The sequence below is a fragment of the Prosopis cineraria genome, unplaced genomic scaffold, assembly GCF_029017545.1.
Source record: "Prosopis cineraria cultivar Desert tree isolate PC_DT_omini unplaced genomic scaffold, ASM2901754v1 PC2, whole genome shotgun sequence".
NCBI lineage: Eukaryota > Viridiplantae > Streptophyta > Magnoliopsida > Fabales > Fabaceae > Prosopis > Prosopis cineraria.
The window spans coordinates 29,110,251-29,182,339 of NW_026555333.1; the positions used below are offsets into that span (position 1 = coordinate 29,110,251).

General features: G+C 31.9%; 2 protein-coding genes and 1 long non-coding RNA gene across 3 annotated transcripts; 1 reads left to right on the forward strand and 2 right to left on the reverse strand.

Annotated features, from left to right (window-relative positions):
* Positions 1-27,595: 27,595 nt before the first annotated feature.
* On the reverse strand, positions 27,596-28,412 carry LOC129302696 (probable receptor-like protein kinase At2g23200). Its single transcript, XM_054941594.1, has 2 exons — positions 28,193-28,412; positions 27,596-28,083 (listed from the first exon to the last, which is right to left on the reverse strand). The coding sequence occupies exons 1-2, from the start codon at positions 28,410-28,412 to the stop codon at positions 27,596-27,598; spliced, it is 708 nt and encodes a 235-aa protein (XP_054797569.1).
* A 10,366-nt stretch (positions 28,413-38,778) lies between these two features.
* Positions 38,779-39,483, reverse strand: LOC129302031 (uncharacterized). The gene is made up of 2 exons (XR_008591148.1): positions 39,423-39,483; positions 38,779-39,279 (listed from the first exon to the last, which is right to left on the reverse strand). It is a non-coding gene; the product is annotated as an uncharacterized LOC129302031 (long non-coding RNA).
* Positions 39,484-53,712: 14,229 nt separating this feature from the next.
* On the forward strand, positions 53,713-64,435 carry LOC129302697 (uncharacterized). The gene is made up of 3 exons (XM_054941595.1): positions 53,713-53,900; positions 63,918-64,113; positions 64,361-64,435. Exons 1-3 carry the CDS (start codon positions 53,713-53,715, stop codon positions 64,433-64,435), a joined length of 459 nt encoding a protein of 152 aa, XP_054797570.1.
* Positions 64,436-72,089: the final 7,654 nt, after the last annotated feature.

Genomic DNA, 72,089 nt, shown 5'->3' on the forward strand with positions numbered 1-72,089 from the left:
GCTATAAAGGATTAATAGTTGGATGATCATACTAATGGTTGTGATTGTGTAGAAGTATTCAAAAATAGGAAACTTATGTTTACATTATATATATATATATACTATTATGCTATTACCTTGGTTTTGTTTACTTATATGTGGTTCCATGAGTTAATGAACATTTAATGAGCTATTTTAGTTACTAAGATTTTGATTTCACTTACGATTATTTAACATTTTTTAGGTTTTGACATTAGTGGTATGAAAGGGAAGGATTTGGGTCGAGACTAGAGATTTCTCAAGAAAGCCTATTATAAGAATTAGCGTAATGAACTTGTTTTATATAAGTTATACATTGGTATATAAGTTGCCATAAGGTATACATCATAGTGCATAAGCTAGTGAATGTAAATGGGTGAAATTTTAAGTCTTAGCCCTATTAAATGTGTGAATTTATGGTTGTGATGAACATCAATGTTATAGGCTAGAGATGGACTATATATGATATATGTGTGAAATCTGGCTATCCATTTAAATTGGAATGATAAATGGTAGTTATGCCTACGTTTATGTAAAATAGGCAGTTGAGTGGCCAATTGTGTAAATATGTGTGATATTGTATATATGATTGTTCAATCAAGTATAATTTATCCAATTGTATGTGCTCAAGGACCAAAAAGTGGCTAATGACTTGTGGTTTCAAATAGTGATACTAAAGTGGTGAATTTTGACTTGAAGTGATCAAAATACACTTAGCTGTTCAACTTTTAAATGAAATATTGAATTTAAATGAAACTAGTATTATTGGTTAAATTATGAAACAAAATTTGTGTCGGCACTTGAATCACCTCAATCACATTCAATATGGAAATAGCGCATGCCTAAAGTTTGCATAAGAAATTGCTATTTGAAAGCAGAATCTGATGTGTGTGCCATAATGCATGTGTGAACATGCCGCATCACATGATATAAAGAGAATGCCAGTGCCTCTATGCCACATGCCAAGGCATATGGGCCCTATTTTGCCCATATCTAGTTGTTTGCAATCGTTTTTTTTTGTTGACTTTTACATACATAATTTAAGTGTTTCCACTGTGTAATATTTTACAACATGAGTGTTTTGAATAAATTGAATTTTTAAATGTTGTGTTAGGATCCCAACCCTTTAAAGAAAATAATTTTTAATTTTTAGTAGATTGCATAGAAGGTTGAATGGTAATAGTAGTGAGGGCATTACAATGCACACAAATAAGTCTACAATAATCACAACAATGACCCAAATAAGAAAAAAGCACCATAATTATTACTCCCTCCGTTAAAAAATATAAGGCATTTTTAATCAAATCTCATCCCAAATGAAGTAGTCAGTGGTTTTCAAACTAATACAATCTTTTTATATTTAGCCCTATTTAATAGGGTATTTTCTTAAAAATAAATATAAAGTAATATATTTTTTAAGGGAACTTTTAGCAAAAGTACAATAATTACACCTAAAAATACTTTATATTTTTTAACATCCAACCCCTTAAAAAATGTTGCATTTTTTAATAAAGGGAATAATGTATATTGCCAATCGAGCTATATGCAATGCACAATTGCCAAATAATTGACAAGTATCAACAATACACAGAGCCTCAAAACCAAGACTCATGTACTTAAATGTAACACTCTATTTTTTAAAACATAATTATTTAAATATATCATGATAATTAAATGTTTACCACGGTAATTAAAGATAAAATTTACATATGGGAGGAGAGTACCTAAAAGGGGGAAAGGAAAAAGAAGAATAGGAAAGAGAAGTTAGATGTAGATGAATTATTGGGTTAGATCACAATAATTATAATAATACGGGAAACAAAGAACTAAAATAATGCCAAAATGATGATAACTTGCACGATTTGGACAAAAGATGCAGAAAGTAAAGAATTAGAAATTAAAATAGTGCCAAAACAATGGTAGTCAGCACAATCTAGACAAAGACAAAAATTAAAGTGTGAGAAATTAAAGATAGTCATTTTAGCTTGTATTAGATCATAGAAGTTGAGCCTCTCACTGTTTGATGATTCACGCATGAATTAGTATGGTTACTCATGTGATTTGTCTTGTTAGGCATACCAACTAATGTTTCATGCCTAAATCAAGACTGATCCACATGTGATTTATCACTTATGTTTGTGTGATGCCTTGACATTACTTCTATACTCCATTTCACGTAAGCTACCCTTGACTATGTTTGCTTGAATTGTCATCTTGTGTTCCATTGCATATTGTAAAGTTCCATTTCACATGTGATTCAAAAGGTATCCATGCATGATATATCATCAAGTCTATTAAACACATTTTGCCAATTTGAGTCTTAAGCTATTTCAAGCTTGGTTCAACACTGTACTCTTACATGATCTATCATCTTTATTTTAAATCTTTTTGATCATGCATTCCTTGCTTAGATACATAATGATCCTGTGTGTGATATGACTTACAAAATGGTTTAAGTTTTACAACTTGTGATTTCACGTATGAGAATTATCGTGTTCCACAGATGATCTGTCTTCCTAAATGGTCTAGGTTTTGAAATCAGTCATTTTATGCAAGATACAGAGTTGGTTCCATATGTGATTCATCATACAGAATTAAGCTTGGCATTCAGCCAGCTAATTCATGCGTGAGAAACTGAAGGTTACATGAGAGTTTTGTCACATAAAAAAGGTTGCATATTCCTACCCTCTAAAACACGAGTGAGACACCCTGAGGTTCACGCTTGAATTGTTACATATGCATGTTTGAAACTTGGATAGCTCTATTTCATGTGTGAAATGTCTAGTTGCATGCAATAAATGTCACCAATGACTAGAAACACTATTTTGACAATCTGTCAACTACCAAATTATATGTGATATAATTCAAGTATTGAACAAGAATTTTAATCTTTGAGTGAACTATTCATTATTTGAGAATTTTAAAAAGGTTTCAATTGTGCATAAAAGTTTAGAATTCATTTATCATTCATAATGAAGTTTGTGAAAAAGTTCTCACAAATTTATAAACTTTTATTTGTAATCTATGTACTCTTTCAAAGAGTTTTTTAATGAAAGTTTTTATAACTCTACTGAAATCTTGAAAAAGAGTTTTTCTGGTGATTTGTAACAACTTGCTGGTTGTAGCAAGGTTTGTTGTTGAATCAAGATAAGTAAAGTCTTGAGAGTTGTACTATGATAGCAAGTACCTATTGAAGCTTAGGAGTTTAGCTGAAAATCTCAAGTGTGATCTTGAGAACTGGATGTAGGCTAAATTTTAGGCTGAACTAGGATAAATCTTATGTGCCCTATATCCTCTTTCATTCCTTCTATCTTTCTAACATTTCAAGTTTTCAAGAAAATTTTTAGTGTTACCTAATTCACTCCCTTTTGGGTACCAACTTATCCAACAATCAGATGTTTCTATCATAAGATTATTGAGTTGATCAAGTATTTTCTTTTCATCAATTTCTAAGGTTCTAATTTTCTTTATTAACATATAATATTTTGATATGTGATCTGATTTGCCACATTTATGACATATAATTTGTTTTTTTGGGAAGCCAGTAAGGGTTTATGTAACATTCTAATTTGCTAATCTTGTAGCTAGTTGCTAATCAAGGGTGAATGAGTAATTAGTGAGTAATTAGAATTTTGGATGACAACTTAATGATTTGAGTTTTTGGGATGTTAAATGAATAGATATAGGTGAAAGAATCATGTTTCAGAATGAAGCATGTGCACGCGGTGAGGCACATGAAGTAAAAAATGACCTGATAAGTCACAATCAACTTATGGAAACAAAGGAGAGAAAGAAGGAAAGAATGAAAGGATAGGAAAAGGAAGTAATCCTCTGCTAGGGCATTAAGTATTAGAGCATTGGAAGGCAATTTTAATTGGTGGCTTATCAGGTAAGTCTCATATAGCCCTTAACTTTGATTCTACTATGATTTCTCTTGACATAGGCTATAGAGAAATTGAATCAAGAAGATTTGAGGAGTTAGTTTTTTACTTTATGGTAGTAAAAAGGTTCTCAAGAGTTAAATTAAAGATCTGTGACTATATAGTCACCATACTAGCTCTCCGCCTCATGTTACATATGTATCACAACAATATACACCCAATTAGTACGATTAGTCAATTAATCAAATTGACCAAAAGTATTAAATTATTACTTAGACCACATCTAGCCATTCATTTCTTTTCACTTAGTCAATCTCGGTCCACCACCACTTAATTGTCCCTTTTTATCATTTCTACTCAATTTCCACCCTTCTTTACCACTATTTTAGGGCCAAATTAAGCTTACAACTTTAAAGCTATAATAGTGATGAATTGTGTGAAAATGGTTTAATAAGTGAAACTTGTGTATATGCTATATTCAAATTATATTATGTTGTGCTTTCTTATAGGTACATGTGATAATTAGTAGTAGAGAATTATTTTATTATTAAGACTATTATCTCACCCCATGGTTACATTTTTATAGGTTAAAATATTGAGCCAAGTAAATGGAAAAATTCTGGACCAGCATAGTTGTGCTATTGCTGTGAAATTCTTGAGCTTGTGTAATGAACTTTCCTTTTATATATTTGTAAAATGAAAAAGTTTTCATAAGATGACTTGAGCATGTTTAAAGCTATGATTTGTAGTGATTTTGTAAATTTTAGCCTATATGTGTGAATGTGTGGTGAAATGAGAAACATGGGCTAAGATTTAGTTGTGACCATATTGTAAATATAGAAACATGTGAATTTGTTATGAACTTGTGGTAACTATGACTAAAATTTATTAAGTTGTGAAAAGTTGCCTAATGTGTCAAATAGCCTATTAAACTGCCAAATCTTGATTTATGTGCATATATGATATAAATTGTAGTCAATTAAGTTTTATACTTGGTTTTAGGTCCTGAATGGTCCAATGAGACTAAGTAATCAATTTGAACATTTTGGTGTACCTAGATCTTAAAAAAAGTGACTTTTTACACCCTGAGTGTCTAAATTTTGATTAGACTATTAGATTGTGTCCAAACTTTTTTCATTAGCTAGCTTGTGAAATAAGCTTTGTGTGGAAGCTTGAATGATTTTGATTGAATGTCACATGTGGAAACAGTGCATGCTGGAGGTTTGCTTTTGCAAATTGAGATTTGATAGCAAAATATTGTCATGTGCACCACGGTAAATTGCATATCACGCCACAGTGCATGGCATAAAGAATAGAGCACATGGCTCTATGCCACATGCCGTGACGCATGTGGTGCACGCCGCAAAGCATGGCCTAATTTCTAGCCTTGTCTCCTCAATTCGATACCCTGACTTGGGTATGAAGAATGCATGTGTTCATCTTCTATTGTGTTTTGCTTTGATGTCTTAGGGATTTTGATGATTTACAAAACAAGTCTTGGGTCCCAAGCTTTTCAAACAAATGTTTTCAGCGAAAATTGGTTTGTAAATGTGGTGATTAGGTTAATCAAGTGAATATAGAGAAAGGTTATAGTTTAGGTCTGAATTCTTGTTTAAGTTTTCAGTCTAGTGTATTTGGTTTATGCTTTTGGTGTGAGGTTCTCCTTAAAGTTCTATGGTAATCCTTTTGAGAGATTCTAGACTTAGGTTTATATTTCTTACAAGATGAAAAACCCAAATTGTTCACAAAAGAGCCTAAGTCTTTTCTATGTTGGGCAGGTCTTTTTGCTAGTTGATGATTAATCTTGTCATCTTGCTAAATGTTTTTGGCAACTTTTTGATCATAAGCTATGAGTTAGCCATAACTTAAATATTTATAAGGAATGGTTCCATTGGCTTAATTGGTTTCTAATTTTCTCGCTAACCTTATCTCCTAAGGATTTTAGAAGACCAACTAGGAATTTTTGTTTTTGCAATGGTTGTTAGCTATCCTCACAAGTGTATACTCTTGTTAAAAAGGTATCTCTATATCATCTAAGGTCTGTAAGAGTCCTATATTTAAGGTTTGAAAGCAATTTAGTAGATTTGTCTTTCCATAAGGAAGGATCATTAATGAAATATTGAACTATGGTAAATATGAATGTGTTTACAGTGTCAAGGATAGGTTCTCCATTATAGGTAATAGGGTTCCCATTAGTTTCTACTTTCATAGCTCTAAAAATTTAGTCTTTTTCTTCTTGAGGAACATAACTATCCCACTATCCTTTAAGTTGCTTGGAAAATCCTACAACAAGGTTAACTATGGCTTCTTTAATGTAGTTATAGGTTATTTGGTAAGTAGTAGGTCATTTGGTAAGTGCTACTTACCATGGTCATATGTTGGATGGCACTAAGAATATTATATTTGGTTTGGCCATCTATATGGCATTTATAAATATTATTGGCACTAAAATGTTTAAAAGTTTGATCTTGACGTTCTTTTAACAAGAGGTCAAGGGTTGTGACTTTTGGGTAATAATATTTTAAGGGTGTCCTCTAATTAAAAGAGGTTTGATTTATCTCAGGATTCTTATCTTGTTCTAGTGAAAAGGTTTCTTCTTGATTTGTTAACACATTAATGGTTAAATTTCTTGGTGCTAATGATCTAGAGGTTTAGGCAAGACCATCTCAGATAGTTAATGCCTTAAGTTACTCTTTTATTTTTTTAGGAGGTTGTTAAAGGGTGAAGCCTCAAATTCTTCTTTAATTTTTGGTGGTATATGGAAAGGTTCAAATAATAGGGTCTTAATATTAGGTTTTGATGAAGAGGTAGATGGAGATTTAATAGAGCTGTAGGTAAGGTGTTCTCCTAATGTTTAGACATATTTATTAGTGTAATTATTTTGATCCATAAGATTTTGAATATCCTTAGAACTAATTTACTCATCAGTATGTTTCCATTTGAAAGAAGATGCAAAAAGAGGGTTCTTTTGTCATCATAAAGCTTTGGGTGTTGGAAAGTTATTTAAGGAGGAAATTCTGAATCACTTCTAAAGTTATTTTATTACTGAAATATTTATCTCACCCTGTGATATCATTGTCATGTAATTAAAGAGTGTGTAATTGTAACATCTTGAATTTCAGTCTTAGGAATTAGTTGTTAATTAGGGGTAAATTAGTAATTAATGGATTGATTGTGGTTTGGGTGTTAAGTTGATGTTTTGTATTGTTTGGATGTTATGTTGATAGGATTGAAGGATACAAAAGCAATCTAGGGCATAACGCACGAGCACAAGTGAGATTAAACTCACTCTGCACGCGCTGCAGTGCATGTTGTGTGTGCTATGGCACATTGTTTAGGAATCACTTAAAGCTGACGTGAACAGCTCATGAAATTAAAAAGGAAAGAGTGGAAAATGTGTTTGGAGAGGAGGAGGAGTCCATCTTTATTAGGGAAAGCCTTATTCAGCTATCAAGAGTCTGGTTTCATTAGTAACTTACTAGGTGAGTATCACACAACCCCAAGCTTCATTTCTACCCATATTCATTGAATTTTATCAGTTGAGAAATTGAATCATGAAGTTCTAAGGTGTTATAATATAAAAGAAAGGTTTAAAATGGGCTATCAAATGCAAAACCAAGGTTTTGTGACTAGTATGGTGTAATAACTCTAGAATTAAAAAAAAAGGTCCATTTTTGTAATTTTTGCATTGTAGAATTACCAATATACCCCCTTACCAGATTTAATTTTCTCTTTATTTTCTTTCTTATTTGAGTGTCATTTTATTAGAGTATAGGGGAGCAAGAAGAAAGTAAACTTTGGATAATTGTCGCTCTTTGTTTCTCTACCATCACTGACACATCTCTGCCTTCTTCATTCTTTGCCGTTATCGATGTCTGAGGAGGCTCACAGTTGCTTTGAAATATTTAGGTTCAGCTTCATACCTCCCATCTCTTTTTTTTTCTTTCCTTTATCCATTGCTCTACCTGTCATTTGCATCCGAGTTGTGGCAAGGATGAAGGATGAATTTGTAATATCATGAAATTTTAAGACTCAAGTTTATTTAAAAAATAAAATAAAATATCTATAATTAAATTAAAATTAAGAATAATTTGATAGAGATCCAGAGTTTGAATTTTTCTAAGCAAAAGTTAGGTTTTATTTTATTTTTAACTATGAAAAAATTACCAAAGTTGACCCGAGCTTTTGTGCTATAATAAAAAATGTTGGGCCCTTTATTGTAATTTTTCCCAAATTCTTATGTCTGTAATTTAAAAGGAAAAAAGAATGCAGAAACACAAAAAATGAAACAAGGAAAGGAAACACACGAGAGAGAGAGAGGAAGAAGAGAGGAGAAAGAGAGGGAGTTAAGCTTAGATCTAGGAGGCCTTGCGACCGTTACGAGCTCGGTTACACAATAGGTAAACTCTCTACTTCAATCCTCTTCATTCTCTCTTGATTTTCTTCAATTTTTGAAAGAGGAAATTTCTGGATTTTGATCCTAAAGGCTTTATTCTTGTAAACCTTTATTTCTTTGGATCCTAGGGATGATGTTTTGAGTTTCTATATAGTGATCTAATGTTTTGAGTGGATAATTGGATGAAAAGAGGTGTTTTGGGCATAAATTAAGCCCTGAGAGATTGGGTTTTTCTCCTCAATGGTTTAAGCCTATTGATTTAGTTATAATTTTGCTATTTGAGCCCAATAAGATTTAAATTAAGGTTTGGTTTTCATTATAAGGGCTAACGGTGAAAGTTGGTGACATTAAGTGAAATTTTTTAATTGATTAAAAATTATATGAATTGAAAATTAGTCTAGTGATGGCTAATAAATGGTTTTGGTGGTTAAGTAGTATTATGAGAATAGTTGGTTTAATACATAGACCATTAGGATGGATCATGGCTCATAGATCCAAGTTGTGTGGTATGAGTTATAGTCTTCATTAATGCTATTTGTTATGATAAGTGATGTAGATCACTTATAACAGTAGGAAATTTTTGGTAGAACTTATTGAGAAGTTAAGGAACAAGCCAAGTCTTATTTTGTACAAGAGAAACCCTTTTGGTACCAAAGGGGTTGAGGTAATAGGGAAATTTATATTTCTTATTGGTTTGTTTAGCTATTTTTGAGTAGATAATACTATCTAGCATACGTTACATGTTTTAAACAATTGAATGCAAATAAAATGTATTTTAGAAGGGTTTATGGGGTATTGTTTTAATAATAATGCATCCATGTTTACTATCTATTTAATATTGATGTTACTTATGGAAATAAGATTATTAGCATGCATTGTGATCATAAAAAATAAGGAGTTGTACTTAAGGAAGTGCAACTAGGTTTGGTACCTTAGATAGGCTAAGGAACCGCTTAAGGGATGAATTATGAGTGTTATACTACCTTGAGTATTGAAGTGGTCAATACTCGGGAAAGGTAGAAAAGGATAGGAGGCATGATCTCGGTGGGAGTTCACCAATAGGGAGATATGCTCTTGTAATATTTTATGGCTCACTGTCAATACTCAGTGTTGCTTTTTGTATTGTAGGCTCAATACACTAAAGTGGTTAATGAATTGAGTGTTCGACACCTCTCAGTGGGAGAGAGAATCCAGCATATGAAGTGTGAGGTTGAGTGCCTAGGCCAAGGTAGCCCTCACATGGAGAGTAAGTCGGGCTGGCTCTAGGAGGGAGTTAGCTTTGACTGCTCAGGATTCATGTCAAAGGGGTATAGTTGGTTCGATGGATCAGATCATACCTTAATTTATATGTTGTGCCTGTGGAGGTACAGTGGGTACAAGATTTACCTACAAGTTAAAGAGTGTCAAGGGGCATTTTATTGGTCAGGAAAGGCTATATCGGCCTATCTCATGCATTCAAGCATTTTAATTGGTTAATTATATGTTATTTTAAATCTATTATTTATTTACTTGACCATGGCTTTCCTTATAATAAGGAATACCTATTTCTCTGTTACTAAGATAGTGGTTGTCTGACCTCTTCCTTACAATATTTACAGGTCCAGGCGAAGGATCCATTGGTGGACGGGGAAAAGAGCTAAGCTAGGTGTTTACTTGGAATACTCCTTTCTTTTGAGGAAATACAATGTAATGTATTTAGGATTAGGGTACCAGTAGGATGTGATTATGTATATGTGTGTGAGTATGTGTGGATTGTGTGGCTTGTGTATGAATTTTCGTTTGCTAGTAGACTTGTGGCTAGGAAACTTGGCTATGGTGTGTGGTTTTGATGGATTTATTTAGTAGACCAAGTTTTCACTACAAGCAAATATTTATTTTGGTATATATGTGATTCCACAAGAAAATGAAAAGTGGTTGCATTACAAATAGTGTGCTATAGGCAAACATACACCTTGGATTGAGAGAGTGGTTTCGTGGGCCCTACAGAGATCTCTGAGTCAAGTGAAAATGTTTAGCGGGTGTATTTATATGTGTATATGATATTTGGAATAATTTTTGGCCACTCTTATGTGATTTGTGCATTTTGTGGGTTTAGGGTCCATTTTGGGAAATGGCACCCGGGTGGTTAAACTTTGCTATAAAGGGTTTTTCTATCATTTAAATATTCTATCAGGTGTTGCTAGTCCTATTTGACGTGTCCAAAGTGTTTCCACAAGTTTGTGATTATTAGGATGAGATTTGGATAATTTTGAAAATGGTTTTTACCAAAAAATCTTAATCCAACCATTGGATTTCTCTAAAATTTGGGTCACAAGTAAAACCTTTAATAAGCTTCATGTGGGCTTGAAAATCACATTGATTGGATATTAGACGGAGAAACAGCGTACTCTAAAATTTGATCTGGAGGAGCTATCATAATAGTGTTGTTATGATAGCAACAGTGATGATATTGCAATATGCACGAAATTCAATCCGACCATTGGATCTTTCCAAAACATGGTATGCTAATAGTAATATTTAAAAGTAACATGTGGGCTTTAGAATCGCTCTGATTAGAGGTCGGATAATGAAATGGTGCACTTCAAAAGTTAGTTTGGAGGTGCTATCATGACAGCAAAAATGACCAAACTTTTAACATGTCTAATTTTTAATCTGACCATTGAATCATTTTAAAATTTGGTACACTTATAGTACCCTCTGAATGTGACATGTCAGCTTTAAAATTTCTTCATTCGGGGATCAAATGATTGAATGGTGCCTCCCAGAAGTTGGCCCAGGAGGGCTGTCATGACAGCATCTTTTTACCTCACTTTCGCCTAGCTTGCTTCCGTGCGTTATAGGTAAAACCTATAAATTTTTTTTATTTAAAAAAGGTTTTAAATGTTTACTTTGCAATCGTGTATCTACTTAGTGATTTAAATGGTTTGTTTTCTAAGTTGGTTTTAGGATTAACTCCTTAACCACACTTAGTTTATTTGAATTGTGTGATTTTTGGATAACACTCAGGGCAAGTGTTTCAAAAGCCGTCAGAGATGGAAGGTTCTACCCACAAGTCCTTCCATCCCCAATTCATTTATGAGCTTCATCATCTTCTTCATCATTCTATGCTCCCTATTTCTATTGCCTCTTTGTCTGCTATGTTGTCTGTGTGGTTCTAGGGTGAGAGGTCCCAAAGCATTATAACTGAGGGGCTATTGCTATGAGCTCGTGTTAGTACTGTTGAAGCCAGTTTTCCTTCCTTGTTTGTGTATGGTGACAGTGCTATTTTCCTCTCCCTTGTTCAACATTCAAGAACCTCTTCTTCTCCTCTATGTCGGCCCGCTACTATTCAAGCTTGCTAAGTTGTGGTGAGAATTCATGAGCCTTCCTTCTTCATGAGCTAGTGTGAGTAAGAATGTGAGTAGATGATTAAAGTTAAAAGAAAAATTGTTCTCCTCTATGCTGCTGATCATGACCATATGTGGTGTTCATGGCTAGGGAAAAACTTGAATTAAGTTGAAATGTACAATAAGAAAAGGAAGATGATGATAGTGTGGATTGGAGTTCTATTTAAAAATAATTGGATTATTAGTATTGTAAGGTTTATAGAAGCTGAAATTTAAAAGTAAAGATTAGTTTAGCTTGGGGAAAATATGCCCATAAAGTGTTTGAAAGAATGCCTAGTAGGAGCTAGAGGTATGAGTATGGAAGTTAATGAATTATGAATGAACTTGTATATTCAAAGGAATGTAACTATAAAATTATATGTAGCTACTTAAAATTTTTGGCATTTATATGGATAATAGTAAATTGTTGGATATTTTAAATTGAATGATTATAAATAATACACCTCAGGTATTTGGTGAAAATTACAGGAGAAATTCTATCTCAAGTAAATAGAGAGGCATGACTAAAACAAGTTGGAGGAGATTAATAATGTGAATGATAATCCTTGGGCCCATTTTCTAAAGCATGAATGTTAGTTTTAAAATTCTAGATGATGGTTGGTTGAGATTGTGTAATAAATTAAAAAGTTATTAAAATTGTATTTATGTTTATATCTTTATAGGGCATGTAGAAGAATAGGACCTTGACAAGAATTAAATGAAAAATATCTTTGAAACTTTAACAGGTAAGTGAACAGTACCCTTATTATTTTATCAACAAAAGTAGTCTGTTTTTGAAAATATTACATTTTTATATAAATCATTTTTAACAACTATGATGATTATTAAGTACTTTGTTGATTAAGTTAGTTTCGTTTTGGAAATTATAGAATAATGATGAAGTTTAATTAAATTATTGTATGTGCATTTATTTTCTTTAAGAAACATACTTTCAAAGATTGATGAAGGCATCTTTATTTATTTTACTTTAGAAATTCTTGGTTACTCAACTAATGCAATCTTGTACATTTGCTATGAAGTATCATTCTATCAAGCTTTAAGATTTGGAACAATTCATGCGAGTTTGGCATTGTGAATGAAAATCTTATTTTAGTAATGATTATTTTTCTTACATGTTTAAAATGTGATTTCTAAGAGGACCCTATATAGAATACTGATTGCTAATGGTAGTCCCATTAGCCCTTAGCACGTTATGGTCAATGACTAGCTAGTTTGATTTTTGTAAGCTCTGTTCTCATGTCTGTTATTCATGAGTCATGTAATTGCATCTGTTTTGTGGCTTTGGCCACGTCTGATTACTTATCTTTGTGGACAATGTGTCCACATTTTTTTTCATGGATTCAGCCGTGTTTGGTTACTTACCTCGTGGCTATGTGTTCATGTTTCTTTTTATAGCTTTGGCCACATTTGGTTAGTTGCTCTCATGGACTATGTGTCCATTTTTGTTACCTATTATATTAAGTCCTCAAAATTCTAAAGTTTTTATTATTAATTGGTGCATTTGAAATTTGAATGATTTCAATTATTGAGTGTGCTACTTTGATTTATAATTGAATAACTTTTTTTCTTCAGGCATGATTGAATAAAGAATTTCAATTTACTTGATCTTATGGTTATGATTAAAATTTACAGGCTTATGAAATTTAATATATTAAATTATTATCTTTTCAATTATTTTACGTAATCGTTTGAGTTTTATTATTTTTACTCTTTTAAATTCTATTTTTAGGGATGCTATTCACTTGAAAATATTTTTGGTCTCAAATTTATTAGCTACTGTTGAACCTCCTACCGATTATTGAAAGGCTTGTCATTGAGCTGGGTGAATATTTATTATGAGATCGTATTTTCGTTTGATGTATATATTCAATTAGGTGGTATATTTTGAGACTAAGTTTAAATGCTCCATCTCAATTATAGATGTGATTCTGGTTTGCAAATTTATATCGACTTTTGTTGTTAAGAAGTAAAATGTTGTATTATTAATTTGTCTGTAAATGGTTATTGTAGAGATTCAGAAGGTTCTATTTGCAAAGGAAAATGTTGTCAAAATCTTTACAGAAAGTTTAGGAATATTTTATTTATATGGAAAATGTTACTATAATTTCCAGTCCTATTTCAAATGAAGATATTTAATAAAAACTTTTATTGATCAAGGCTTAAGGGATGTATGTTTGTACATATGTCCCTTGCCGATCACACCTAATTTTTGTGACATGACGTATAAAGTTAAATGGTTGAGCTTTGAGGATTTAGGCTTATTTAGCCTAAGAAAGTTAGCTTAAATGGTAAACTTGGGTAAATGAATATGTTAGGAGGTTGCTATAGTGATTTAAATAGCCTATGAGGCCAATGACTATAGATAATGGAATAATAAATTCAAAAGGCATTAATTAGACATTGTGCATGTTAAGGGATTTAGTTTAGCCGAATCAATACTTATATGGAATATTGAGAATTGATTAAGGGGCACTATGTTATGTAGATTGAGTATCTATGGTATTGCTCATGAGAATTTACACCCCTGGAAGCTTAGTGTAATTGGTAACTATTAATAGCAAGGGTTAAAGGTAACTAGAGTAACCCTTTTACTTGTTTTTTATAAATTTGATTACAAGTATTTTTATATAACTACATGCATTGTCTTGTGAAATGGTAGAGTAGCAGCATTGTAAAAGAATATGCATGCGAGTGTGTGAGTATTGATTGAAATGAATTTGAGATGACATGTGCATTAACATGTATCGCGTCTGTGAGAATACCCTAGATTATGATGGGGGATATGGCCCTATCATAAAGAGGTCTAGGAAGTCTTGATGATTCAGAGCATAAAGCTTGACCTTGCTAGGACAAACCTAGGAGAAAAATCCTAATGGTCCAAAGAATAAAGTCTGACTCTACTATAACGGACCTAGGATATGGAATGATCCATGAGGTTGCTTGAGACTAGGGTAGGTGGTCATGGTCCTATTTTGTATAAGGTTAGAAAGTCTTAATAATCCAAAGCATAGTATTTAACTCCACCATGACAAACCTAAGAGACCACCCATACACGAAGAGAATTACCTAGTCTGAGTAGAGGTATGATGGGTCCTGTTCCTTGTGACTGGAAGTCAGTCCAAGTATAGGGATTACTCCACTAGTTCATGCTAGCATGACTAGCTAGCATGAACAAGATTGATGAGTATGAATTCCTGTATATGCATATGATATTACTTTGATCGAAACACGTGCTACTTTATCCCTTATTTATGATTTTACTTACTAACCGGTAATTGGGGTTACCTTCTAGTTACTAGGACATATATCTCACTCTATTACTTTTGAACACAAGTGAAGAGAGCACGAGAAGGTCGAGAAAGGAAGTGAGGAAAGAGTAGCTTCACTTGATAGTGGTATGACTACCTTTAAGTAAAATGAATGTATAATGTGTTGTCAAAATTTAAGTTGCCAACTAAGATGCATAAGTGGTTATATATATGAATTATGTAGTAAACCTTTCTTATGTGTGTATATGATGTTTCATCTTGCTGAGGGTACCCTAATGAAAGGGGACGTGGGTAGGCATATATTCCATTTAAGCAAGTGTATGTCATTATGTAACTTGTTCCACTTGTTTATATGTGTGTTGATTATGAAATTAGCTGTGAATTGTGTATATATGTGAGAACTTGACAAATAGTGAGGCGAAGCCCCATTTGAAAGAGTCATGTATATTGTGATTCCCAACTATATGGTGAAATGGAGCCCCAAATGTAAGAGTCAGAGCATTGAAAGTGGAACGAATCTAATTGTATATATGTGAATATTGATGAATGGGTCATAGTTGGCAATTCAACAACATATATACACATAAACAAAGTAAAAGGGCATATAAATAGGATTTATATTGAAATCCTAAGTCTCAGTACGCTTTCCTCGATTCAAATCCGATGAATTAAGCCCTGAAAATATTGAAGATTGAGGGATAAGTACAACCACGTAGTAACCAAAGTCCACCTAATCTATACAGTTGTATGTTAATTAAAAATAGATGCAATTGGCAGTACACACATATACTTGCACATATGATGAATATAACCATAGTCACAATAATAACAACCATGCGACTAGGCATAAAACACATATCATCATACTTATATCAATTATGCACAAAAGTGGGTTGTAAAACTAATAACCATATGCCCCTAACATATACTAAACCATAATCATAACAACTATGTGGCCAAAACCAAATGCCAGCCTTATATCTTCTTATTACCTTCGACATGAAACAGGTGGCTATTAAGTGCTACGTTTGTTGCAGACTAACCCAACCTTCTACTTGTGAGGAGCTATCAAGCTAGGGTTAACTTACTCACTTGTATATTACGGTTTCCTCCAATACTAACAAAAAATGTCGTACCCCTAATCTAGCCTCATCATGAACTTATGAAGACTAGTTAGATTCGAGTCCCTCATAAAACAAGTAGAGCAGTCCTGAATCAATCATAGGACAAAGGCTACCTTTTGATTCTAATGGTTAGTGCCAAAACAAGCTTTTGATCTAACAATAAGCCATAGCACTATATGGGCTTATCAATGTACTCCTCTCCCTAAGCAAACTCCAACTAATGATCATGCTATGCATGTATAACAAGTCGTATGCATTTAGTACATATTATTTCAATTATATCATGTGTATGAGATTCTCTCCTTCCACTATTCATTACTTGCCATTAAATACATAGTCATGCATCATTCACACATGTAAAACATGCATATTGTTTACAACCATTCAACACAATTTTCAAACAAATTTGCATCAAAAAATTTAAATATCAAATCATGTTTTCAAAACAACAATTTCAATCATTATGTAATTAATATCCAACTATACAAACTAGGCTTCCCCCGGTTACCTCAAACCTTTGAGAGGTCAAAGGTTTACCTTTTAATAAAAGTTTTTCATAAGTTATACCAAAGCTTGAATAGTGCATAAGATGATTAATCTACAATTAATCATACCAATCATCATTAATATCATCATAAACACTCTTCCAACTTTCATAAATCAACACTTTAATTACCCAAAATTCTAATATCTTGCACTTAAGTATGACCATTAGATTTATTAACTCCCTTTAGATTTCATTAACTTAAATAATTACTAATATAACACCTAACAATCCAAAATCATACTTTAAAGGTCTAGGGTTCATCCAAAATAAATGACCCAAGCTTACAACCTTGTAAAAACTTTTAAACTATTTGTAGAATACTTAAAAAACTCCAATTAGCCCATTTAGACTAATAGTTTGGATAGACTAATGGGTTCGGACCCATAGCCTTAAATCTAAAAAATCATCATCTCCCAACCTTAAATCTTACTTCCAAAACATGTAGGGAGAAGAAAAAGAGATAAAAAAGGCATACCTAGGTGAAACCAAGCTTCAAACACCTCTAAAATATCTGAAAGTTGATACCCTAGTAGAGAAAATACTCTCTTGGTTGCACTCTCTTTGTTTTCTAGTCTAACTTTTTGTTTTTGAACTAATTTACATTTTTAAAAAAATAGTTTAGGATAGCTACAGTATAAAACACAATGGGCTAAAAATCCTATTTCTCTCTACAATTTGGCGTAAGTGACCCAATTCACTTCTAAATCCAATCTAAAGGCTAAAGCTAAGGCCAATAACTGTATCCTTAAACCCAATTATACTTAAATTTATATAATTACCCTTTATTAGATTAATAAATCATGGAATTTTTTTTTAGATGTTACACTAAGCTCCTATGTTCCTACTATAACTTTAGCTTTGCCTTAGAGAAAGAATTCCCCCTTGCTTAGCTCAAGTCTCAAACCTCTCCTTATGGCCGCTTCTAACAGGCAAGATTCTATCCTCTCCCTAATATGAGGAGGCTATGGAGATATCTGAATATGCTTTAGTTGTTTGAGAGAGCAATCCATTGCTTGTTTAGTCCTGTACTTGTTTGCTCTCCTTATTGCTGTTAATAGGTTTTATCTAGCTACCAACCACAAGAAGACTTGATAGACTAGACTAGGACTTGCCCTGGAGGGGAAAAGAAAGAAAATCAAATATATGACAAGCTATTCTGCCTCCTATTTGCATACTGGCTTTCACGCAGCCTTTATTCCCAAGGCCATTGCTTGTAACATCCTAAATTTTCACACTTATTTTCGATAAATTAATAGTTTTATAAACTATTTTAATAATTTTGAAATCTTATCATAGTAGAAAAAGAGCTATAAAAAATTTTCACAAATAATATACCATGATAAAAAGTGTCTATCATTATAGAAAGATTTAAACATATATAATAAATTTATTTTACCATGGTAATTAAGAAAAAACAATCATTAAATATTTCAAGTGTATGCCTCTATTACAATTTCAAAATGATGGTCACATAAACAACACTCCAAAAACCCTGCTTCTATTATGAATACCTGACTTAGGCCTAGTTATATTTTTTTTTTCCAAACACTACTTACCACCAAGAACTACCACATTGAGGTATACTTGATCGAAATTTTACTTTACAAATACCCAAGGCCATGAGAGATAGAAAAAATTCTCTTGGCATATAAAATACAATAATTTATAAATAAAGTCTACATGCTCAATATCTAAATATCTTCATCCTATGGTGGCATAATATCTCATATACCAAAATTACACCTCAAGTACTTCTCTAGCTAAACTTGCTCCTGAAAAATTAATAATCACAAAGAATGAGACTTAAAAGTCTAATTAACCAAATATTAACATGTCGTAATGCATATGAGGTAGTTAATCATGCTATTACTAAGTGAGCAAATAAAACAACAGTCTAAACAATTATTTAATTAGCATGATTACACCTTATATCCCTTCTTATGCCATACTCAAATGCCAAGTCACTCAGCCAAAGGTGAGTTAGACCAAGTTATAGGCCACACATTGATTTCAATGAGGGCTTACCATGTGGTAATTCAACTAAACAAAAATCCCTATCAAACAATTTTCAACATACTTTGACCATTCATGCATTTATAACAACTTAACAAAAGTCATTTGGCACAATCTTAGATCAAGTAGACAATTTATCTCATGTTTTCAGCAATGCCAATATTCATAAAATATTTATAAATATAAATTTAACCCACTTGGCAATTATTTTTGGACAAAAATATGCATATATATTATTTCTCAACAAAAATCAATATTTTTCAAACAACAAAACAAAAACACTGTTAATCATACACACATACACTACCACATATTAGTAATAGTTACCTCGTGTCTTGAACAACATGTTCCCTTGTACAACACCTCTTTTACCACTTTCTTGAACAACACAATCTATACAGTCATTTAATAATATATGTATAATATTAATTTAATTATACTAAATATTAATTTGATATTAAAATTAATAAAGAATTCTAATTTAAATAGTGAGAAAGTTTAGGCCTAATTTTTATATTAACATTGATTTAAAGTTAGTGCCTCATTTAAATTTTTTAAATTCCTTTCTAAAATTCTCATACCTCACTAGTCTATACCTAGGTTTTAAATCAACTATAATATTAAAATTTTATCAATTTATTTTTCCAAAAATTCATCCAAAAGTAAATGAAAAATTCAAAAATTACCCTCAAGCCTCAAATCACTATTTCATAGCCTTAGAATACATTTACTTATACTCAAATAAATATTTAATAATTAGAAACCTATTCCAACATCTCAAATCTAACATAAAATCAACCAAATAGGTCTAGAGTCTAACTTAAAAATTCTCAAATCTAAGTTCTAACCTTAAAAAAAATATTCTATAGCATTTATTATACCTCAATAACCTTAACATTTATTTTTAAATCATCAAAGCTTTAGATTAACTATCCTATAAGAAAATCTTAATCAAATAATATTCTCCATTTATCAAAGTAATAACACTGTTTGACAATTCTAAATGGGTAGAAAATATTAATGAAGAAATTTTGGAAAAAAAGAGTTATTATGAATACTTAAATGATCTAAAAATTTAAAACCTTACCTAAAATAAAACATTGGATAGAAGAAACTAAATGAAGATGAGAAAGAAAGAGCTTGTACGGAAAACTGAGAAGGAAAAGGGGTTATTTATAATAGGACGTGGATCTCACAACCATTTATTACTTATTATTTATTTATTATTATTATTATTAGATTATTATTATTATCATTATCATCATCATTATTATTATTATTCAAACTAAGGGAGCAAAAGTCGCAACCACTTTTTGGTGGTTTGGGCTTTTCCCCTTTATATATATATATAATTATAATCTAAATTAATAAATATCTCTTATTGATTTTAGATTTAATCCACATTTAAATGTCTAAATATGTTGTTATTTACAATTAACCTCAAAGATAAATTTATTTATTCTAAACCTTAAAACAATATGAATTCTTAATTTTAATTCTTTAATAAAATTTCAAATTTTATAATTTATTTATTATCCAAAAATTTGGATGTTACATTACTTGCCCTATTAGTCTAGCCAAGATTTGACTTAGTGATATTTGATAACCAGCAAGAGCACTTCAACAAGAAAATGGAATAGCATCATAGCAAGAGAACCATTACTCCTTTTTGGTGCCTCACTGCAATGGTTTTCTAAAGGCCTTTTTCCTGCCTATCCTATCTTCCCCTTATTCCCTTTAAAGCCCTTCCTTTGATCCTAGCACAGATTGAGATATTGGTACGGTATAGAATTAAGGTAATTAGTAGTTCTATAAGTAAAATTGTAATAGGGATGAACTTCTGACGTGCTTCAATTCTTCGATCAATATCTCAATTGATGTGATCCAAGTGTTTACAGAAACCTCTTTCAGATCTCTAGTTAATGGTTATAGTTTTACTCACAAACCATTTCTAAATTAAAATTTGGACACCTATTTGCAAACTCATTCCTTTTTTACACTTAAACTACAACTAAGGTGTCTAATTTCATAACCAAGTTTCAAGAGCATACAATTGCCCTTAGACCATACTCAATGGACTCATTTTGACTTATGTAATACATCACAACACATACAACACACATATATCACAATTTCACACTACTACAAAAAAGGAAATAAATGATGGTTATTTTTGCTTATATATGATGAGTATGAACCATCATATATAAGTCTATCATTTTATTCTCACCATCTTTAAATGATGGGTATTTAGTTGTCATTTATATTATACAATATGTCACAGTTATTAACCCTATTGTATAGACAAACCTTATTTGAATTGGACATGACAATATATGATGGTTATATAAATAACCATCATATATTGAAGGACAAATAAATAACCTTCATATTTGCTTGTATTTTTTTTTATAAGGGGCTACTTTCAACATATCCAAACAATAATACAATTGAATTAGGATAGAAATTAATCGCAAAATTTTGTAAATATAACTTATTCTAAATCATCATTTCTCTCAACTTAAAAAACATAGAAGATAGAGCTATGTACATTATAACAAAGAGAAATTGGTGCCTAGAGAACTAATTGATGGGGCGAGCTATAAAATTGGGAGCATATTATGAAAATATAAAACTTTGACCATCAGTGAACATCACCACCATAAGACAATTAAAAGCTAAAATGATTTTGAAATGTTCAAAATAAGTCCAAGGATGATTTTGTTTGCTTCTTATACTATTACACTCAGCCACAAAGCAGAACAGAGATATTGACTGGTGATAGGATTTTGAACTCACCATGCTAAAGCGGAGATGTGATAGCAATAGGTAGTGAGTGGTGGTGGCTACACGATGTTCAATAACTGAGTGGCAACAATTATTTACATGGCATTGACTGATCTTCAAATATTTCAACCTCTACTTTCCAATATTTTGTTTTTAGCATCACAAGTCAGCTACTTTGCAGCCTGAATTAGGGTTAGAGAGGTAGGGGTTACCTTGGAACCCATCCTCACAAAAATATAGGTAGTTGCTTTCCAGTCGACTTCTTGCTCTTCGTGCTTCTCGAGTTCATCCATTGTCCATGATGCTATACCAATCTTCTGTCATTACCATGAGTTCTATTTGTCTGTAGATTTGCTCATAACTGTATTGGATCTGTCCAAATCAAATCTCAACTACATGACTTCGCCACTATTTTGAACTAGATTTGCCCGCTGTTCATTCGCCCAGCTGTGACTCCACCTTGCATTATGCTAGGCTTCATTGTAGGTCTTAACTTGGGCTGCTTGTCATGTGTCTTACTTAGATCTCAATTGATGTGCATTGAGCATCAGCCTTCTCAAGCTTTAGAGAGTTCCCTTGCAGGTGGCCTACTGATGATAACTTAAACGGTAGCAACGAAGGCGTAGAGGTTGATGTTCAAGAGTTGGGAGCTAAAGAGGCCTCGAAATCTAAAAATGAAATGCTCGGGGCAGCAAATTTCCTCAAATGAGGGGTGTTGGCAATTCCTCGTCATATATCTAGCTATTATTATATTATTTTATTTTTTAAATATTTTAAAATTGCATTATATCATAGATGTTTAACATATATATCAAAAGATATATATGACAGGTGTTTTAAACACCCTTCCCATCATATATATTATTATATTTTATTTTTTAAAAATATTAGAATTTAAAGATCGGTTTTTAAACAACCGTCATATATGGTAATATATATATATATATATATATATGACGGGTATATATATTTATTAACTATCACCCACTTTGTTATTATATGATAGATTTTTTTATAACCATCATATTTTGGGATATCTTATATTTAAAATTCTGTAGTAGTGTCAATACCTTGTCCCTTGATCCTAAGAGTAGGATGGGGAGACAATTTACCATAAACCATCAAATAATTCATAATAACCATGTATTTACATATTTCCTTACTTGCATTAGTATTTTGGTCATATCTAGAGACCACCTACATTTTATATTCAATCCAGGGCTCAAAATACACCATTTAACTCAAATCAACAAATAGTTCAAGTGATCAAAAGAATGTGACCTCCTAGTTGGCAACTACCAAATCAAAATACACATACAATTAACTACTAGAGTCCTACAATAGGATTGTCCTATCTTAAACCTCTGGCACTTTTCATCTATCCTGGCTTGAGGTAACTCTTGTAAATATTGAAGAGAGAGGGGTGAATATATCCATTCAGTAACTAAGATATATCTCAACTATACTAATGCATGTTAATTAATTATATCAATACAAGTGGCAAAATAACACCTCACATGTTTATACTATTCTTTGAAGTATTAATCCCAATCATAAAAACAACAACCATGCGGCCAAGTAAAATCACATTATATACTTCATAACATTAATGATCGTGTGAATTAACAACATCAAATCATACCAGGGACACAACGCTAACAACACTGCAGTGCAGCACTACTATTATCAATGGATCACAAAATTTTACCTGCGAGCTGATTAGTGTTTTCTTCCCAGTTGCAATAGGTTTAAGCACTTGATGATTCTGATGGCTAATTCAAATTGTGGGTCAATGCTTTGTTGGTTTATATATTTTGTGAACCCGGTATTGTTAACATCGTAATTTCCTGCATTTAGATTTATAGCTTTATTTTTTTTTTGTGAGAACAATTAATGGTCAGCTTGCTGATTATTTTATGGCTTTGCCAAATTATTTATTGAATTTTTATATCGTATGAAATTTATTATTTACTTATACTAACTGTATAAATAAAATTTATTATATAAATTAGTTTTATAATTATTATCACATTTGATTTACTAAAAAAATTATGTATTTGAATTGTTGATTAAATAAGAGATTAAATGTGTGTGTATTAAAAGGTGGTGCTAATTTTCTTTTCATAAAAAGAGGAGGAGAGACGGCATCTCTTCAAAGAAATGCTGCCTCTCCTTTTTCTTTTCTTTTTTTATTTTCACACCACCTCACATCACTTTTTTATTAAAAGAAGTATGAGAGGTAGCATTTAGGGAAATGCTACCTATTTCCTTATATTTTTAAAACAGTAATTATAAAGGTTCTCTTGCTTTTAATTCTAAAAAAGTAATTATAAAGGTGATGTTTTCTTGAGTTAACATCATTGATGGTGCCATCATCCTCTGGCGTTTCATTATTTCATGAAATATCATCTAAGATTTTAGATAGCTTTAAGACTTGTAGCATTTTGTTGACACCAAAATTTGAAATTTTAAATTTCACTATAGCCTTTTCATAGTTGTGATAATTAAGTTAAGGAAAATTTGTTTAAGATCTATTAAACAAATTCAAGTTCTCTTCTTTGTCAACTTGTCCTACACCTATGTCCATTTCCTCTTCTTTGAGTGCGCACATAGTGTGAAAGTACTAGAAAATGCTTCTAAATATAGGTGTCTTGTTGGAACTTTGCAATACTGGTGTAATACAAGACTTGTCATTGCTTTTATTGTGGGAAAATTGAGTCAATATCTTGCTACACCTACAGATCATTGGAAGGCATTGAAACATGTACTGAGATATCTCAAAGGGACTATTTATCATGGTATCTACATCAAATTAAATCGACTACTTCCTTTGCTATCTGTGCTTGCTCAAATGTAGATTGGGCATCGTGTCTAGATAATAAAAGATCTATAGGTGATTTCTGTGTTTTCTTTGGTGATTCTCTGATTTCATGGTCATCTAAGACACTACAAGTGGTTGCAACATCAAGCCCAAAATCTGAATATCAATCCTTAGCTAATACAGCTGCTAAAATTTCATGGATCATCTTTATTGAAAGAGTTGAAAATGAAGATGAAACCTACACCAATCATATGATGTGATAATACAAGTGCTAATGCTTTGGCCTCCAATCCTATCTAATGCTTGAACAAAGCATATTGAAATAGATGTTCATTATGTGCATGATCAAGTTTTATCCAAGCAACTTAGAGTTCAGTTCATACTTTCTAATCTTCAAATTGCTGATTGTTTAATAAAGGCATTGCCCATGCAAAGTTCTTGAATTTGAAAAACAAATAGGAGTTGTAGAAGGCCCAACATTTTCAGAAAGATAGGTTAGAAGTAAAGCAGGGAGTTAGAAATAATTTAGATATCATGTTCCTCACGCATGTATACTATAATAAGAATCTCTTTCTTATATGTATTTACCAAGGTTATCAGATTTCAGACCGAACCAAACCGAACCGTCTGGTTCTACTAGTTTAACTGAAAATTAGTGAGGTAGCCAATTCAAAAGCAAGGCCAAACCAAGAAGATAGAGAATCGCTACTGAACTGGTCAAACTAGCCAAAACCAGTAAAACCATTGAGAAACCAGTTAAATCAGCCAAATTATTTTTTATTTTTTATTTGTAAATCATATTTATAAATTATAATTTATACATATTTATACCTAATCAACATTACAAAATGAAAAAAAAACACAAGAAATATATATGAAAAATATATACACGTGTATTCTTTAAAGTTATAAATTATGACATAATTATATATATTTTGGATGAAAATGACATAATATTGAAGAATATTATCTTTTTATTATAATTTTTTTGTTTGAAATTTAAATATTCATTTTTGTAACTATATATGATTATGTTTTCTACTTTAAACATATAATATTTAAAATATTTCAATTTATTTATGACATTTGATTTTCATGACATTGGTATTTTCCCGTTCTCATGCCTTTGTACAGCTGATATCATCTTTTCGTCTACTCTGTACTCATTATTATAGATAACAGTGCACAGTGCGTATGACTTTCACTTGAGCCTTTTATTCTATTGTGGTATAATCTTTATCTTTGATTATGTTTCCTTAACTGTAGCGCTGCTGTTTTATTTCTGTTTCTTCAACGAATGAAAATCTTGGCTGACCAAAAGAAAAAAGAAAAAAACAGTTCTGCCGCTGTGATGTTTTTATGATTAGACATTGTTTTTGTTCCCTTTTAAATTCTCTACGTTTAGCTTTTAATTGTTTGGAATAGGTATCACTATGTCATCTTTGTTTGGATCCACGTGAGGATTCTAGTCCTTTGTTTGTTAGGAAAATATGGAAATAAAATTGGGTTCTCATTGATCCTTGGTTCTTCACAGCATGCTCTTTTGTTTTATATACATAAATGAGTTAGAATATTGAATTTAGATTTTAGATTGGAAAAGAAGAATTCTACCTCCTTAATATCTCATGAAATATAGCATACATTTACCCCTTTTTTTTTTAACTTGATATATCAAGTTCATGAGTTCATCTAACATTGCTTGAGCATATAAAAGTGCCTTATGTTCTGAGACGTTGAATCTCCTCCAAAAATGTCTTATAATTTTTGGGACTGATGGATTATATATCAATTTTGGACCGTCACAATTTTGGGCATGATATTTAGTTTGGAAGATTGGTAGGTATGTCTTGTGTCCCAGCATAACGTAGAAGTTAAGCGAAAGGTTCTTCTAACTAATAAGGGGTTAAATAGTGATAGTTAAATGTTGAAGCTTCTGTTATTCAAGCTGGAAATTAATGACCTCTATTCCCCAGCTTGGGGAGGAATATCCTAGATTATTGTATAATATCTTAAATTAATTGCAATTATTTCAAATTCATTAGAATCTCATGATCTTAGGAGAATTTTTAGTGGATTTTTTTCTTTTCACTCTTGCATCAAACTCAATTAATAAGAACTAATGGTGTCAAGTTTGGATAGCAATTAAAGAGTTCAAGCTCTTTTTACATGATAAAAAGAATATGTTGATTGGGGGAAAAAAGAGAAGGAAAATGATGTTACACGTTTGAATAACTGCAAACAATTTATTAAGATTCGACATTCTATTATGATAATAACTAATGAATAGTTAGAAGAACTCATGTTGTCAAGTTTGGATGGCAATTAAAGAGTTCGAGTTCTTTTTACATGATAAAAAGAATATGTTGATCGGGGGGAAAATTAAAAAAAAATGATGTTACACGTTTGAATAACTATAAACAAATCCTACTGATATGAATAGTATACAATATATAAAACATCCTAGCAGTAAATAAAGAATATTTTGATAATAACTAATAAATACAAAATATTCCTTAAATATTAATAGAATAAATATCAATAGATACCATACCTTAACTATTGGCCAAAAAAAAAAGAAAGATATAATATCTTTAGAGAATAAATCTTTATATTTAATATATCATGACACTGACATTAAAAATTAAGATGCTCTTAAGTTTATAACAACTTGTATTACCTAATTTAAAGAATAAATATCAATATATCTTAATACAATCCCCTCAAATTCAACTTGCTCTTAAATTTATAACAACTTGTATTGCTATGAAGAATTATGACAGAAAGAGGCTTTAAATACAGCAAATATAAACCTGAAATGATTCTGTTATGCATAAATTATAAATTGTTACTAAATAAAATCTTGGAATAGTTCTCAAAAGAAATGAATCAGTTAGTAAAAAACTTAGGAGTGATTTTTAAAAATGAATAACTAAGTTAAAAATTCCAAATGATTCTTGGTAGAAAATTTAATTAGGAGTGATTATTGGCATGAAATTTGAAAAAGTATCGCATGTCAAACTTTTATTACACATTGACCGTCCTAATAATTACTAATGAATATTTTAATAACAACAATAAATACAAAATATTCTTTAAATCTTAACAAAATAAATTTCAATAAATAATATCAAAATAGAATAAATCTTAATAAACTCAAGATGCCCTTGAATTTATAACAACTTGTATTGTTTAATCTAAAAAATAAACCTCAATGTATCCTATTGAGACAATTATACTAATTAATATAGGAAGAAGACAATTATGCAGTCGCCAAGGAGTGAAAGATAGAATTGGGAGTTGGGACGGTAGAAAGATTAAAAAAATAAAAAACAGAAAATGAAGGAGAAAGAAATTTAAATCAAGAAAGCGTGGAAATTATGATGGGCATCTGCCTCCCGTTGTAGTTGCAATGCACGTTCAAGCTGCACTTCAACTTCACCCATGTCTGGACTCTCATCCGGATCTATTCTCGTGCAACTCGTTGCAATGTCCATATACAATCTCCAACATTCTGGTGCTATCTCTCCGACCAAACTAGGGTCAATTATTTTCCCAATATTTCCCTTTTCCTCAAGACTCCTTACGCTCTCAGCCATACTTTTGAAAGATTGCGAAGCATATTCATCAACAAGCATCCGCAGAATTGTGTGGAGGCTTTCTCGGCATATTAATACTACCAAAAGCATTCCAAAACCAAAGACGTCGCATTTACTTGAGATCTTACAACTTTGAAGGTACGCAGGGTCTATGCATCCCAAGGTGCCTCCTTGGCCTTTTCCTTGGATGAATATTTTGGTCCTTTTAAAGAAAGGCCGAAATCTGTTAGTTTGGGATTCCAATGCTAGTCCAAGAGAATGTTATGTGGTTTTACATCACAATGGACGATGGTGCGCTTGGTTCCAACGTGGAGGTAGTGTAGTGCACGTTCTACTCCTATGCTGATATCTAGCCTTGTCTTCCACGAGAGTGCCGGTGAATTGCTATCCCTTTGGTGAAGTGAAGTTGATGGTGGAGGGATCCATTAAGCAGGTAGTCATACACCACCATCATTTTATCCTTAAATTCATCGTCGCAAAATCCAAGGAGGGACACCAGATTTGGGTAGTGTAGCTGGCACGTAAACAGGATCTCGTTCTCGAATATGAAACGCTCGGAGGAATCTCGAGACATAATGGTCAAAGTTGTTGGTTGCTGCTCGAAGTTGGGAAAGAGAGAAGCGGTGAGAAAGCTCTTCTACGGTTGCGGAAGGTCTTTTAGTAAACGCAGATCCTCGAAAGCACTTGGTCAGGAATCCAATGGTCAGAGTGGTGGCCTGCAATGAAAGTGGCGTATATGGTGAGTACAAAAGAAGGCAATCTAAAAGCAAGAGAAGGGGGTCCACATGGACGCGGTTTCAGATCCTGACCATTAGATTAATCTTATGGTTGGAAGAAGCACCAATGTAAAATTAATTAATTTACTAGTTGCCGAAGTTTTTTACCATGACTCTTCATATTAAGTATCTGATGAAAACGTTTCTACAGAAGGCGACAAGCCAGCTAAATCAACGAACCACAAACTTGTTAGCTATTGGAAGAACACAATGGAAAGATTGAATCGGCAAATTGACCATCATGTTATAAAAAAAAATATTTTCTAAAATATTATACTTTAAAAAATATTTATCAAGATATTATAAGTTAAAAATTTGGCCTGATAGGCATTGAGTTTTAAATTTTTTCTTGCATCACTTACCTACAAAAATTGGCTTCTATCTTATTGAATTTATATATCAAATTCTTTCCCACTTTGTCTTCTCTCCTTCCTTCATGTGATCCTATTTTTATGACTCAAAAAAGTATATATAATAGAAAATTCAAGACAAGACAAGACAAGGCTTTCACGTGGTAATACCTTTTTTTTGTCTTTTTTGTGTCAGAAAAGTGAAATGGTACCAAGGCAAAGAATATAGAAAAAAAAATGCATGGAAAGACAATTGTGAAAATCAATGTCTGATATGCTTACATATACTCTTACTCGGCCTTTACAATATCAAGTTGTAAGTTAAAAAAATTCATCCAGCTCCACTTTCTACGTGCTCTGCCAACTTTATTTTTTTTAAAAAAAATATTGCTGTTGTGATATGACATTTTGTTACAAGACATGTATGAAAACATGCAGTGTCAAGTCTTGAACTGGATAGATTCGTGGAACAAATTTTTGTGTTGTATTATTCATCAGCATACGTGTTTTTTTCTTCCCTTATTTCATACCATGTGTGTCCACAATTAAGAAGTTTTGAAAATAAATATGAGCTGTGCAATTATTACATGAATTCTTCTTCTCCTTTTCTTCATATTCTAGCATTTGCAGCTTTTTTTTCCTTTACTTCTTTTTTATACAAATGTTGCATCAGTCTCTACTTAGCTCTCAAAAATCTTTCTCATCTTGACATCAAATTTAAAAAGGTATGTACATCTATTATATGAAGTAATATTTTGATTATGATAAAAAATGTTTCATTTTTTATATATGTTTATAATTTTTTTTATGCATGTAAATATTTATTTTATTATAACCTTGCATTGTTGTCTGATGATGTTATGACTGTAATTTTGATTTGATTGTAAATTTGCTTTTTAAATTTTCATTTGTTGTGTCTCAATGATGATAATTTTTACTTGATAGAAAATTAATCATTAAATTTTGGTTTGATATAATTCATTTCAATTTAATCATTTAAAATATATGCTCTTACATTTTAAAAATTAAAATTATAAAACTAAAGTTATTTCTTAAAACTAAAGTCACATTTTCTATTTTTCCCTCTCACTCCAAGCCATTTTGCTTCTTCTTATTAAACCCTCGATGAAAGATTCAAGTTGAGGAAGATGAATGTCGGTGTGTTAATTAATTATTATATGTTGCTAATCTACATTTAATTTTATTTGAATTAAATGAATATATCAGTACATTAAAAAAATTAATATATTAGATATAACTGGTGACGTGCATGTTCTCTTCTTATAAGTAGACCATATTTGTGGCTAATGAAGCTAATTAAACTTGGTCAACAATAAATGTCATGGGTTTAGTCATTTTTATAATTTGGACTTGTCTCTAGTGCCACGTGTTTTTAGATTTCTTGGATTTTTGTTTTTTGTTTTTTGGTTTTTCCTTCCAGCTTAAGCATCTGAGTAATATGCTTCAGCCTAGAAATAATTTAGAATAAAAATTACTTAATGATTTTTTATTCTATAGTCTTACCCTTACATTCAATGGAAGGATATCCTTTAATTTTATCAATTAATATATAACACTAGCAAGATTGACTCTTGGAATGACGTGAAAGAATTATTAGGCCTATGAATAAAATGTAGATTTTCTAAATTAAAATTATGTGTTTTATATTTTTACCAATAAAATTAAAGAAAAACACAATCATCAATCTCTATAATTTGATTAAGTTTTTCTTTAGTTCTTGTAGTTTTTTTTTAGCATCTTCATTTTTTATAATTTCAATAAGATTAGGTAAATAAAAAAAATAAATTGTAATGAGTTAGAGTTTAGTAAAAAAAAAAAAGGTAGAAAAAGACATGTGCCTTGGACTCCTTGAATGAGAGGGTATGGATTATCAATTTCTCTGTCTGTTAAAAATCATTATTTCTACGTATGGAAAAATTAGAAAACATTTACAATTAATTATGAGATATATATGATACCTTTTAAATAACTAATAATTATCTTTACTAACAAAAAAATTATATACACATAATTTTATGTAAGATTCGTAAATCTAGGGAAAAAAATACTAACCATTTTATATGCATATAATTTTTTGGTTAAAAAAAAAAACAGACATCTTTAACAAGTAGCTATGTTTTTACAAATGGCTTCTTTTAAAAAATTTGAAATGATTAGTTCAAATATACAAGAAACTTATCTAATTAATTATGAAATAGTATTTTAAAAAATTATTTTCAAAAAATTTTAATTGTTTAATGATGATTTAGCCTTTAATCATTATCAAGGTAAAAAATATAAACATAAGTTTAGAAGGAAATGAAATAAATTACTGTTATAAGTTTATTTATAAATTAGTCATGTGTTAAAATATGAATGCTTGAATGTTATTAAAAAAAAATACTTTGATGCTTGATTTATTGTGTAGGGATTAGATTATTTTTTGGTTCCTTGATATTAATTTGATTAATAAAAAATTTTCTTAATATATAGGGAAAATGAACGATAAAAAAGAGCTAGTGTGTATATTTGCAAATGGTTGAATTTTTAATGGTTCAGATGGCGTGACATTTGAATATGATGATATGAGAATAATGAGGATTGATGTAAATATTATTCTGGCCCAACTAAAGCAAGATGTTGGACAAACACTAGAGCTTCCTTCCAATCAAATTGTGTCTAATCTAGTATATAGATATCTAATAGGTATAAATCCACCAAGATACTGGGCATGTAAGTTGAAGAATGATTATGACATAAAACAAATGTGGCATATAAATTTGTAATACTCAAATCAATTGATGGAACCAGAGCTATTTGCACACATTTCAAATGTAGAAGTTGATGACCTCCTTGAATCGCAACCACTAGAAGACTTCGTTAGATCTTCATTTCCATCAAAAAGCAATGACATATAACCAATGGAAGAAGGAAGAAGGCTTAGATTGCACTTAAAAATTTTCCATCCATTTGATCCCCCTTGCCTTAATATTAATAATAATAGTGTACCATCTCCATCACAAGCTCCGTCTACAGATATTATGGATGATTTTGAAGATGAAGATGAGTATGATTTTTATATAAATGGTGGTGATGACCATGATAATGATGATGCCTTTGAAGAGAACAATGAAGAGGCTGCCTCAACTTTCTTCTCACAAATTATTATAAAGTCAACAGCGACTCCTAAGTTTAGTGGAATAGGAGATCTTTACCTCCCAATGATGGGCAGGGGTTTTTCATCAGTCAAGTGTTTAAAAATACTCATGCACTAAGACGTGCAACTAAATTATACTATGTTCCAATTCATCTCACGTTCAAGATGTTTCATTCAAGTGATAAATACAAAGAATATCAATATATAAATTATAAATGTTGTTGCAATTAGAGATTAAGGGCTTGTAGAAAAGGAAATAGAACATCATGGCACATTACAAAATATGCAAGGCATCATACTTATTTAGCAATCTCATTAAGTTAAGACCACCTTAAGCTAGATGCTGATCTCATCTCATCCTATATTATGGCAATGGAAACTGATCAACCAAATGTGAAATTATCCAAAATAATTGAGCATATGCAATTCATATTTGGGTATATAGTGTCATATAAGAAAGCATGGAAGGCTAGACAGTTAGCAGTTGCAATGGCTTTTGGTAATTAGGAGAGCTCATACTTGTTATTACCAAGATGGTTAGCCGTAATCCAACATTTCATGCCTGGATCATGTGTGAGATTTAAAAGTAAGCTATGCTTAGAAGTTAATTCTAAAGTTCAACCTATGGAAATGTTTGTGCATGTTTTTTGGGCATTCAAGTCATGCATTGATGCATTTGAACACTTAAACGCCATTATCCAAATTGATGGTATTTTTCTATATGGAAAATGTAAGGGTACATTTCTTATGGCTATATCATAAGATGGTGATAGAAATGTTAGAACCCTTGCATTTGTTGTGGTTGAGTGATAGGAAATTAGTCGCTTATCTTCAAAATTACACTAAAGCTAACCCTAATGTAATATAGGGCCAACCCTAGGTCATCTCTCAAGGAATGGTTTTAAGTCTAATTGAAAGTTATCTAGTGAAATAAATCAACCAAAGTTTGTAGGAATTTAGTTACCTAGCTAATTACCTAATATGCAAGTAATTAAAATGCTAGTGAAAGTGAGTGAAATGAACTTCCCTTTTCACAATAATGGAACCCTAGAGATTAGTTGATTTTGGACTCATTATCTTCTCATGATTAGGCTAATTTTAGCTTCCCTTTCCTCTTGACTAAAGCTGTCATGACTTAAGAAAATTATCCTAAGCCAATTAACCTACTTAGCTAACCTCCTTAGGTTTTAGATTAAAGTCCCTAGTTCAATTAACCAATTAGTGAAGACATTAGCCAAGTGATTCACTCAAAATCCTCTCTCAATAGCTATGGTCAAACACATAAATTGAGCAACCACAAGATTATGTCAAGCTACTCAACAACACAAGCATTAACACCACAAGATTATGCAATATTAACACAAGAAATTCACTAATTGAAAAACACAAGATTATGTGCCAAACAAAGAGTGGCAAAATTCAGTCATGGCTGTCCAAGGAAGAAATAAAATGAAACAATCCTCTCTCTTTACATCAACATCAAATTCAAATTAGAATTTATAAGCTAAGATGATTAAACCCTAGATTAAGGAATCTAACCATCTAGTAAAAAGAGAAGAGGATAGGAAACAAAAGAACTTAGCCAATTTGAAGCTCAAGACTCATCCTCCATCTTCATCTCTCTAGGATTCCACAAAGAAACTTAGCCAATCTTCATCTTCAAGAACCCTAGTGATTGCTTGTGAAGGCCAAACTTCATAGCTCTTGAATGATGGAAATGAGCTTCAATCCTTATGAAAATAGAAGGGATGGAACGAAAATGAAGAGAGGAGAAGAATGGTATGAGTTTTGTGGAGGTTTGGTGGCTGAAAATGGAGGTTAGGGTGCTGGAAAATGAAGAACAAAAGAGAGAAAATGAAGAACACTATGAACAAGAGAGAGAGAATGTAGAAGATGAATGAGATATGTGTTGGATCTCATTTTGGGCTTAAAATGGCATACTCCTTGGTGTCTCCCATCAGCTGAAGCTTAATTTAAATAAGGAAAAAGAAATTAAAATGTAAATGGGAGCCTTGTCACACTTGCAAGGTGGCAACTTCCTATTGGTTTGTAGATGATTCCAATGTGTGCCTAATTTCCCATGTGTCATCCACATCATTTTAGCTGATTTAACCCCTCAAAATAATCATAATTCACGTGCAAACCATCAGCCATTGACCTCAAGGAGTGTTGACCTCAATTACCTAATTGATGCACAAGTCACATGCCACTTATGTCACATAAATCACATAATTCAATTAAATAGCATATGATATAATAAAATCTAATTCATGTTTAGAATTAAATTCATAATTAAAAGAGAGAATTTATTAAATTAACCAAGTTTCAGGCTGCACAAAATTATATAAAAATTTTCACACAAAGGCAAACCAAAAACTAGGACAAACTAAGACACTTAAGAAAGTGTTGACTTTTTTATTTAATTACTCCCAAACTAAAATGAATTTTAAAAATATAATTTCACCATTCATCAACTGAACATAAAATGTACTTTGTCAATTTTTCTTGTACATTTTCTCAAAAGTTCATTTTTTTGGACCAAAATGCCCCTAATACATTGAACCTAGAAACTTAGGCAAAGTTCCAAATCTAATGCAATGTGTGCACTTGAAGGTGATAAATCATTAATAAAATGGTCCTAATTGACAAATAAAAGTGGGTACCAAATGTGTTCTATCATTGACAAATAATGCAATGTGTTCTATCATTGGTCTTGGTTCTTGTATAATATTCGAACATTCATCATAAAGGACATAAATGGAATATGTTTAATTTTTGACAGGCATCACTCAATAATGGCCGCAGTTAGGGGATCTACGTGTTGGGTGGTAACCATAGAATGGATACCATGTTTTTTGTTTAAGGCATATGGCTGCAAACCTCCACAAAGCACATGGGATAAATTGGTTAAAGGAAAAGTTTATACACATTGGTATAGTCAATTATTTTTTTTAATCACAAATCTATCATGATATAATTATTGATGATATGTTTCTTATTACATATAGGTTATACATATAAGTGTCATGTTGTTAACCAACAATTGGCCGAGATAGCATTGATCCATGAGCAAGCAGTAAGATGGATAGGTGAATTTCCAATAGAAAAGTGGTTGTGTGCATATGATATTGAAGGCCAGTGTTATTGTCAAATGACAATTAATCTAGCAGAATACATGAATAGTGTTTTTAAAGGTCTTTAAAGCCTATCAATTGTAGGACTTCTGAAGGCTACTATGTATTGGATGAATAACTATTTTATTAAACATGCCCAACAAGTTGAAGCACAAATAGTAGTTGGTCAAATGTTTTCTAAAACAATTATTAAGAAGTTAGAAATGGCCACAAAAGCTGTATCAACTTGTATCGTTTGCACTTTTAATCAAAGGGAAACCTTATTTGAGGTGTAAGGACCAAACAATATTTAAATTTATCAATTTGGACGTTGTTGCAGGGTTAGTCTGAATGAGAAAAAATGTGATTATAGAGAGTTTCAAGTAAAAAAAAAATAACCATGCATGTATGTGATCGTAGCATGTGCTAGTGTTGGCTTAAACCATTTACAATTAGAAGATCCCATTTTCACTTTACAATATATGAGGCAAGCTAATAGTAATGAGTTTCATCCCATAGGAGATGGGAATCATTAGCTTGAAATTGATATTTCTAGTTTGATTCTTAACCCATCAATGATTAGATAAAGAGGTTGTCCTCACTCAACTCACATACATAATGAGATGGATTGGACCACACCCACTAAGCCAAATAAATGTGGGTTATGTAGACAAATGGGTCATAATTTCTCTACTTGTCTAAATAAACAAGCATATAGAAGTTAATTTGTATGATTTGTAATGAATTTGACTTTAATTATTATAGATAAGTATGTTAATTGTAATTGACATTCTTCTTGCTATTAGAAATTTCTTTATTTCTTTAAATTGCATTGCAATAACTTATAAATGGCTCAACTAATGCAAGTTATTAACCTAGGCCTAGAAGAAAATACATTCTTATATTTACAAGAATAACATATTTCACAAACCATATGAAATGACAATGTAAATATCATTTCTCCTTATCTTGTCTAAAATTATTATATTTGACAATTTTATTAATTTTAATTTTTTTAAACACGATCGCATCCTTTGAACTTGAAGAGTTATATATGAGGATTGATTGATAGATCCACCACTACAAATCATAGAGTATCTTAAACAAGCTAGATTTTATGGAGTTGTGAAAATAGGACAATTCAAATATGACTGAACTCTAGTCTTAGCAGTTATTGAGAGGTGGCGACTTGAGATACATACATTTCATACCACTTATGGTGAATACACAATAACTTTACAATATTTTGCTCTTCAATTAGGCCTTCCATGTATTGAAACTCCTGCCTCTAGTAAAACAAATTGGAATTTGTTTAATGTTTGTGAATGGCTCCTTGGAATAAGACTACCAGAAGATAAAATGTCAAAACAAAGGCTTGTAATTTCTTGGCTTGCTGAACACTTTTACCACCTCCTTGATGATATGAATGATGCATAAATCTAACAATTCACAAGAGTTTACATACTTAGGTTGATTGGTAGGTATTTAATGCTAGATAGGTCAGGTCATAAAGTTTATTTAATGTATCTTCTGTTACTTTGGAATTTTGAACAAGCCGGTTGCTTTTCATAAGGATCTGCAATATTAACACATCTTTATAACAAGTTATGTAATGCCACCAACCTAATTGAGCAAGGGATAAGTGGATGCTCAGCATTACTTCACTTATGAGCATGGGATCGCTTTTCAATGCTTGACCAAAGGGACCTCCAACTCCAAATACACAAATAGACATCTATCCTCTTATACCCCCTCTTTGATTTAAGTAATGCTTATTTTAGGATTTCATTAATGTGAGTTTATATTATTTATTTCATCATATAAATTTAACAAGTTGCAAAAATTAATCAAAGATGGAAAAACATGGAGCGACCACCTGATCCTAGTGCCATAGCATTGCAACAATATAGACTTTGGCTCGATGCAATGGCAAAGGATAAGATAATTTGGAAACCATATGATTCTCATATCAAACGAGCCATTAGATTGCACATCCGAGTACATGCGATGGTATTGGAGACATACTCGAAGGTGGATTAGCTCAAGAATTGTTGTAATTGGTTTTGTAGTAAGTATTCACTATCATTATATTTTTATAATTGATATTCCTACTTCTTAATATTTTTTAACTAATATCAGGTAGATATAGTAGAAGGTTTATATAAGTTAAGTCTTCAAAACTCTTCACAAATAACAATAATAGATTATCAAGAAAGGGTTTGTTAAGACCAATGCAACATATTACTTGCGTTAAGAGAACAATGCTTCACAATGATCTCTTAACTTGCTCCACCTGCAGTAGATGTGCCACACCCACATAATCCTCAAGGTAGACAAAGTAGGAGACGTGGAGGCTATTTGTCTACACAACCACATGATGCTAGCCAGGGAAGATGAAGTGGAATAAGGCTAAGGATGCCCTTCTTCTTACAACTTGTTTACTCAATCCCATCACATGCCCCTATCATCCTTGTCCCGCCAATTTAGCTCTTCAAATATTGAACAATTTAGCTCATTCACTTCTCTATTTGATGATCTACTATTATTTGTAGCCAAATACAATGATTAAATATTTGTACATGGAGGGCCTTCAAATGAAATATTTGCGACTCCACAGCATTTGATCTTCCTTATGGAGTCTCCTATTTTCGATTTGAATACCCCACAAATTGGACCAATCATAGAATTATCAAAATCTCAACACAAAGAGCTCACAAGACAAAGGTGACTACACCGTGTTATAAGGAGACCAAGATGTGGCATAGAAAGCCATTATGTATAGATTATTATGTTTTTAATGTAAAAATATTTAATCTTTAATTATTCTAAAAAAATAGCCTTTTGTTATTATCTACTCATTTTATTATTTTATATTTCTTAAATCATTATTTATTCTACTTCTATAATGATATAAAATAAAAAGAATCTAGTCAGTAGCTCATCATTTCATCAAAGATTATCCCATCAATTTTTTTGTAGAAAATAATTTAATAATCATAAAAATAATCATCTTATCATCATGATTATATTAATAAAATCAATGATTAACTAATGATGGATTAGGGTAGGGGTAGGTAGTGAATGAAAAGTGAAAATTGACTTCAATCAAACCAAGTTGAAAAAATTGGCTTCAATCAAATGAAGTTGTGTATATTCCTATCAAATCAATGTTTGGTTTTATAGCATCTTGAATTTTTTTTTAGTATCTTAGTAACTAATTTTTTTATGTAATATCTTGGTATTTTTGCCAATCATTAATCAATATTAATAGTTGTCCAAAGAATCTATTGATCATGTCTTTGACGCCATGACACATTAAAAATATCGCCTGTCATGCACAAGAAGCATCACTAGCTCTGACGTTAGAGTCTTCATGACTTTTCCAATATTCCTACCTCTATCCTCTCTTATTTAATCTCCTCTGTCAACATACTCTTCTAAGCCATAAAAATAGGAACACGTATCTCCTCTATCAACATACTCTTCTAAGCCATAAAAATAGGACCACGTGAAGGAAAGAGAGAACACAAAGTGAGAAACTCAGTAAAATAAAAGCCAATTTTTATAGATAGGTAATGAAAGACAACATCTGAAACTCGATGTAAGCCATGTTTTTAATTTTTTTTAATGGCATGATAGTCAATTTTCCAATTGAATCCCTGTAACATCTGTACATATGCAGAGACAAACACAAATGAGCAAGGATCAGCATTACTCAAGCGGTAAGTTCTTATGCATGCGAACATGGCTCAGCATTACTCAAGCGGCAAGTTCTTATGTATGCGAACATCAGGTGCTCTGGGTTTTGTCTCAGGGTCAAAGGTTGTGAATCTCACAATTATCTTTGTGAGGTCGAAGAAAATTGTGTAGATAAAGAACGGGAGATCAGTAGACGGGTGAGGGCCACAATGATTCAAAATCTGGACTGGTTCAGCCATTGCCCCAACACCTTATGGGCTCATTTTATAGCTCTTTGAAGAGTTGCCTCCGGTTGAGACATTCAGAACTAGCTTTTGATCTAGGAATCGGAGCCGATTGAAGGAAACTGACCAAAATAAAAGAGGGAAAAAAGGGAAAGGAGCAAGAAAAATGGACATAAAAATAAAAAATAAAAAACAGAGAGGAAAGAATGGAAAAGGAGGGGAAAAAATACACATATAGACGCTTAACAAAGAAAAAAGAACTTACCATGAATGTATGATGAGAATCGGGCGACGTTGAACAATGAATAGAAGGAGGCTGATGCCGACGGCAAAAAGGAAAAATGAGGAGAGAAAGAAAATGAAGCTAAACATAGAACATGGGGCTAGCTAGCTAACGGTGAAAAGAAACTCACGCGCACACCAGTAGGATACAGCCGTGAGCTGTCCAACACCCTTAGTTTCTTGCGGATGATTGTACTAACTTTAATCTTTAGGAGAATGACAGTTAAGGACCCCCTAAGGATATTAATTTCAATTAGGGATTCTGAAAAATAGAAATCCCAAATAAGGACCGTGGTCCTTAATGGGGATTAAAAAACATTGAATTGTCAAAAATGCCCCTGAGTTCAAAACAAAGGTACTGCGCATGAGAGAGCCCTATTCCTTCTCTACTTTAGTGTCTTCCTTGGTTACTCCTTCTTGTCGTCTTCCTCTATTTCAGCTCGGCCGGCTGCTTAGTCGTTGATCGAGTTTTCTATATCAGCTCCAATGGTGCGCAATTGCTGGTGAGAGGTCCTCTATTGTTGCTCCCATTTTTAGTTCGGTGTGAGTGCTTTGTGGTCGGTGCCCCCTCTTCTCTTCTTCCAGGTTCGGTGCCTCTCTCTCTCCCCTTCCATCCCTCGGTTTGTTCTTCGGTGGGGGTGAGAATGATTTTGTGTTTGTTGTTGATTGTGCATTTTTTTCCTAGTGTCATTCCAGTAAGGTATTTGCAAAAGAGAAGAAATTGCAGTAATATTGATTTGTGATCCCAAAATAGTTCCATATTTGTTTATATTTATGCGATATTCAAACCTAATTTTTTGCTCTATTCTATGATTTTGCCATGAATTTGAGAAGAAAGAGTGAGAAGCCTTTTGTTCGTCTGGTATTTTTATGTTATAAGATGAATTTATTTTGTCCTATTCTTTTGCTAGCCGAGCACATATACTGGCAATGAACTGAAAATTTGTAACATTTGGTTATGTGTCTTTCAAGAAGCAATGAAAATCAGCCCAGAGCTAGCTCTTTTAAAACATAGGGCTGTTACAAAAGGGAGAAAGGCACTACTTAACAAGGACTTTGGACTCTTCCTTGATTCCTTCCATGTGTTGCATTGAAACTTAGGTTCTACATTGGCATGTTTGGTGTTTGGTCTCTAGATTTGGAAAAGCTTTCCTTTTCATAATAGAAGAAAAACATAAATATAGATTGTAGCAGAAAGGTTGATAAGATATTATAAACTAATAAAATAGTTAAAAATAAGGGAGAATGATAAATAAAGAGCTTGTAATAATATTAATGCCAAATAAGGAATTTTAGTATTGAAACATGGTTGAAGGAGTACTGAAATTTAGAAACATCAATGTTGAAAAGTCTTAATTTGACATTAAAGCTCGTATAATGTCCTCATAAAATAAATGTTTGGCAAGGTTCTTTCGACTTTAAAATTTGCTTGTGTAAAAGACGAATGCAATCTTGACCAAAAAAATTGGCGAAGTTAGGGAGGCTGTGACTATGATTTTCCCTGACCCTCACATGTTCTATGGAGAAAATTCAGATTTCATGTTTGGTAAATCTAATAGTATTATTTTGTGAATTCATTAATGACATTAGATACATTCAATAATAGTTTGTTTTTTACCCTAATTGTTAATGTGCAGGATAATGGCTAAAACAAAAGGAAATCCTTTAAGGCAAAAAAGTTGTTCTGGTTTAAGCAAGTTCAAAGGGGCATATCATGGCAAGTATACAACCCAGGGAAATGATTTGAAAAAACTCAACGCAAAAGTAGTTGTAGCATGGAAAAAGTTGACATCAGAAGAACAAGATCATTATAAGCGTCTGGCTAAGGAGGAAAACGCTGGTATAAAAGCTTACGAGGTACATTGTTTTTGACCTCAAGCATGAAAAATGTGATGAATTCAAGTAATGGTGCTGACTTATTTTACTTGGACAGATTCCATTTGAGACAAGGTGTTCTCCGACAAAGATGAAGGAAGTTTTTGATTATATCAAAAAGTGAAAATCTTTAAGGGATAGGGTTAATAGAATAGAATTTGGTAAGCTTTTAAATATTAAATGTCACAAGTTGCCTAGAGATTTATGTGATGAAGTGATGAAGGCATTTGATCCTCCTACATCATCCCTTTTCATTAGAGGTCAAAGGAAAGTCATCAATGGCAAAGCAGTTCATGCCTTACTTGGCTTGCCTAATGATGGGGAGATAGTTGATATAAATGGGGATAAGAATAAATTAAAGTTATTAAACAAGGAGTTTAAAAAAGTATCCTATAATGTAATTAAGGACAGGATACTCTCGGGGAAAGAAAATGATAAATTTGAGTTTCTCTTCATTCTCTATTGCTTAGGGAATTTTCTTTGTCCAAGTTCGAGTTCCAGAATAAGTGATAAACAATTGAAAGTCATGTCCAGATTAAATTTAGGAACTGTACATTATGATTAATCATCTTTTATACTATTTGAGCTTGGAAAGCAGGTAGCCGAATATAAAGCATGGGAGAAGAAGGATGGGCACAAAAAAATTGTTGGGGGATGCTTATTTCTTCTTGCAGTATGTGGGTAAATTAAGATATAATTTGTTATAAGTTAATTATTTTGCAAAATTCTGTGGGTTATATGATATAGATATAAATATGCAGATTTTCTACTTTCAAATGTTTCCATTGGAGCCAATTGAGGTGTCATTGTAAGAAGATGCTCTGGAACATTGGATAGCGGAGAGAGTGACAGCACGAGTTCAACTTGAGAAGGTAAGTGATCATGGCATTTTGTATCACCCTTCTCGAGGACATGAAAACTTCTTAGTAGAGCTTCTAGAAATGACTTTATTTTATGATTTGGTAAGGGCAAAATCATGGTTGTTAATTAGAAAAGTTATTTTTTATATAATTTTAAACATATGACATTTTATATGGTGCAGGACATAAAAAAGGTATATAGATATATTGTGACCTTTACACGTGGAATTGCACAAAGACTCCTCAAGCTCCAAGATAAAAGAAGAGGAGAGGAAGTTGTTGAACAGCATGATGGTAAAGAGGAAGAGGAGGAAGAGTTGGAACATGATGACAAAGAAGAGGAAGGAAAAGAGACAGGAGATGAAAATGAAAAGGAGGGAGACTTCGAAGAAGATGAGAAGGAGGAAGAGGAAGGACAAGTAGAAGGAGATGAAAATGAAGAGGAAGGGGATCTAGAGAAGATGAAAAAGAAGAAGAGGAAGGACAAGTAGAAGGAGATAAAAATGAAAAGGAGGGAGAATCAGGTGCATAAGAAGAAGGAGAAAAGCCAATTAGAAAAAAAAGACTCTAAGGGTGAAAGGATACTAAGACAGTCACAACGACAAATAGTCAGCACTATTCATTCACCCTTTTTAGATGATAGAGGGAAGACAAAAAGAAGACATGAAGAAAGAGGACAATGTATAGAGAAAGAAGTTTACTAATACTGTACAAAGTCTATTCCACCCAATGAGGGACATGAGTATGATATTCAACCTTACTAGTTCAAGTGTTTATAATCGATTGGTTGATATTAATTTTGTTTTCTGTAATAGGAAAATTGTGGAGATTGAGCAGTATTATGTGACAAGATATGAATGCAAGTATCTAGGTCCTAGACAATGGATCAGTAGTTCGGTGAGTAAGTGTGATAGTTAAAATAGATCAAGTTATAGTAAAATTTTAATGTAACTGTAATTTTGTTATGTAGGTTGTTACATTAATTGGAAGACTTTTGGTCAATGAGCAAAAGGAAAAGGATCAACTTGTGTGGTGACACATTTTTGATCCAGATTTTACGGTTTGTCTTACAGTTTAATTCCTTTGTTTTATTAGGTGCTTACAAGTTACAAGTGTTACATTTTTTCATTTCAGGGAACCATAATCCACTAACAAAAAAGATGGGAATTGGATAGCCATTTAAAGGACTTTATGCCAACTACCATCGGGTATAACATAGGAGATTGTGATTTTATTTTTTCCCTATAGTGTTTGCATTGCACTGGTTTTGCTATGTTGTGAAGCCGAAAACAGCCACAATGTATGTGCTGGACTCGATGCTACCATCTGGTAAAGAATTAAAGAAGAAAAAGAAGAATATAAAGAAAGCCAAGGAAGCGATGTTGCCGAAAGAGAAGAAAAAATGGCATATTTTATGGTATGCCTTTTCCCATATAATGATATATAAAATTTTATTGGTGAAAGCTTCTCATTCACTTTATTCTTATTCTCAAAAAAGTAGGTTTGTAGAAATATTAATGAAATTGAAACCTGAACTTGTTGATGACAATTATGACCTTGAGTTGAAAGTGGTGCCTATGGAATAGCAACCGACGACGTGAGTAAAAAAGCTGAAATTGTGTACATGTAATTAAGTATATATTTCCCAACTACATGCTGACAGATTTCATATTTTTTGTAGATCTGATTGTGGAATGTATGTCATCTTTTACCTTAGGCAGTGGAATAATACTGCACGAGAGGAATGGGGCTGCCTTACTATGCCTCCTCTAACAATGGTAGGAATAAATGTTAAAGTTAAGATATAATTTGATATGTGTGACAGTTTTCTATCTTGTGAGTTGACTTTATCTAATTATGTAGGAACAATTGAGTGAAATGAGGAGTGAGGTATTGTATTGGTTGGTGATTCATCCACACAACAGAGTGGGCTCTTAAGTCATGACGTCCATTTCGAATGCTGGGCATGCACGATCGAAAAGATTGAAATCATAGTGTAGACACTTGTGATATGTAAATTAAACCTTTATGTAATTAAGTTTTTTTTCATGGCTTCTTGTATATGATACAGAAATTAATTTAAAAAAAACTTTGACTATATGTTCAAGAAATTTGACACACCGTTATTGATTTTCATTGACTCACGTTACTTTTAAAACTGACGTTCGGTTTTTCACAATATATGTTACGGAATTTCCAAGTAAGGTTGGTGGAACACAAATTGTGCCTAGCTTATCCTTACATAATGAATTCCCAATTCATGTTAGGCTCTTTCAAAACATATGTTCAGCTTTTTTCCAAGTTAGGTTAGGACAGTCGCAAAAGACTTTGCTGGAACCCAACTTGTGCCACGTCAGTTTTCATTAAATAATAAATTTTCAAGTCACATTAGGAACTTTGACAACATATGTTATTTACTTTTCCAACTTAAGTTACCAAATTCTCATGTGAGGTTGCTGGAACAAAACTTGTGCCAAATGGCTTATCCTTACACAGTTAATTCCCAAGTCATATTAGGCTCTTTCAAAACATTCGTTCACCTATTTACCAAGTTAGGTTAGGCCATTCCCAAGTGACTTTGTTAGAACCCAACTTGTGGTAATACTTATCCTTTAATAATGAATTCCTAGGTCACTTTAGGCACGCTTACAACATATGTTAGTTATGTTTGCAAGGTAGGTTAGGGAATTTCCAACTGAGGTTTTTGGAACCCAATCTGTGGCAAGGCTTATACAAAAAAAAGAGTTCCCAAGTCATGTTAGGACATTTCACATTATACATTAGCTACTTTTCTAACTCAGGTAAGGGAATTCTCAGGTAAGGTTACCGGATCTCGATTTCTGACAAGTATCTTCTGATAAACAATCACACCCAAGTGGGGTTATTCATTTTACAACTTATGGTAGGAATTTTTCTTCCTTTGGATATGAAATTGCCAACCAACGTTATTGGTTCCTATTATCTGACAAGTCTCTTAAATATCTAAAATACTGCAGAAAATTTTAATCCCAAGTAAGGTTCTATGTTGTCAGTAGTTACATTAGCAATATCCCTATACTATATTACTGAATTCAACAATCTTATGCCATGACAGCATTTTTACTCGGACAAATTTAGACTTAAAATTTTCATCAGCTTTATATTACACTAATTGTAATACATGTACACCAAATTTGCATCCCTTTTTACCTAAAAAATATCCCAGCTATCTAAATAGTACCTATGCAGTCCTTATAAGAAAAACATAAACTGCAATCCCATTTACATAACTTATCACCTCCACAAGTACAAAAAACATATGAGGTGGCTGCCTGTACAAAAGGTCATTCAACAGCAAAATGCACAAAATAAATAAAAACCATATACATTTCAATTTTAAACTAACTAATATACATATGGTTTTCATCCCCTTTCAATCCCTACATTAGATCGGAATTCCTACATCTATTCTTGGTATGTCCAGCTTAATTACATCTTGAGCAATGAGACACTTTTTTATTCTAAAACTATGACTCTCTTCGCTTAGTAGGTGGTCGCCCTATGGGACATGTAGTTAGTGGGGGTTCCAAAAAGGTATTCTTTTCATAATCTTCATAATGTAGCTCGATCAACTGAAGCATGTTAATGGTTTCCACCAGAATCATTGTGGAGCTGTAAATTTTTTCTTGTGCACGAATAGTGTAGCATTCTTCAACATATGAATACACATTACCCTGAACTAATTTTATTGCTGTACATGCATGTGCACAAGGAATTCCTACCATTTGCCATTCTTGACAAGAGCATTCTTGCAATGTTAGATTCACTCTCAAGTCATTGTTTCCTACTTTTACTAGTATCATATTCACACTATAATGTTCAGCCACCATAACTTCAGCTCTCAAAACATTCTTCCTCAAAACATAGTCCAACTTCATTTGACCAATTCGCCATTTCTATCTTGCTATTGTATAGCTTCCTCGCTAATTTTGCTCGGTGCTCATTTATCAATGCACATATATGATGTTTTCTCTCTTTCAGTAACTAAGCATTGAAAGATTCAGCATGGTTTGATGTTATATTGTCCCATCTTTTGTATGGAAATCTTACTAACACCCAACGATCTATGTCCTCATTTGTTTCTAACCATTTTGCCAACTGTGGGGAGAAAACCATTAAATGACCCATAGCAACATGAAATTCTATTTCCAACCTTGTATATGTAATATTATCTAACAACTTAAGTATATCTTCCTTGGTCATCCCATCAATCCTTCGTATGCCTCTATTAATTTTGGTAAATTCTAAGCTGTAATTTTCTTTGACATGATGATAACAAAAAGCATGTCGATTGCCTTCAAATATTGTATGCACTGTACCAACAATAGTATTATGCTTGTTAGACACTATGGTCAATTGAACTTGGTGTGTGATCTCTCTCACATTTTCAAAAACAAGCCCAATTATCATATGTTTCTCCACCCACTATTGCATAAGCCAAAGGAAATAAGTCATTATTTGTATCAATTGCAGAAGCTGCTAGCAAAGTCCCCTTATATGGACCACTTAAATGACTTCCATCAATAAACAAAATTGGACGAGCACCTTGGAGAAACCCTTTGATGCAGCATCCCTATGTAATAAAAAGTCTATTAAATCTATAATTTGTTGAGGCAACCCACTTTGCAACTGTGTCTGGGTCTGTCTCCTTCAATTTCTCACAAAGCCATGGAATCAACATGTATGACTATTGTGGAAGCCCATGTATTTCCTCCAATACTCTATCTTTTCCCCTCAAAGCTTGCCGATATGTGAGATTTAACCTATACTCTTTGTAGAGGTCTTGTCTAATCTCATTTGAAGTTTTCTCCACATTCCCCCTCGCAACATCAATGATGATTGATGATGTTAATCTTGAGTTAGCCTTTTGCTTTAATAGGAGGTTATCATGAGTAGAGTGCATGTGTTCATTGTGGAATTTTTTCACACACAATATAGAGGTTGTCTTCCTAAGAGCATAAGCTGATATCTTCCATTTACAACCATCAATATTGCATTTGACAATCTTCTTCTTAGGGCTATTTCTTACAAATATGTAACCAAACCTATGAGTAAGGCTATAGTTATATGCTTTTCTGAATACAATTGCATCATCAAATGTTTGGCCAATACCCATAAATAAATCCTTCTATTTTATCGAATTAACCTCAGGCAGTGGTGCAAGAGAATTTTATGTTGAACATGGCAAAGAGGGTGATATACTTTCAAGCTCTGACCTACAGGGAGATCCTGGCAGTGACCATGTTAACAAATTCTCCATCCTACATTTACAATTACTTACAAGTCAATATAAATGGTCATTAAACTAATTAAACACACAAATAACTAAGAATAACAACTTACTCCATCGAGTTATCCATTGCTCCATTTATTTCATTATCATTTGTCTCAACATACACATGTGCTGACTCATCATTATACTTTATCAAATGTTGTACTCCATCATCATCTAACAAATCTATATATGTGTTTTCACTAAACTTCACTGTAAATTTCAAGTCAGCTACACCACTTTCAACTCCTGTCACTGATGACACCATCCTCAACAGCTCTTCATGATTTATGCCTTCTCTAATCAATTTAGAAATTAATCTCCCACCTTCATAGGTCATCTTCCCTTGTAAATCTTTTACAAAATGTCCATCAACATGAAGATAATAAAATACTTCTTTTGCTGAAATACTTGCCATATGGGAAATAAACCTGGAACAACTACAAGTAACCTACAAATTTAGTACTTCACAACTGTCCATTCCATAATCCCAACCTTAACTACATAAATTCAGCATCCATGTTACATTTTTCAATATTCATGCACTTTTCAACACAAATCATAAAAATTCAGCATCCATGTTACATTTTCCTTGTTTTTCACTCCTCAACTTTTTCAACTATGTTGTTCTCAAAAATCATTTCTTCCGCATGTCTATATATAAAGTCTAGTAATCATTAAGAAGACTACTTTTTTTCCTAGGTATAAAACAAAGAGAAATGGTGCAAGACAGCATTTGCAAATATTAAAACTTTCTTTCCATGTGTGCATGACAAAGGACATGTGTAAAAAAAGAAAACAGAGTAATGGAAGAGAAATGGAAGAAGAAGATGCAGACTTCTCTTCCATGCATGGCAGAGGACGAAATGTAAAAGAAGCAATGCATACAATTACCTATTAGAAGACGATTATGCTCCACTAATTTTTCCCTAACATTTTCAGCATACTAGAGCACACTCCATCAGTATTTTTCCCGCCAAAAAACAAGAAAACATAGCACACGAGATGAGCTTCTTTCCTGTTACCTTTCAATGTTTAGTGAGGGGGCAGTTTTGTAAACTCAAGTTTGTTTTTTATCCCACTTAAAGACCATGGTCTTCAATTGGGATTTCTATTTTTCAAGACCCCTAAGTGAAATTAATGTCCTTAGGGGGTCCTCAATTGTCATTCTCCCTTAATCTTTTTCATTATTAATGTACTTTGATCTTTTTCACTTTTCACATGCAACGCTTTAGTGAGGATTGAAATGTGTGAACGGGGAATGCTGAATTTTGGTTGCTCGTTTTTTCATTATATTGTTCAAGTTTCAAATTTCAAGTGAAATAAATATACTTTTGATATTATTTATAAATTATTTTTAACATATTTATTAAAATTTAAAAAATAAATTTTATTAATTCTATTTAGACATTCAATAAATTTCATTTTCCCGTGTTTTCACTATGTTGTTCAAGATTCTAATTTCAAGTGGAATAAATATACTTCCTGTATTATTTATAAAGCATTTTTAATATTTTTATCAAAATTAAAAAATTTTAAATTTTATTAATTCTATTTAAAAATTTAATAAATTTTTGAATTTATTCCTATTAAATATACAAACTTTAAAATTTCAATACTTTAGCATTTAATAGCTTTTTCAATATTTAATAAAGATAAAAGGATAAAAATGAATACAACTACCTTTAGGATACCCTATAAATAAAACAAAAATAAATACTCTCTTTCTACTTATAAAGAAGACTAGAGCAGTATTATAATAATAAATATATTGGGTAGATGTATTTACTTATTTTTATATAAAATATAACATTATATAAATGACTAAACTGGTTGAAAGTATTACAATACTTTAATTTTTTAAAAATTTTAATTGCAATAATTTAATTATGATTAAATGAACTATAGTATGAAATTAAACTATTTTTTTTTTCAGAATTTATTAAAAAATTAAATATTTATTTCTTATAGGTATTATATATGCATATAATTTTATTTTATATTTAATAATTATTTTATTAATTCAACAATCGGTCTAACTAATTGAACTATCAAAATGATGACCTGCTAACATTTTTAATTTAACGTACTATGGAAGGGAAAGCTTTGGTGGCTAGTAAAATAACTTTACATTAGTGCCTCTCCGTACTGGGAAAGGAGCAAGCTGGGCCCTTATAGGCTTAAATTCATAAGCCCGGTTGCTCCAAAATCAATTATTTTTTTAATCCTGAGTCTTATTCAAAAGATTTAAAGCCAGGTTTGTAATCCCTTTTTTTAATTTTTAAAAATTAAAAATTTCAATTATAATATTTCATATTTCTTTTAAAATACAAATTATAAAGTTCAAAAATTTAAAATAAATAATAGAAATTCTAATTTTAAAGAATAAACATATATTCTAAAATTTAAATTTAATTTAAAATTTTAAAAATATTTCATTTTTAGGGGTAAAACAAAAAATAGGTCTCAACTGGCCACCTGAGCTCGATGTCACAATCTTTGTTCAGAAAGAGAAGAAACCATAAGGTTATGGTACTTTTAGAGATGTCTAGGACAGTACAGAGATTTTTAGGAGAATTCAGGATGTTCAAGAAGAACCTTGTATATTTTAAAATGTTCTAGAAGCATCTAGAATAATTTAGAATAATCTGGAGAAATTTAGAAGTTTCTAGAAGGTTCTAGAAACTTAGAGAGGGATGTGGAGATATCTAGAATATTCTAGGATATTCTAGAATGTTCTAGAACATTCCACAATATCTTAAAGATTAGTCTAAAAATATCCTTATAAATATCTATATATTTATTGTAGATATTTATATGGAACACTCTAGAGGATGAATGTAAACCATAGAATTAGATTAATCTTCACCATCTATTAAGGAGGTGAAAATTTTCTAGAGAAAGGGAGAGACCTATAAATACCCCCATAACCCCTTATAAAGCACATTTAATCTTTTAAAACATGTAATGCATGATAGCTAGTAATATTTATTGAAAAATAGCTAAAACAAAGTAATAAAAAATATAAATTCTCCTGTTACCTCAATCCTTTGGTACCAAAAGAGTTCCTCTTGTAAAAAATATGAGACTCGGCTTGTTCCTTAACATTTGAACAAATTCCACCAACAATTCCTACAACATATAAGTGATCTACATCACTTATGATGACAAATAGCATTAATGAAGACTATAACTCATACCACACAACTTGGGTCAATGAGTCATAATCCATTCTAATGGTCCATATATTAAACCAACTATTCATATAGTATCACTTAACCACTAAAACCATTTATTAGCCATCACTAGGCTAATTTCCAATTTATATAATTTTTAATCAATTAAAAACCTTCATTTAGTGTCACCAACTTTAACCATTTGCCCTTATAATGGAAACGAAACCTTAATTTAAATCTTATTGGGCTCAAATGGCAAAATTATAACTAAATCAATAGACTTGAATCATTGAAGAGAAAAACCCAACCTCTTGGGGTTTGATTTGTGCCTAAAACATCTCTTTTCATCCAATTATCCACTCAAAACATTAGAACACCATATAGAAACTCAAAACATCCTCCCTAGGATCCAAAGAAACAAAAGCTTACAAGAATAAAGCCTTTGGGATCAAAATTCAGAAATTTCCCCTTCCAAAAATTGAAGAAATTCAAGAGGAAGGGAAGAGGATTGAAGTAGGGAGTTTACCTATCGTGTAGCCGAACTCGCAACGGTCGCAAAGCCTCCTAGATCCAAGCCTAACTCCCTCTCTTTCTCTTCTCTTCTTCCTCTCTCACATTCGTTTCTTTCCTTTTTTTCTTTCTTCCATTTCGTTTCTGCATTTGTTTTCCCCTTTAAAATGCTGATATAAGACTTTGGGAAAAATTACAAGAAAGGGCCCAATATTTTTTATTATAGCATAAAAGCCCAGGTCAACTTTGGTAATTTTTCTCATGGTTAAAAATAAAATAAAACTCAACTTTTTCTTAGTAAAATTCAAACTCTAGACCTCTATCAAATTATTCTAAAGTTTAATTTAATTATAGAAATTTTATTTTATTAATGTGTTGCTATTGATGTGTTGAATGATTTGAACTATCCGCTGCCTATTCCCACCGAGGACGCAAGGATTTTTGGAGAGGCGATTGGTAGTTTTATTGGATGGTAAGCTAATCAAGTTAGGATGCCAAGTCTAAAAAAAATAGCAAAGATGCACAGTCAAAAAAAAGATGATATCTTGATCTAGGCTCTCCTCTAAAAAGGCAGTCTCCCATAAAGTTCTGCCTGAACAAGAGCCTCAATTGCCAAGCCAATATAGAAATTTGCTCCAGGCATATGCAACAGTTCATAGGTCTAATTCTCCGGTCCTGCAAATCCCGTTCGAAGCTGGTATATATGGTGAAGACCGATATGATATGCTTTTGCTTGATGTTGTTGATGAAGTGCTTCAACATGATATGACCAGTCTCACTGTTTTTAGCTTCTACATATGGTAATTTTTTTTTCATATATGAATAATTAATATTTTAAATATAAACTAATCCATTTCTTCTATTTATAATAGGTGCTTGTATGACAAATGAAGTTCATCTTTGTTGTCCCTTTCGATCTATAAATGAAGTTCATCTTCGTTAGTCCTCATAAAGTGGGTACACATGCCTTAATTAAAAGTGACAAAATTTTAGAACAAGCAAAGACATTAAGTAAAAATTTCAAAGCAAAGGCTCGAAAGGGAACATTATTCATAATACCATACTGTCAAGGGTAACAAAATTCTCACTTATCTTAATAATTTTTTATTTTAAATTTAATGGATTCATTATAATTTTGCAACACTTGTTAATATTATTAGGGACCATTGGATGTTGATTGCAGCCGAACCATTTAGCAACACTCCAAAAATATATTATCTCGATTCTCTTGGAGGGGAATCAGGAAGGAGACAAATTTTATTAGAGTTAATTAATACGTAAGTGCATAAAGTATTTTACATATTTATTTAATTATTTAAATTTCATACTAACATATTTTTTATTGTTTCATTAGGGCAATTATGTTATACCGCACTAACACAAGACAATCAATTCCAAGGTCCTTTACAAATTTTGATGTGGCCTATACTTGGAATATAATTAAGGTAATTGGAATCATTTATTAAATTGAAGTTTAATGCATTAATACATATTCATTGATTCTTTAATTTTTAGTGTCCAAGACAAAAAAAAATAGCTTGAATTATGGCAATTGCAACATGAGGTTCATGAAGGACATCATTATCCATAACAAGAGCATAATTCCCGAGATAGTATGTCAAAAATATTAACTTTTAAATTACAAAAATATTTAATGTATTAAAATTATATTAATATATGGTGAATCATTTATATATTATAGTACTATGATGATTCTTATGTTGAAGAATTCGGGGATGCAGAAATAAATGAGGTAATTGAAGAATGGTGTCAATACATTTTCTAAGTGTGGACCTCATACAAAGAAGATCAATAGAACTACCTTGAAGAAGTAGCTAGGAAGATTTTTTTAATAGGTAGTTTATTTTTGGAAATAGATTACTTTATATAATTACATTTGTTTATTGATTAATTTTAAAATTGAATACAATAAATTTCGTTGATATTCAATTTTGGAATGGTTGGCTGCTGCTATTTTGATTTCTTTTTGCAAGGGGGCTGGTATAAAAACAGCTCACGTATAAACAAAACACATAAAAAATGAGGACTATATAAATAACTGTCATTTATATTAAAATAAATGACGGGTAACAAAGATACCTGTCATTTACATTTATATTGATTTTAAATAACGGGTATCTTATTTACTTGTCATTTAAAGTTTGGTCTGAATTATTGCCATGCATTAAATGATGGGTAAATAAGTTACCCGTCATTTATATTCTCATTTTGCTTCTCCTTCTGTAAAGATTTTATTTTAAATGACAATTTTATAATTGTTATTTATTGGTGGTCTTTAAATGTCAGCTGAATAAATGAAGCATAATAGCTGCATTTATGAACTAAAATAACTATCATTTATTCCCTTTTTTGTAGTAGTGAATCAAAAAGTGGACCAAGCAAAAGAAAAAATGAGAATAGGCCATGCTCAAATAAGAAAACAGTTGGAATGGAAGTTTTAGCATGGGCTAAAGAGAAGTTGGGCTTGGATATTCAGAAGAGAAACTTGAACCAATAGGTGCAAAAATAGACCAGAAGGGCATGAAGGAGGATATGGGCTATGAATCTAAGAAGCTTATGAGTGATGAATTTAATGAATCTGATGGAGACTCAATGAAGGTTGATGTGAATCCTATTGACCTAGGTGCAATTCCATTTAACATCCATTCTAATCCTTTATCTACAGATGATAATAAGGATGACATGGCTGATTCTGATGCTAGTGGAGAGTATGACATGCAATTTTGACTTGGCTGTTCTTTTTCTTGATAAGGAACAATTTTTTATGGATAGTACAAACAAATATAATATTGTCATCTAGAATGTTTGGGGTATAGGTGGGCATGGCTTATCAAATTTGATCTTGGATTTATGCAGTATATATAAATTTCATTTTCTAGCTCTTTTAGAAACAAGACATGATAGTTCAAAAGCTTAATATGTGGCTCATAAGATAGGACTCTTGAATTTTGATTGTGTTAAAGCAAATGGCCATAGTGGTGGTATTTGGTGCTTTTGGTGGAGGAAGTGGATTTTCAAGTCAAAATAAAACACAAACAAGTCCTCCATGGTAGTTTTAACATAGGTAGTTATACGAAGTAGGACTTTTCAATAGTTTATGGACATCTTAATCATGCAAGATGTCACTACTTGTGGCAAACATTACATCAAATAGAAGCTAATGGAGTTTGAAGATGGTGTGTTGGTGATGACTTCAATTCTACTTTGGGTGTAGATGAACAATTCTCTATGGTTTTGATGCCTTTTATAATAGACAAATGGTTTAAGAACTGGTTTGAGGAAGTTGAGTTGACTAACTTGGGTTATCAAGGGCCTAAATTCATTTAGGGTAATGGTCAGTCTCGAAGTAAAATTGATTGGGTTTGTGTTAATGCTTTTTGGTTTGAAAAAGTTTTAGAAGCTTCTATAATTCATCTGCTTAAGATGAAGTTAGATCACTACCCTATTTTTTTTAAAGATGTGGAATGGCACTAGTAAAGACAAGAGGGAAAAAAATTTTCAGTTCTTTGCACCTTGGGTAAGGCAGGATGACTTTGATGATTTAGTTAAAGGCTCTTGGAGTTATAGTTTAGGTTGGGAAGAAAACATGTCTAGATTTGCTTCTAATGCCTTTGATTGGAATATTAACATTTTTAGGGATATAAATAAGAAAAAAGCTGGCTTATTATGTAAACTTGAAGCATTCATTGTCTTCTGGAAGCTAATACTAACTCAACACATCTTGAAGAAGAGCGTCATGTTGTTTGGTGTGATCTAGAATGTATTTTGATTCAAGAAGAAATTATGTGGTTGCAGTGATCGAGATGTACTTGGTATAGTCAAGGGGATAAAAATACAAGGTATTTTCTAGGGGTGTTCATGGAACAGAACGGGACCAGGACATCCCCGTCCCGTGTCCTGTCTCGAAAAAAAGATCGAGACTGAATTTTGGTCCCGTGTCCCGTCCCATCCCGAAAGTCGTCTCGTCCCATTAAGAGTCGGGACGGGATCGGGACAAGATCGGGACGTCCCGTCGTCCCGATAAATGAAATAATATTGAAAAAAGATCTGAATAATAATGTTCATCAAAATTTTAAATTATATAATTTATTAAGTTTAAAATCAAAATAACATAAGTACATAAATAACAATAATTTAAAATCAATTATTGAATTATATTAATCACAACTATATATTATAATAAAAAATACAAGTGATCTTTATGCTATAAGATTAGCAACAACAGACAAGTCAAACACAATATCAAATAATTGTTCTTCTACTTTAGTAAAGATGTACTAAGCTAATTACTCTTCTAAAAATAAGCAAGAAATATGTTATAAATAAAAGTTATTAAATAGATAGATATAAGAATAAATTATATTAATATAATTAATATATTATAAAAAAGATATCACCATGTTTACTCCATGCCATTAAAATTATCAATATAAAAATACTTTAGTTTTAAATAAGAATTGTAAGTATTAAAATTATAATTGATATAATTAATATAAGTATAAATTATATTAATATAATTAATATATTTAAAATAAAAAATAATATATATAACATTCGGGACGGGATGGGATGTCTCGATGATAATCCCATGTCTCGTCCCGTAAAGTCCCATCCCGATTATTTTCGGGCCAGGACAAGACCCGTCCCGATATGATCGGGATGATACCGGGCCAATTGAGATGAGTCTAGATTGAACACCCCTAGTATTTTCATACCATGACCAATTGTTGTAAGAGAAGGAAGAATATAGAAGCTCTAAAAGGGAAGATGGTTAGTGGATCTATGGTAGAACTACACTGAAAAGGTTAGGGATAGATTACTTCTCTAGCCTTTACTTTGAAGATTTTCAAAACTCTAATGAGGTTATTTTTGAAAAGAGTTTCTTGCTTGTTGAACGAGAAGATATTGATTGGCTAGGTAAGGGTGTTATTCTCCAAGAAGTAAAAATTTCTATCTTTTCTATGGGACCTCTTAAAGCTCCAGTGTAACACTTGGCTTGAGTGTTATTAAAAAATCACTCAAGTCAAACAAACTAAGTGTGGTTAAGGAGTTAATCCTAAAACTAACTTAGAAAAAAAACTATTTAAATTAATTTTTTTTTAGAAAAGTTTGAAGAATTACAGTGTAGCGCACGGAAGCAAACTACGCAAATAGGGGTATTTAATTACTGTCATAACAGTCTTCCCAGGAAAATTTTCAGGAGGTGTCAATTCACCATTTGGCCTCCGATTGAAGTGATTTCAAAGCTTACACATCAACTTTAATGTGTGTTAATAGTGTTCTGAATTCTAAAAAGATCTAGTAGTTAGATTAAATTTTAGACATGTTACAAATTTGGATATTTTTGCTGTCATGACAGTTGACAGCACCTCCGAACCAACTTTCAGAGTACACCATTTTAACGTTCGACCTCTGATCAAAATGATTTCAGAGCCTGCTTGTCAATTTTAAAGAGTACTACTAGTATACTAAATTTTAAAAAGATCCAATAGATAGATTAAAATTTGTGTGTCCCAACATCAACGTTGTTGCTGTCATGAAGCTTATAAAAAGTTTTACTTGTAACCTATATTTTAGAGAAATCTAATGGTCGAATTGAGATTTAGACACCCAGATGTAAAAGTGTAGTATTTTGGTAAAAACAATTTTTAAAATATTTCAAATCTCATCCTACGGGTCATAAATTTGTGAAAACACTTATAGACATATCAAATAGGACTAAGAGTACCCAACAGAACATTCAAATGATAAAAAACCCCCACACATCAAAATTTGACCACCTAGGTACCATTTTTCAAAATGGACCCTAAGCCTCCAAATGCACAAATCATATAAGAGTGGTCAAAAATCAATCCAAACACCATGTATTTATATAAATGCATATGCTAAACATTTTCACTTGGCTCAGAGATCCTCATAGGGCCCACACACCTACTCTCTCTCTCCTTAAGGTGCATGTTTGCCCTTAGCATACAATTCACAAGCAGCTACTTTGCAATTCCATGTAGAATCACATATATTCATATATACACACATATATTTATATATATACACCAAAATAAACATTTTCTTGTAGTGAAAACTTGATCTATCAAATGGATCCATCAAAACCACACAACATAACCAAGTTTCCTAAACATAATTCTACAAGTGGCAAAAATTCATACACAAGCACACAATCCACACATATTCACATATATGTATAGTCACAACCTACTAACACCCTAAACCTAAATATATTATAGTATACTTGCTCCAAAGAAAAGGGGATGCTATTCTTTACAAATCATAGGAAAACCCCTAGCTTAGCTCTTTTCCCCATTCAGCATTGGATCCTTTGCCTGAACCTATAAATATTTTAAATAAAGAGGAGAGACAATTACAGTCTTAGTAGTAGAGAAATCTATATTAATTATTATAAAGTAAGACATAATTAAATAAACAAATAATAGATTCAACATAGTATATAATTTAGCCATTTAAAATACATGAATGCATGACATAGGCCGGTATGGGCCTTTCTTAAGAAACAAAATATGCCTTAGTACTCTTTAACTCGTAGGTAAACCTTATACCCACTTGTACCTCCACAAGTACAAATCTAAGGCATGGTCTAATCCATCAAACCGTCTACACCCCTTCAACGTGAATCTTGAGCAATCGAAGCTAACTCCCTCCTAGAGCCAACCCAACTTACTCTCTATGTGAGGGCTACCTTGGCCTAGGCACTCAACCTCACACTTTATATGTCAGATTCCTTCTCCCACTAAGAGGTGTTGAACACTTAATACACTAACCACTTTAGTGCATTGAGCCCACAATATGTAAGGCAATATTGAGTACTGGTAGTATGCCATAGAATATCATAAGTCCACATCTCCTCATTGGTAAATTCCTACTGAGATTATGCCTTTTACTCTTGTCTACCTTTCCTGAGTATTGACCACTTTAACACTCTAATGTAATATAACATTTTTAATTTTCCCTTAAACGGTTCCTTAGCTTATCTAAGGTACCTAACATAGTTACATTTCTTTAAGTGTAACTTCCATTCTTTATGATTACAATATATGCAAACAATATCATTTTCATAAAAACATTGTTGTTAAACAAATAGAAAATATATTTTCACTATTATCAAAGTAGTATCCTGTAAGCCCTTATAAAGCACATTTAATCTTTTAAAATATGTAATGCATGATAACTAGTAAAATTTATTCAAAAATAGATAAACAAAGTAATAAGAAATATAAATTCCCTTGTTACCTCAACCCTAAACTGTTCCCCTTATACAAAATAAGACTTGGCTTGTTCCTTAACTTCTTAATAAGTTCCACCAACAATTTCCTACAATACATGAATGATCCACATCACTTTTTATGAAAAATAGCATAAAAGAAGACTATAACTCATACCACACAACTTGGGTTAATGAGTCATAATCCATTCTAATAGTCAATGTATTAAACTAACTAATCTCAAATTATCACTTGACCACCAAAATCATTTATTAGGCACCATTAGGGAATTTTCAAACCATACAATTTTTAATTAGCCAAAAACCTTCACTCAGCATTACCAACTTTCACCATTAGCTCTTATAATGAAAACCAAAGCTTAATTTAAATCTTATTAGATTTAAATAGCACAATTATAACCAAATCAATAGGCTTAAACCATTGAGGAGCAAAACCCAACCTCTTGGGGTTTGACTTTTTCCTTAAAACTCCCCTTTTCATCCAATTACCTACTTAAAACATTAAAGCACCAAATAAAAACTCAAAATAATTTTTCAAGGACCTAAAAAAACCAAAGCTTACAAGAATAAAGCCTTTGAGATCAAAATTCAGAAATTTCCTCTTCCAAAAATTGAAGAAAATCAAGAGGGAAGGAAAAGAATTGAAGCAAGTAGTTTACTTACTGTGTAACCGAGCTCACAACAGCTGCAAAACCTCCCAGATTTGAGCTCTAACTTTCCTCTCTTCCTTCCTTTCTTCTCCACCATCTCTCGTGCTCTCTTTCTCTTTGTTCTCTTGTTTCTTTTCCTTTCCCTTTGTTTCTATTTAGTTTTTGCATGCATTTCCTTTTAAAAAAATTGACTTTAGCAATTTGAAAAAATTACAAGAAAGGGCCAACATTTCTTATTATAACACAAAAGCTAGAATAAACTTTGGTAATTTTTTCATAGTAAAAAATAAAATAAAATGAAACTTTTGCTGAGTAAAATTTGAACTTTGAACCTTTATCAAATTATTCTTAATTTTAATTTAATTATAAATATTTTATTTTAAAATAAATACTGGTCTTAAAAATTTTAAGATGTTACACCTAGGGCTTAATGGTTCAAATCCTCTATTATTTCACCACTAATGGGATGTGGTTGGCAGATCAATATTTCTTCCTACACAGTAGATTTTCTAAAAACTTGAGTTAGTGAATCATATAAATGACACCAATATTGTGTTAATTCTAAAAATTGAGATTCCAAGACTATGAAGGATTGTTAGGATAAGCTGGCACCCAAGAGGGGTATGAATTGCATGACAATTAAAAACTTTTGAAAACTTAAAAGAGTGAAAAACTTTAGTATAAAGGAAGAAGATGAGACACATAAGATTTATACCGATTTAACCCCCAAACTTGGCCTACGCTCAATCCTCAAGATCACACTTGAGATTTTCAACTAAGTTCACAAGCTTCAATAGGTTCTTGTCACCATAGTACAATTCACAAGACTTAACTTGTCTTGGATCAATAAAAAAACCTTGCTATAATCTAACAACTTGTTACAAACAATTAAAAAAATTATCTTTTTTAGATTTTTGAGGAATGAAATAAACTTTCACAAAAAACTCTCTTGAAGAGTAGATGAAAATACAATTGAAAGCTTATGAGCTTATGAGAGCTTTTTCACAATTATTTTCAAGAATAATGAATGAATATAAGATGTTAAAGCATAATTTGAAAGCTTTTCAGATACTCAAATAAAGATAAGTTTTCTCAAAGATTATTAGTTCTTGTTCAGGCTCAAAATGAATCACATATATAGTTTTAGTAGTTGATAGACCATTAGAACAGTGATTTAATTCCTTGGTGTAATTTCTTGTGAGTGACCTATTGAATCACACGTGAAATTGCACTTAGCTTGTTCTAAATATGTATATGTGATAAATCACACATAAACTTCATGAGCTCTCACGTGTCGTTCTACATCTATGATATGCATTCAGTTCTATGTGCCAAAACTTGCAAGTGAACCTTCAACTCTCACGTGTAATTTTGCATATGAGAAACCATCATCAGTTTTGTGTGACAAATCACGCGTGAAACTATTATGCTCTCACGCATGAAATTTCTTACAAAAAGTGAAGCTTAAATTTGAGTGATAGAATTTACGTGGAACCAAAAGGCTATCACCTATCAAATAACCATATTTAAACTTACTCTATTTAGGAGGACAAATCACACATGGATCACATGTTCACTCACACATGAAATAGCAAGCAATAATGCACAAACAAGTTTGGGTTCATTTTCATTTATGAAACTGCACATGACTCAAGCAATATTTTGCATGATCAAGATATATAGATTTATGAATCACAAATCATACAAATGAACAAATTGAACTTGGCTTTAGATGACTTAAGATTTAACATAGCAATATGTGATTGTGTAACAAGTGACAAATCACACGTGGCTACAATTAGATATCACGCGTGAAATAACACTTTGACATAATGTAATAAAGCACAATTGATAAAACTTACATTGATCAAAATGCCTCTTAACGTGATTTTGCATACAGAAGCAAGGCTTAAGGAATCACATAACAAAAGTGATAAATTATGTGTGAATCACCTCTTGACTCTTGTGTGATTCATCAGTTAATGTGCCCAACTTGTAGTTTCTCATATGTGATTAGTATAATCATGCATAATTCTACAGCCTATATTGAATTCAACCATAACGATTTTTAGCACACTAGAAAGACATCATTTGTAAATTTTAATACATTTAGATGAGTCTTAATGCATATAAATAAGACACATAATGCATTCATTTTAATGATTATGAAAAGTAATTAAGCTCTCAAAGTTTTCACATTCAATCTAAGGAATTTAAATAACTTATCTTAAACATCTTCATCTTCTCTTGATTCTTCATGCTCTTGAGATTTTATCTTCATCCATACTTCTTTATATCTGCACACATAACAAATACATCTTCTCTTAGTTTTGTAATCATCAAAACATATAAACCAACAAAGATTTCCAGCCTATTGACCTATGTAATGTTGTTTATAAGGTCAAAACTAAAGTTCTCATGAATGGGTTGAAAGTAATTATTAATAAGATTGTTGCCCAAATCAATGTAGCTTTGTTGCTAGGAGGTAGAATACTGATAACATCAATGTGGCTCAAGAAATAATTCACTCCTTTTACAAGTGTAATGGTAAGTGTGGCTTCATGGCATTAAAGATTGACCTGGTGAAGGCTTATGATAGAGTTAAATAGAGCTTTGTGATTCAATTCCTTAATGAACTTAATATTCCTACAAGGTTTGTTGAATTGATTTCTAAATGCCTTTCTATTGCCGTAATGCAAGTTTTATGGGATGGGGAGAGACCTTATTTCTAAAGGACTAAGACAAAGAGACCTTATTTCTCCACATCTTTTTGTTTTAGTTATTGAGAAATTAGGACACATGATTCAAGGTGAAGTGGAGAATGAAAATTGGTTGCCTTTTAGGTTAAAAATAAATGGGGTTGGTATTTCACATCTTTTCTTTGCGAATGATTTGTTAATATTTATTGAGGCTAGTATGGACCAAGCAAGCATGATCAAGGCCTACCTTGAAGACTTCTGCAATGTTTCTGATGAGAAGGTAAATAGCTCTAAATCTAGAATTTTCTTTTCTAAGAATGTGGGGCATACACAGGCAGATGAAATTAGTAACTTCTTGAATTTCACTTCTATTATAGATCTTAGTAAATATTTAAGTATTCCCTTGAACTATAAGAGTGTCACTAAATTTACATATCAACATGTGCTAAATAAGATGGATAGTCATCTACCTTCTTAGAAAGCTCATTCTTTATCTTTAGCTTCTAGACATATAGTACTCTCTTTTATGGTTGCTACTATTCCCTCCTTCTCTATTCAATCTACATCGTTACTTGCCAATACTTGCAATGAGATAGATAAAAAGTGCCATAAATTCTTTAGGGAGGATTTGATTCACAAAGAAAAAGGATTTGACTCACAAAGAAAACTCCATCTCATAGCTTGTGATGATGTGTGCAAAAAAAAAAAAAAGGATGATAGGGCCTTAGGCTTGAATGGCTGGGAGACAAAATAAGGCTTTTATGATAAAATTAGGTTAGGGTTTGATCCACCACCATGATTCTTTATAGACAAATGTGGGGAACATGTTATCCCAAAAATAAAAGCTTGAAAAAGTAGGTCAAGTGTGAACACTGTATTTTGTCCGGGCATTTTTTTAATTTAATAATAAATAATCAAAAAATATAAAAAATATAAAAATAAAATTTAATCCTTTTTTAGGATTATATTTTTTAAAAAAATATTTCTTAATTTTTTTTTTAAAAATCTCTCTCAAATTATCCCAACCATTCAAAGATATTGAAAATCATTTTTTTTAGACTTAGATATCTTTAAATTTCTCTCCTTAAATCTTTTTGTTCTCCATTTAAATATATATATATATATATATTAAAATTAAATTTTCCTTTCCTTCCTTTAATCTAATTAAAAAAGAAGCATTAAAAAGAATGGAAAAAATGCTGGACATGCACGTACGGAGCATGAGAAGCTTCACAAAGCAGAAAAGCCCAGATGCAGACCAGAAAAAAACTAAAACACAGACACGAAAACACTTTGAGCCAGACACATGCATGCACAGCAAAAAAAAAGTGCAGAAGGAGCAGCAAGCAACCAACATACGTACACTTTTTTGGCTAGCAGAAAAAAGGAAACAGAACCAAAAAATGCAGCATGCAGAGTAGAAAAAATAGCAGAGAAAGCAAATGTTATAGCAAGGAAAAAGTGAGATGAAACATAGCACAAACGCAGCACCCACACGCCAGCTGAAACGAGCACAGAAAAACGTAAAAAAGGCAAAACACATAGCCACACGAAAATGAATAATGTAGAGCAATAAAGGGAGAAGAAAAGAGCACGAAAAATGATAGAAAATGGAGGAATGAGAGAGCAAAAAAAGAGAGCAAGAAAATAGAGCAGGGGGAGGAGAAACTGAAAACAAAAAACAGAGACAGAGGAGAGAGCCCGAGGGAGAACGAAGAAGAAAGGGACAAAGACAGAAAATGAAAGAAAAACAGAGCATGGAGAGAAGGAGAAACAGGAACATTTCAGTGAGAGAGAAGAGGGAGGAGAGACGAAAAAGAGAGAGCCATAAATGTGAGAGAGAGGCGAGACCAAGGAAGAGTCCGAGAAAGGAGGAAAAGGAAAGAGGAGGGACGTTACGACAGACGCAGGACACTGGAGGAAGAAGAGAAAAGAAAACTGAACGAGGGAGAGACTAGATTTTTGCTGGAAGGAGGAGAGAAAAATGGAAGAAAAAGAGCACACTGATAGAGAATGCAGAAACAGAGCATGCAGGCGCACATCTCCCATCTCTCTCTCGGTCACAATCAGACTATGATAGACGTGAAAGAAGTTCTCGTGATCGTGATTATCGTGTAGATGGGTTGGAGAGACCAAGAACAGACGAGGAAAACAGGAGAGGAGAGGCGCGGAAGAAAAGAAAGAGAAGAAATTGAGAGGAGCACAACACAGCTGGACGGAAAAACAAAAAGAAAACAGAGCACTGATCCAAAAACTGAAAAAAGAGACAGACTATGAGTGGAAAGAAAGAATATGCGAAGCAGGCAAGGAGAAGGTAAGAGGAAGGAAAGAACACGAGGAAAGAGAGGAAGCAACACATGAGAAGAGAGAGACTGAGGAAGAGAAGAGAGAAACTGGACGAGAAAATGGAAAGAAAAACAGAGCAGGAGATGCATCAGAGATGAGCCGAGTTATTGCCAAGTTTTTAGAGAAAATGAGCAGTAGGATTCACACCTAAAAAGAAGGAGAGGCAACGTTGGAGAGCTGAGAAGGACACATTATTTTGTGCTTATGTCAAACAGTGGAAGAACTGCCTCAAGCCTGGCATCAAGAAAGGAGCTCTCACCAAAGAAGAACAACGACTTGTCATCCGATGAGCTCTTGAAGAATCTGATTAAGGTACAAAAACATGCATCAATCAATTTTTTTTATAATATCTATATCTTGAGTACAAGAAGAGTGGGATCATGTGCAATGTCAGGTATAATCTTATTCCATTGTTTATAGTCATCTTTTTTAGCTCTTTCTTGTTTAAAATTTTATAGTTCTTTCAAAAATTTTGCATACTTGCTTCATTCATTCAAATGACCGTATTATTTTGGGAAAATTAAGAATATGCATGTGTCTAATATGAGACTATTGTTTATCCACAAATAATTTTAAGACACAAACTTGATTTTGATTGTCACAGAAAATAAATTGGGTGATTAATGATGGTGATGATATGTGAATCATGTTTATTCTAATTGTCAGATGCTATAACCACGACTCTCATTATTTTCTTTCAAAAGCCATATTCGAGCATTAAGCCAATTTGGAAAATCTTGAAGAATACATCCTCAAGTCAAAAGAATAGTGAATTGTCAAAATAGTTTATTTTTCTATTCTTTCCGTTGCCTTTATTGTTTGAATTGTTTAGCCAACCATAATATTATACACTGACTGTAAATACAAATATTTTAGTTATCTATTTGTCATGTGAGATTTTAAGAATCTCCGTAGGCATTTAGAATGATTTCATATTGTGTAAATCAATAAGATTTTGCAAGTATAAGGATCAATCTTCTATGTATTTATATGGGTTTCAAAGGCCCATTATTAAAATTAATTCTCTCTTTATAATAAATGTTTAAGTCTCATGTGAGATTTCAAGAATCTTCATAGAGACTTAAATTAATCACATTATTGTGTAGGATAATAAATCCTCGTAGATATCATGATTCAAAATTTATATGGTAAATAAATAAATGAATTTTGTAAATAAGATAATAAATGTTTTATTAATTAATTAAATTAATAAATTTAAATTATAATCACATTTTTTAATTAAATATTTTGATCATGTGAGATTTTTAAAACTCTATAGACCTTAAGATAATCGTGCTACCGTGTGAGTCAATAAGGTTCTGCAGGTACTACGATTAAAATTCTCAATCATAAAAAATAAAAAAAATAATTTAAACTCTTTTCTTTCTTTATTCCAAAAATTTAAAAATGGAGAAAATAATTAAAATTAAATTACCTTTTGCAATTCAAAACACACATATCAAAATTTTAGAAATTGTTTTATTTGCAAAATGGTGAATTATTTCTAATTAATTTCTCTTCAAAAAAACTATTTTCGCTAATAAACTTTTAAGCCCGAACTACGTGGACTTTGATCCCATCACAGGGTACGTAGGCCTCAGAGTCAGATCCTGAGTCAAGTCCATCCTCCCTCATAAATAAATAAATATTTCTCACCTAATTCTTATCATTTTTATCAAACACATGAATACAAAAGGTATAATTAAAATAATTATAAAATCATATTAAAAAAAAGCACAACGAACTTCAGGTAACCGTTCTGATGAACAGGTGTTATGGGGTGCCTAACACCTTCCCCACACTCAACCGACTCCCGAACCTATTTTCTGATTTCGCAGACCACCCTTATCTTCCATTAATCGGTTTCCCAAGATTTTCCTCAAAATCTTGGTGGCGACTCCTCGTTCAATCCGGTTCACGCTGCGAAGGCCGGGACCTCCACTCGCGCGCCGTCCATGTCGCATTTTTTTCGGGTGCGACATCAAGTGCTTGGAAAGGTATTCTTGAAGCTTGGACAAACATTATGAACAATCTTGCTTGGCAGATTGGTAAAGGAAATAAAATTAAATTTTGGAAGGATTGCTGGTTACCTTACCATGACAATTTGTTGACTTATACTATTAAATAGGTATTAGAGGAGATATGTTATGAGTTAGTAGAAAACTACTTATCATCTTGTGGATGATGGGTTAGAGATAAATTTGATGAGTACTTACTTAAGGGTATGCTTAAAGAAATCTATTTTATTAAAAGCAATCACAAAGATGATAATCCAAGATGGAGGTGGTCAAATGATGGAGAGTTTAATATAAAATTTGCTTATAAAAGTCTCAATCCTAATAGTGGCAATTTAGGTAAAAGCTTATGGAGGAAAGTGTGGAAAGTGCAAGTGCCCCAGTAAAACAAAACCTTTATTTGGTTGTGCGTTAGAAGTAAACATGCCTAAACTATAAGGAAGATATTATGCACATGTTAGATAAGGAGGCACAAAAGACGATTAAAACTTTAAAATCCCTATCTTGATATAGACTGAACAAACTCATTTAAGTCAAAGTGTATAAAATAAGCACCTTTTAATGTGTGAGCTATTCATGTCTTGTCTTTAAGAAATTAGATCTCAAGAGCTGACAACTGATAGGAATTAGTCGCTTATTCTCAAAATTAAATGAAAGATAACCCTAATGCAATATAGGGCCAACCTTAGGTCATCTCCCAAGGAAGGGTTTTAAATCTAATTTAAAGTTATCTAGTGAAATAAATCAACCAAAGTTTATAGGAATTTTAGTTACCTAGCTAATTATCTAAACGAATTACCTAATGTGCAAGTAATTAAAATATTAGTGAAAGTAAGTAAAATAAACTTCCCTTCTCACAAGAGTGGAACCCTAGAGATTAGTTGATTTTGGACTGATTTTATTAGGCTAAGTTTAGCTTCTCTTTCCTCTTGACTAAAGCTGTGGTAATTTAAGAAAATTATCCTAAGCCAATTAACTTAACTAGCTAACCTCCCTAGGTCTTTAATTAACGTCCCTAATTTAATTAACTAATTGATGAAGAAATTAGCCAAGTCATTCACTCAAAATCCTCCCTTAATAGCCATGGTCAAACATATAAATTGAGTAACCACAAGATTATGTCAAGCTACTCAACAACACAAGTATTAACACCATAAGATTATGCAATATTAACACAAGTAATTCACTAATTTTAAAACACAAGATTATGTGCCAAACAAAGAGTGGAAAAATTCAATCATGGCTGTTTATGGAAGAAATTAAATGAAACAATCTTCTTTCTTTACATCAACATCAAATTCAAATTATTTACAAACTAAGATGATTAAACCCTGGATTAAGGAATATAACCATCCAGTAAAAAGAGAAGAGGATAGGAAATAAAAGAATTTAGCCAATTTGAAGCTCAAGACTCATCCTCCATCTTCATCTCTCTAGGATTCCACCAAAGAAATTAGCCAATTTTCATCATATTCAAGAACCCTAGTGATTGCTTATGAAGGCTAAATTCCAATGCTCTTGAATGATGGAAATGAGCTTTAATTCTTGAGAAAATGGAAGAGTTAGGATGAAATTGAGGAGAGAAGAAGAATGGTGTGAGTTTTGTGGAGGTTTTATAGCTGAAAATGAAGGTTAGGTTGCTAGAAAATGAAGAACAAAAGAGAGAAATTGAAGAACACTTTGAACAAGAGAGAGAAAATATGGAAGATGACTGAATGGGTGAATGAATCTGATTTTGAGGCTGAATGGACATGCATCTAGCATTTCCCTTCAGCTGAATATTCAATTAAAAAATGTCAAAAGAAAATAAAAAGAAAATGGAAGCCTTGTCACACTTGCAAGGTGACACCTTCTTATTGATTTGTAGATGATTCTAATGTGTGCCTAATTTTTCATGTGTCATCCACATTTCAAGCTGATTTAGTCTCCCAAAAATATCATAAATTACGTGAAAATTCTCAATGATTGACATTAAGAAGTGTTGGCCTCAATTGCCTAATTGATGCATAAGTCATATGCCACCTATGTCACATAAATCACATAATTCAATTAAATATCATGTCACATAATAAAATTCAATTAATGTCCAGAATTAAATTCATAACTATAAGGGAGAATTTATTAAAATAACTAAGTTCTAGGTTGTACAAAATTATATAAAAATTTTCACACAAAGATAACCCAAAAACTAGGTCAAACTAAGGCACTTAAGAAATTGTTAACTTTTTTATTTAATTACTCCCAAGTTAAAATAAATTTTAAAAATCAAATTTCATGAGTCATCAACTAGACATAAAATTCACTTATCAATTTTTCTTGTACATTTTCTCAAAAGTTTATTTCCTGGACCAAAATGTCCCTAGGGTACTAAACCTAGAAACTGAGGCAAAATTTCAAATCTAATGCAATGTGTGCACTTGAAGATGATAAATCATTAATAAAAGGGTCCTAATTGACAAATAAAAGTGGGTAACAAATGTTTTGAGTGTTTTCATGGACAGCTTTCAACTTAAATGGCATGCTAGTGCTCAAATGACACTTTTCTTTTGAGTGTTTTCATGGCTCTTACTGTGTTTTACCATCAGCAATTTTTTGACTCTTATACATATATGAAGCATGTCCTTATTTATATATAATATATAGACTAGAGTTTTTACCTTCTACTTGAAGAGCGCACAAAAATTAAATTAAATTTATTTCATAAATTTAATCTATGATATTATAGCTAATTTAAATTTATATCATAAATTTAAATTATATAACTAATATGATATTCTCTTATATCATGTTAGTTATTTAAATTTAATGTATCACATAAAATTAAATTTGAAAGTAACATAAAATAACATAACATAATATAATATAATATAACATAATACATATACAAATCATATTATATATATCCACATGTATATATATACATATATTTTGAAAATATATGTATATTATGTTATATATATATATATATTTAATTTCATATATCATATATATATACATGCAAATATATATATAAACATGAATATATATTTCAAAAAAATATATATGTATATAATTATATTTTGAATTTTATGTTTCATAAAAATATATAAATCAAATAAATATTGAAATATATATATATATATATAATTTGTTTATCCTAGAAAAGCATTACATTCATTGAATCTAGACACATTTTAGATTTAATAAACTTGGACATTATAGCTCAAGTTGGGTTATTCTTGTGTGCGACCCTATAGGCCCACATGAAGTTGGCAACAAGCTAATTATGCTACTAGTCCACAAGTTACAAGTGACCTCTAGCAAGACATTACAGCTACCCAATTCATATGGGGATTGATGATTTGACATAACCTATCATGTAATCGTATCACATCCTTTTTGTCACGTGATATTTCGATCAAGTATAGGACACGAAATTGTCATTCCCCTTTACCTAACCATTACTTTCTCCATCTCTAAGTAGACTGATTATAATAATTGAAAAACCCTTTTTATTATAGTATGGCCAAATAGTTTCTCAGTCTTACTCATTGAAGGGCCTAGTAATATCTTTCAATTAACATGAGGGACAAATTTTATTTTGACTACTCATATTACTTTGCATGAATATCACTAAACTCAATCACAATATTTATTATCACCCGATCAAAGGTGACTTTTGACTAAGTTAAAGTTTAGTAGCTATCATGTAGGAATCCATGATAATCTCAAGTTAAAAGGCATAGTAATATGGTTACATATGAGATAAGCTTATGACTTGTATGATATATCTTTCTCATAGCGGGTCAGTCCAGCACCTAGAACCCTTTCAAATGTCTATAATTAATCAAAATTATACTAGTCTTGTTTCATTTATGATCCCTTATAGATGATTGATTAAAGACATTTAGGACAATCAATATAGTTTATCCAAGGATATAATTATCATAGTGAACATGCAATTAGTATCATAACAAAAGATAAATTCTATAAATAATAATGTTTATAGTACAGTGATTAGTCCTATGGCACAATTTCCAACATCCTCCCACTTGTACTAGGTATAATCATTAATGTGTCTAATTCCCATTGTCCTAACATGACGCTCATGCTTTTCCTGTGCAAGAGGCTTTGTAAGAGGATTAGCAACAATGTCTTCGCTTGCTATTTGCATATTTTTATATCACTTCTATCATTGATCTCCCTGATAAGGTGAAAACACTTGAGTATATGCTTGGTCTTTTGGTGTGACCTTAGCTCCTTGCTCTGTTCTATTGCATGCTATTATCATAGAACAAGTTTATTAGATCTAAGATGCTAGGCACTACTGCTAGTTTAGCAATAAACTTCTTGATCTAAATAGCTTCCTTAACTGCTTCCTATGTTGTTTTATAATAAGCCTCTTTTGCAGAATCAACTGTTATACTTTACTTAGAGCTCTTCCAACTCACTGTCCTACCATTTAAGATGAACACATATCCTAATTGTAATTTAAGTTCATCCTGATCAATTTGGAAGCTTGCATTTGTGTAATATGTTACAACTAGCTCGTCATCCAATTTGCTGTATACCAAGAATAAATTCTTAGTCCTTCTTATGTACTTTAAGATATTCTTGACAGAAATCCAATAATTGTCTCCTAGATCTACTTAGTATCTGTTGGTCATACTTAAGGCAAATGAAACATCCAGTGGAGTGCGCAATATGGCATACATGATAGATCCAATTATCGAGGCATATAGAACTTTACTCATGTGATCTCACTAATTTCGTGTACTAGGACACTGGTCTTTATTGAAATGAAACCCCTCTTTGAATCCTACACACTAAACCTATGCAGTATCTTGTCTATGTATATCCTCTAACTTAGGCCTATAAGCCTTTTAGATCTATCTCTATAGATCTTAATCTTAAGGATATAAGTGGCTTCGCCTATGTCCTTCATAGAGAAAATTTTTCCTAACCAAGACTTGACAATTTGCAAGGTAGGAATTTCATTCCCAATGCATAGGATGTTATCTACATATCACACTAAAAATATGACTGTTTTGCCATTAACCCTTTTATTGGATCATGTGTTTTGATGATTATAAAACCAAGAAAAGAGGTGTTTGTTATGTGTATAGATATAAAGAATCATGAATGAAGACAAAATCTCAAAGCATGAAGAATCAAGAGAAGATGAAGAAGCTTAGAATAAGTTATTTTATTTTCTCTTAGATTCAATGTAAAAACTGAGAGCTTAATCACTTTTCATAATCATTAAAATGAATACATTTTATGTCTCATTTATATGCATTAAAACTCATTTAAACATATTAATACTTGCAAATAATGTCTTTCTTTAATGTTAAAATTTATAGTAGCTGATTGTAGTGTGAGGTACAGCTCACAACAATATGCAGGTTAGGCATACTAACTGCTAAATCATGCAAGAGTTAGAAAGTCATTCATGAGTGATTTATCACTTGTGTTATATAATGCCTTAAGCTTTGCTTCTGTGTTCAAAATCATGCGTGAGAGTCATTGTTATGCAAGCAAGTTTTAGTAACCATACTTCATTACATTATCTCAAAGTGCTACTTCACGTGTGAGTTTGATAGTAGCCACGTGTGATTTATCACTTGTTGCACAATCATAATTTGTTTTATTGAGTCTTAAGTCATCTCAAGTCAAGTTCAATCTGTTCACTTGTATGATCATTGATTCACAAATCCATATCTCTTGATCATGCAAAATCTTGCTTGAGTCATGTGCTATTCATATATGAAAATGAACCAAGACTAGCTTATGCATTATTGCCTGCAATTTCACACATGAGTGAATATGTAATCCACGTGTGATTTGTCATCCTATAAAGACTAAGTCTGAATGAGGTTATTTCACACGTGATAACCTTCTGGTTCCATAAGAGTTTTGTTTGCAAGAATTGGCTTTGGCATTCTACTAG

Coding starts and splice junctions, on each gene's coding strand:
- LOC129302696 (XM_054941594.1), bottom strand. CDS start 28,412: ATGTCTCGAGATTCCTCCGAGCGTTTCATATTCGAGAACGAGATCCTG. Junction 28,084..28,192: donor GCACTCTCGTGGAAGACAAG/GCTAGATATCAG, acceptor CTCTTGGACTAG/CATTGGAATCCCAAACTAAC.
- LOC129302697 (XM_054941595.1), top strand. CDS start 53,713: ATGAAGGAGGATATGGGCTATGAATCTAAGAAGCTTATGAGTGATGAA. Junction 53,901..63,917: donor GATTCTGATGCTAGTGGAGA/GTATGACATGCA, acceptor ATTATCGTGTAG/ATGGGTTGGAGAGACCAAGA. Junction 64,114..64,360: donor GCGAAGCAGGCAAGGAGAAG/GTAAGAGGAAGG, acceptor TATGTCAAACAG/TGGAAGAACTGCCTCAAGCC.